This window comes from Pristiophorus japonicus, chromosome 18 (genome assembly GCF_044704955.1).
Source record: "Pristiophorus japonicus isolate sPriJap1 chromosome 18, sPriJap1.hap1, whole genome shotgun sequence".
NCBI classification, from domain to species: Eukaryota; Metazoa; Chordata; class Chondrichthyes; family Pristiophoridae; genus Pristiophorus; species Pristiophorus japonicus.
The window spans coordinates 39583115-39655203 of NC_091994.1; the positions used below are offsets into that span (position 1 = coordinate 39583115).

Sequence of the window (72089 nt, forward strand, 5' to 3'; positions counted from 1 at the left end):
GTCCCAACCATTCCTTAACACAGTACCTCTCGTCTGTTCTGCTCGTGGCCATGCTCGCGTGGTTTAAATCCCAGTTTCTCGTCGCCATTGATAGATCCTTACTCCACAGTATAAATGCACACGAGGCCCATGCTTGAGAGAAGGTCAGTCTGTGATCTGTCCTTTATTCCTTAGCACTCAAAGTGATGAAGGTAGGTGGAGCTTCCCCTTTTGTACCTGAAGGCCCAGGTTAGGAGTGTCTCCCACCTCGTGGTCATTGTTCTCACAGTGTACAACCTAGGTCAGATTATACATGGTTTACAATGCTGGTTGAATACATGACAACACCCATTGTTGTTGTACTCAAGTCCGCTAGTAAGATAAGGTTGTGTGGTGATTATAAAATAATCATAAACCAGGTTATAGTGGGTAATGTCTCCAGTACATTGTCAAATGTAAAATATTTGTTCACAACACTGACAGGTGGTCAGATCTTCTCAAAGTTGGATCTTACGAATGCCTACTTACAACTTGAACTAGATGAGGAGTCCAAGTTATGCTTGACTATAAATACTCATCTCGGCCTATATCAATTTAATAGGCTATCATTTGGAGTGTAGTCTGCCCCTGCCATATTGCAAGGGGTGATGAACCAGATTTTGCAAGGTATTGAAGGGGTAGTATGTTATTTAGATGCCATACTAATTTCAGCACCAAACAGGCAAATTCGTAACAACATGTTGAATGTAGTCCTCAAACGGCTAGAGAAGCAGAGAGTGCGAGTGACTGCTCACAAGTGTGCGTTATTTCAAAACTCAGTGGAGTACTTAGGGTACAGAGTAGACAAAGATGATTTACTTCCAACCAAGGGAAAGCTGGATGAAATCAGAAATGCCCCCACTCCTAAGAATGTCACTGAACTTCTATCATTTTTGGGTCTTTTGAACTATTATGGTAAGTTCCTACCAAATTTGGCTACAGTGTTACATCCACTGAATGAACCATTGAAAAAACAGGTCCATTGGAAGTGGTCAGAAGAATGCGACACAACATTCAAGGAGTGTAAAAGCCAATTGGTAGAGAGCACCATGTTAGTTCACTTTGACGTATCTAAGGAGATCGAGCTAGTATATGACACCTCTCCGTATGGAGTTGGGGCAGTGATCTCTCATGTACTACATAGTGGGGAGGAGAGACCAATTGCTTTTGCTTCACAGACTCTCAGTGCCAGTGAGTGTAATTATGTGCAAATCGAAAGGGAAGCTTTGGCATTAATTTTAATAATAAATGCCTTTGACCAATATGGAATGTTTTAAAGAGAAATGGCTGCATGTAGTGCACTGGGAAAGCATTTTCAACAGTCAAGCATTTCAATTTGTATCTCGTCCAAGGAGCAGCTCTCTGCAAACTATTCCTCAGTAAATGTCTGGTTGTTGGGGAAATTGCCTCATGTCAGCTGTGGCTCAGTGGGTAACACTCGTGCCTCTGAGTTGGAAGGTTGTGGGTTCCAGTCCCACTCCAAGGACTTGAGCTTATAAATCTAGGCTGCCACTCCAGTGCAGTGCTGAGGGAGTGCTGCACTGTTGGAGGTGCCATCTTTCGAATAAGACGTTAACCTGAGACCCAGTCTGCCCTCTTGGGTGAATGTAAAAGATCCCATGGCACTATTTCGAAGACAAGCAGTGGAGGTATCCCCGGTGTCCTGGCCAATATTTATCCCTCAATCACCATAACAAAAAAAAAAATGGATTATCTCGTCATTATCACATTGCTGGTTGTGGGAGCTTGCTTTGTGCAAATTGGCTGCTGTGTTTCCCACATTACAACAGTGACTACAGTCCAAAAGTACTTCATTGGCTGTAAAGCGCTTTGAGATGTCCGGTAATTATTTAAAGGCGCTATATAAATGCAAGTCCTGCTTTCTTTTTCTTTGGATCAGGATGATCAGAAGTGTTAGGCTCTTCAGAATGTTTCCAGTGGAGTTTGGGTCTATTCTCATCTAACCAACGATAAGATTGGAGTCATTCAAGGTTAGCCAGTGAATCTCTGCTTCTAGGAGCTATTACCGAAAGCCAACCAATGGGGACGGGGTGAAACAATGAGCAACACACTTGCCTTTCACCTCAGGACCCGAGTTCAAAGACTGAAGGGAGGGAAATCAGCAAGCACTTTTTCACATAAAGGGCAATGGAAACTCTGGAGCTCTCTTCCCCAAAGGACTGTGGATGCTGGGTCAATTGGAGTTTTAAGAATGAGATAGATAGATTTTTAGGTAAGGGTATCAAGAGAGATATGAAGCCAAGGCAGGTAAATGGAGTTGATGTAAAGATCACCCATGATCTAATTGAATGGCGGAACAAGCCCGAGGGGCTGAATGGCCAATCCTGTACCGAACCAACTAAACGGTATAAAGAGATTTAAAATAAAAGCGCTTTTAAAAAAAGGACTTTAGTGGAGGAGTGCGGAATGTACAGCTTGCTTCCCACAGTATAGGTCAGCCAGCAGTCAAGCCTCTATTTTTAGCCTTGTATTTCCCAATATGGGAGCGCACAATCGCAACAGACATAGCTCATTGATCCAAAGTGTCTCTGGGTATAGTTCCACAATATGTGCTGTTAATTTTACTTTAATGTGGACAGAATGATTCCATTAGTCTCTCTCCATGTCTGAGGGTTTTTCCAACTCAATTTTCTCTCTCCACCCAACCCCGCCCAACCCCCGCTCTCCCCCCACCCCGCCCTCACTCTCCCTCCTCCTCCTCCTCCTCAGGTTGGTGCCTTTGGTTGGGGCAGAGCTCCACGGGCACCTCCTGCCCTCTGGTGTCTCACCCGCACCAGCAATTTTCATGCACGGGCCCAGGTAGTGAGTGCTGGCAGGCAACTCAACCATGGGGAGCATTGCATCGCATGCAATCTGATCCACACCAGACGCTCAAAGCTGTAAGTTTTCCATCCAGGATCATTGAACGTCGATCGGGAGCAGGAACCCCAGCAGATTCTGGTTTCCCACTCCAAGCCCAGGGGAGCTAAGGACAACTGTATTACCCCAGCCACCGCAGATCAGCTAATTCAGCAGAATCTCACTTCCAAAAGACCGGTATTTCCCTAATTCCGAATTGTTGGATGCTCAAAAAGTCTCTTGAGTGAACGCTTTCAGTTTTGAGATTGATCTATCAACCAGTGAACATAATCTCATACCTCACACTTCTCCGGATTGAATTCCATTTGCCACTGTTCTGCCCATCTGATCAGTTCATAGATATCTTTCTGCAGTCTACAGCTTTCTTCTTCATTATCAACCACACAGACAATTTTTGTATCATCTGCAAACTATTTAACCCCCTACATTCAAGTCTAATATTTAAAAGGAGAAATTAGAACTGTTTTGTATGTAATTATGTAATACTTGCCACTGTTGGAGTCCTAATGGTCACCTGCATACACGTGTGGGGTCAGAAGTAAAGGTTGGCTGCCATGTTCTTTATTACAACTCCAGAGTGCCTAAAGAAGACTAAGATCACACTACGTTTAGCTCATTGTACTCAGCCTCATGGAGTTCTTCTATACACAACAAAAACGTTCTTTACAAAAGATGTCGACTTTGACTTTTGGGTGATGAGGCCCCCGTGATTTCGAGGTGCTGACCTCATTTTAAATTTGTCAGATGAGCGGTGAGGCTCCAAGCAGGCGTCCCGATACAGCACTGGAGTTGTCAAGAAGTTAAATCACGGTGGGTGGGGGGGGCTCAAGGCGGCAGTGACCTAGATTGTTTTTGTGAGCCCTGTAGAAGCGCTCCTCTGAGGCCCACAAAAATAATTGAACTCTTACCTTTAGGGGGCCTCTTCTCTTCCATCGCCATTGCCCGTGGAACTGGCCAGAGCCTGCACTGCGCAGGTTCTGACCAATTCTGGCCTAAATGGCAATCGGGATTTCTATTTACCTCACAGGTCCAGGATTTCCATGTTAAAAGGGACCTATTGTGTGAAATAGGCGGATGCTTTGGACACCCGATGGTAGGCCCCTTTCAAAATGGAGCCAGTCCCATCGCTGCCGGTTACCACCCCGTTACTGCCAGGCAAAGGCACTCAAAATCAACCTGAGTTATTGGACTGTGGAACAGGTATTGGTCAATGCAAAATGCATTACAACATCCTAAAGGTAGTAAATAATGACTTAAAGAGGATAATAAACAAGGTGTGGGAGGAATGTACGAAAATCAGAGAGGCTGAAATTCAACAAGGGCAAGGAGCACTGAGTGACCTCCCCCTGTGCGAACAATTTTGTGGATTGAAGCACAGGTTAGGATGAGTTCAAGTGTTAGTATTAGATGGGCCTATGAAGGTCCACATTGCATGAGTAGCAGCAATCTCCTAGTGAAGCACAAAGTCAGACAAGGAAGCATGTACAAGGCACTTTGTAAAGTGTAGCTGTCTTGATGAGGGCTGGATTACCTGGAGTTTGGTTAACACTCACAGTCAGGCAGTGACTGGAAGCCCAGAGTGGCAGCGAGTCAGATCATTACTCGGCTCATTTAGTGTATTGGCAGCAGGACAAGACAGGAGCAAGCATACTTCAACCCAGTGCACTTTAGTGTGACATAGTCTTCACGCCTGGAACTCTGAATTCATCACCTCAAACTGCTCTCACCAGCGGTGGGGTTGCCAACCCTCCAGGATTGTCCTGGAGTCTCCAGGAATTAAAGATTGATCTCCAGGACACTAAAAATTCATTGGGGCATTAAAAACAACGGTATCCATAATAAAGCAGGGGATCTGGAAGCAATCATTCATTGCGAGGAACCAGGCATTGTTAGCATAGATTTCAAAAAGGGGGTTTTGCTTGACCAACCTCATTGAATTTTTTGAAGAAGTAAGAGAGTAGAGAATGTAACAGAGAATGGTAATGCAGATGTAATTTATCGATATTTTCAAAAGGCCTTCGATAAAGATACCCCATGATAGATTGATGAACAAGATCAGAGAATGCAAAGTCAGGGGACAAGTAGTAGAATGGATAGCTAGCTGGCTTCAAGACAGAAAGCAGAGAGTAGGAGTAAGAGACAGCTATTCACAGTGGCAGAAGGTGGGCGGTGGTGTTCCACAAGGATCAGTGCTGGGACCATTGTTGTTCACAATTTATAATTTGGCATCAAAAACACAGGGGCCCGAAATTGCCCTGTTTTGTGCCTCCCGTTACCATCTCCGCGGGGGGCATTAACAGGGCGGGAAACTGTTTTAATCTGGGGGGTGGAGCTACCAGCTCCTGCGAAATTGTGCGGGAGTTAGCAGAGGCGCTGAACGGGAGTGCCATGCCCCACTCGTAGCGCCCCAGGCCACCAGCGATGGTGTCATCACCGTGCATGCTGACCTCTTAGCGCCGTGACCCCTTTCCGCCCTGCAGCCGAAATTGGCCAGCACTCCATGAGGTTGCCGCGAGCGTGGTCAGCGCCAGCCTTGGAGGTCGCGAATCGGGCCGACATCCGCTCGCAGGGTGGAAGTTAAAGGGGAGGTGGGGCGTGCTGCCATTTTGAATGTTTGGCTGACTCATCGGTCGGCCTGTTTTGCTCCTGCGTTGCGTGGTCCGGACCGCCATCGTGCAGCCCCGCACTCCGTTTGGGTGCTGCTGCCTTGGCACCATGCCACCCTGGTGGCCCTGTGGAGACCATCAGGGGCCTGGCAGAGGCGCACCAATCTACCCCTTTAACGGAAGTGGAGGGGCATTGAAACACGTCAGTGCTACGTGGAGCAGCCGCGCAGCGCTCGAGTAGCCCTGAACCCGCCCCACTTGCACTCCACTTCCTGTGAGGTGTGCTCACCGCAATTTGGTGGCCGGGGCGGGACTTCCGCGCTGGGCACAGGAAGTCCCTCCCCGACTCGGTTACTGCCCCCAAACAGGACGCTGAGGAATTTCGGCCGCAGATTTTCTACGTTTGCGGATGACGCCAAATTGTGTCAATACGGAGGCCTGCAACAAATTGCAGGAGGACATCAATAAACTTGCAGAATGGGCATATAATTGACAAATGAAGTGCAACACAGATAAATGTGAGGCTTTACATTTTGGTAGGAAGTATATGGAAGTCACTTATTACTTGGAGGGCGAGTGTCTGGGTGGGGTAGAGGAACAAAGGGATCTTGGAGAACAAATACACAAATCACAAAAAATTGCAACATAGGTGAAAACGGTAGTTTTACACCAAAATTACCATTTTCGCTGTGCTACCGTTTTTAGGCCTAAATTTCAGCCTTTACGTCTGCGGTAAAGTCGGCTTTGCACGAGGATTCTCGGCGCAGACCGTGAGTTTCAGCAACTTTCGTCTGAGGCCAGTAGCGCTGCGAGGGGCGCCTTGGGAGGGGGGGGGGGGGGGGGGGGAGGTGGGGAAGCAAAACTTTAACTTTGTGGGTCTTCATACTTACCGCTGGTGGCAGGGCTGCACTGACAGGTTTGACCCTGTCGGTATTCTGGGTGTGGTGGAGTGCCGAAAGCACGACGGTAACGCAATCTGCGGCACTGCACGTCGGCGCACCTCTTCCCGGCGGTACGTGGAAGTGCCACCGCAAAAAGGTGTCCGAAGATCTTGCCAACCGGATTTTTGCCGCGGAGGGTTAAATCACATCAAAAACGCAGACGCAAAGTCGGCGAAATTCTAGCCCTTAGAGTACTACGTACAGTTCTGGTCGCCATATTATAAAAAGGATATACAGGCACTGGAGAGGTTGCTGGGAAGATTTACAAGGACGATACCAGAAATACGAGGGTATATATATCATGAAAGGATGAACAGGCTGGGTCTCTTTTCTCTTGAAAAAAGGTTGAAAGGTGACCCAATAGAGGTCTTTAAAATTATGAAAGGTTTTGATAGACTGGATACAGAGAGTGTTTCCACTGGTGGGCAAGAGCAAAACTAGAGGCCATCAATACAAGTCACCAAGAAATCCAATAGGGAATTCAGAAGAAACTTCTTTACCCAAAGAATAGTGAGAATGTGGAACTTGCTACCACAGGAAGCAAATAGTATAGATGCATTTAGGGGGCGGCTAGACAAGCATATGAGGGAGAAGGGAATAGAGGGTTATGCTGATTGGGAAAGATGGGAGGAGGCTCGAGTGGAGCATAAACGCTGGCATGGACTGGTTGAGCCGAATGGCCTTTTTCTGTGCCGTATATCCTATATATGTTTATTAGTTCTAAAAATATTGGGAGGTGGGAAAAAGCCAATTTGACTGGGCGAGGCAGTTAGAGGCAGGAGGTCATGTGATAAAACCTCCAGGAATATGTCCAACCAGAGTTGGCAACTGCACCCAGCACCAGTGACAGACCGGTAACCCAAAATCAAGATGCTCTCATTGCACCGACAGAGTTTGGAGGGAAACCAGTAACTTGTTTTCCCCAGTTCCCGTGGACACAGTGTGAAAATCTCTCTCCGCCCACCGTCACACTTCTAGAATCCAGCAACAACACCAAAGTCGCTCTTTCAATGTTATTCAGCTTTTATTCTTTTAAAACCACAGATGTAGTGTTATTGTCTCAAAAGTCAGTCATTTTTTTACTGAGCTCATAGTATAAAATATAACTTTTCCTTTCATTGCCGAGAAACTGCTTCTCGGTTTTTGGGGAAAAAAAATTGTACAGAATTAAAATATACATTTGTTATTTATTCAAATGAACAAAATCTCCTGCAGTGTTAGCGATTGAAAGCAGCCCGGGAATAGCCGTGTTCTGCAGGTCTCAGTAGGTTTGACGCTCCTGACGTACTGGTACTCCCAATATGGCACAGGAGCTACTGTGGGCCATCTGCCATCGCCGGTGGTTCCTGACTGACTGGCTGTGTGTGTGTGTCTCAACCTCCATTCACACCCTGCCTGGTGCGGTGAGCTGGGGGATTCTCGGCAGCTGTGTGTCCGTTTCCTGCTCTTCAGCAAGACGCAGCGGAAGAGTGCCGAGAGCAGACAGGATTAAGGCCGATGAAAGAGACTCACCATTACACTGCTGTTTAATGGAACGATCGGGCTGGTATTGCGTTTTTCCCCCCTCCCTCTGGAGAGTTAACTGTCCACATTGGGCTAATTGAAAATCAGGAGCTCACAGAGTGGAGGAACCACAGGGGCAGACCCACGTCCCATCACTCCCTGGTGCAACATTCCAGATTCGGGGATGGGTTCATCAGGGCACGTCGACAGTAAAATGTATTAATTCCAAAGGGAAACATTCTTTCCATCAGATCATTCTTCCCCCTCACCAGGACAAAAGCATTCAGCAGCCTTTTCAACAGGACACACGTGCAGCCTAAGCAGCTAGCTGCTGACTGAAGCTCGACTCCCCTGTAATGGCCAATTACTGGTGATGGCGCAAATTCCATCAGCACACAGCCTTAATTACAATCGCAGATGAGGCCTCTGGCGCTTGCTCTGCTCTCTGACTCAGAGGGAATGATATGTAATCCCATCCACTGGCGACATTTCATCATTACCATCCAGACATTGCACAGCGTGACCTTGACCTCTCCAGAACTGGGAGGGGGTGGCTGGGAAATGGCAAACCGACAAGTGTGGCAACTCAGCACATCTGTCAGCCAAGCACAGAGCAGTCTCCGAGGTGGCTCAGACAAACCAGGCGCCCCATTGGTTATTTTTATACACGGGCCCAGACAGCAAGTGCTGGGAGGCTATTCAATCATGTGGGCATCACAACTCAGCCCGAACCTGTCTTGACTGATATCTACACCCAGTCTCCACTGGTCGTGATCAACAGTAGGAGCCCTGGCTGATCTTTGTCCCTCCCAAGAGCCAGTTGGAACATGTATGCTGCTCGTGAAGTGATCAACTAACTCAACAAAGACCAAACTTGGGTTTGTGTGGCTCAGGAAACATACCTAGTGGTGTATTTACCAACCATGCTAGTCGGGAAGTTCCAGCCAGGAACTGAATGAGAGAGGAGGGTTAACATTCTAAGGGAATTTGACATTTTTTTCCAATGTGAACTTACAATACAAATTAAAGCACAGATGTGATAGAAAGATAGATCAGAACCCCACCACACAAACCATTTCACATTATAACAGACGCCAATCCTCCCCAAACAAAACACAAACACATTATAGATTCAGAATGGCTCAAAGTACAGAAAGCAGACGGGCAATTACACACAAATAGACCCAGAAACAAGGGCGTCTCAAAGCCTGAAGAAACCCCATAGAGCCATAGATGGCGTCACACTATCAAATATACATGGTATATAATCCTTTGACATTGGTGGTTAAAAAATAAACTGTACAAGTCTAGGCCAGGAACAGCAAGTCCATTTAGAATTCAGTTTGTTGGGTGGCTCCAGGCTACAACCGCAGTCGTGCTCAGAATCAGTGTATTTAGCACCTTCAGGCCCAGGCTTTCTAATCGTAGAACGATTCTAGTGGTTCTCAGTGGATGCAAGTGCTTGATGGACTTAGTTTGCGTTCTCCCTTCCAAAGCCCCGCTTCCCAAATTTTCTTCCCCCACCCCCTCTCTTGAAGGCATCGACTCTTGCTGAAGGCTTCACAGCCCCCTGTTTCTTATTCAAGCACGCAAGCCCAGGCAATGAATGTAGGTGTGCTATTTGGCTGTAGGGGCAGCACAGCTGAGCCTGATCTTGTCCGCACACACTTTCTAGCCAGGGTTATTGAATAGAAAGTCTGGAACCCCGATTGATCGTCCCCCAGGGTGACCGAGCCTAGTTGTCGCCTCACTACCACGTCCATGGTCAACAGCGACCAGTTCAGGTTAAAATGGGGATTAAATCCAAAACACGTTGGGACTATACAGCTGGGTCGAAGCCCGCATAGACCACTTGGACAGGGGATTGTGTATGTGAAAGCTAGTTCCAACACAAGGCCATGTTTAGTTCCAATTATTGGGGCAAAGAGCTTGACTTTAGCCTGGAGTCTGCTAAAGATCTCTCCATTTCCTGCATACCTCGAGTGTGTATTCCTGTGTAATCAGGCTTTGAAAAAGGATAGTCCGCAGTTCAATGCCCTAGTTATTAAATAGCCCATTGTAGTAAAACATTTTAGCAACAAATCCTGGCAGGGTATTTTGTCATCACAGTCTGGATAAAAGAACTTCATCGACACAAACTCTCTTTGCCGTACTATTTTCTTTACGCCCTCCACCTCACAGTACACCCACTCAGTCACTCTTGCAAGTGCATCAATCAAATGTTTCCATCTTCCAGCATTTTGTTAACCCCTTCGCAAAGCTTCTGCACGTGTGTGCGATATGGCTCCGTGGGACCGTACAAGGTGGCCAGGAATTCGCAGTCCGCAAAGTGGTTGAAGATATGGTTGATACGCCCGTGGGACTTGGAGGTCAGGTGCCGATTGATGGCCTGGTGCAGCAATTCCCTGCACTCGTTCAAGATGTTTGCCAGAACCCGCCTGTCGAACGTGAAGTCAATCTGGTAGAAGCTGACGGCCGTCATGGCCAACTGGTGGACCTTCTTGCGGAACCTGTCCACCAGCACCAGCTCCTCGGCACTGAACTGGTTGTTGCGGTAGAGAACCCCGAGTTTGATCACCACCTTGATCAGGTTTTTGATGACCTTTTGGGCTTCCTTTTTGTTCCTTGTGTATTCCTTGATCACCTGGTAAAGTTCATCCAAGACCTCACTGCTTGTGTCATCAATGAAGATATTGGCCATGCTTTTGGATGCCATCTTGCCCAGAAGTTTCTTCTGTGCCTGCATGGCCAGGTTTTTGGTGCTGAAGACATCCATTGTCCCTGGGGGAAAAAAAAATCCACATTAGAGAACACTACCACCAAGCCCTATCAGAGATGTTTAAGAAAATAATGGTCCTGCCCTCCCCCGCCCACCACTTTTCTCCCCACGTCTACTGAAAAGTCAAAGTCGTGCTGGGATATGGTTTCATGGATGCAGCCACTTTCTCTATCCTCACTCAAGTGGCCATTCTGCATGTGTAAACAGCGCATGTTGACAGACTATTCAACCACACAGTGGAGTTGGATCTTGTCCTTACCCACCTACCAGCAAGAACCTTGGCCAATGTCCTTTCCCCCAGATTCCACCTCTTTGTAGCCCAGGAGAAAGGGGGCAAGTTCTCTTTAGTTGCTGGTCTGGCTAAGATTGACAGACCGGGGCTCGAATCTCTGGCTCTTTTTGGGAGTGTGAGGGTTCAACTTATTCTCCATACCGGGTTGGTGTATTTACTAACTGAACCAACTGAAGGGTGGGGGGAGGGGCTTGAGCATCAAAGCTGACTTGCTAAACTTTCAAATTAACAAGTCGGTATTAATAAGTTCTGATGTTGTGTGAGCACGTCCCAATAATAGTCAGACATAAAATAAATCTTAAGCACTTACAGACCTAGTCATTCTCTTCAACAGGCCCATGCAAAAGTCTGATAATAAAGCGAGTGATTCACTGCCAGAATTACAATAAATGTTTTTGTCAGTTCTTGGACATGCTTCACAGATGGTGTGCAGTGCGTGCCAAAGATAGTCCATAGATTTGGGAGGGCTCCCGCTCCCCCCGAAGCGAGCTCTACATGGCAGCCGGGGAGCAAGGGGGGAGTGGGTAGAGTGGTCAGTGGTCCCAGAGGTCACTGGGCTCAAGGTTTGGTATTTCTGTGCAATGGTGAGTACGCGGTTTCTTGTTACTCAGAACTAATGATTTGGGTTTGGGGAACGGTGTACATCACACCACCAAAGGGCCTGTCCTGACAAGCCAACCAGTAAAGGCATGACTTAGGTATGTTGCAAACAGCACAAGCACAGCACAAGAGAGGGAACTCCACTGGTGTCGTACTTAGATTTCAGCATTACAGCTGCTCCAACCGAGATTGACTGGTTCAGCACAGACCAAAGGCTAGATCCCAGACCTGGACTCGAACAGGGGTGCGAGGAATATAAAGTGAGCACAGCTGCCCCTTAACACTGCAGAGAACCACGGCAGGAAATGGTTTCACCCTGCCCTGCTGGTGGCAAAGTTCACCCGATACCAGCTCTCCCAATTGGGTAAAGGGTGTCACCGAGCTGTACAGACCAACTCCATTCTCGTTCGGTGTCGTGTTAGCCGATCTCGGCTGGGATACCGGTGGGGCAGTACAGCTGGCCTTAGTGCACGGGTTAGGGAAGAGCGGGGTAGGAAAACCAGCCGAGGTTCCTGCTCCTGATCGCCAGTCAGTAACTGCCAGAAAGTGTGCATCTTCAGATTTTTTTTTTTAAAACTGCAAATGCTGGAAATCAAACATAAACAGAAAGTGTTGGAAACACACAGTGGGTCAGTCAGTGTCTTTGCAGAGAAAAGGCAAGCTGACATTTTGATTATAAGCCTTCAAAGAGGTCAACCCTGGTTCAGTGGCAGCACTTTTGCCCGAGTCAGAAGGTTCTGGGTTTAAGCCCCACTCCAAAGAATTGAGCACAATGTCTAGGCTGACACTCCAGTGCCAGAGTGGGGGAATGCGTCTACCCTGCATTTACAGCTTTCTTTCCCCAATTTCTCACCATTTTGTTTGTGGGTCTCTTCTCCTTAACTATTTACATGTCCTTTGTTCTTTTAATATATCATAAGCAATTCTAAAATAACAGAAAATGTTCCATCTTCCAGTTCAGGTGAAAGGTCATCGACCTGAAACGTTAATTCTGTTTCTCTCTCTCTCTCCACAGATGATGCCTGACCCGCTGAGTGTTTCCAGCATTTTCTATTTTCATTTCAAATTTCCAACACTCGCAGTATTTTGCGTTTAAAAAAAAATGAAGCATTCACAGGTCCTTCATCCATGAATTCCCTCTCAGTGATTGGAGCATCTGTTCCACCCCACTGCTGATGACCGCTGCAAAACGCATCATCAAAACGTACACATGATGATTCTGCTGGTCCCGCTCCCTGTTCCCATTCTCCAACACTTGGTATCATATAACTTTCCATTTTTTTCAAAATGAGCCCCCAAATCTTCTCCAGACGACATAGTGTCCACGTTATTTTATAAAATTCCATCCTAATTAAAATTAAATAGAATCTGTGTCAGCTGTGGCTCAGTGGGTAGCACCCTCGCCTCTGAGTCAGAAGGTTGTGGGTTCAAGTACCACTCCAGGGACTTGAACACAAAAATATTCCAGGCTGACACGCCAGTGCAGGGCTGAGGGAGTGCTGCACTGTCGGAGGTGCTGTCTTTTCGGATGAGATGTTAAACCGGGACCCGTCTGCTCTCTCAAGTGGATGTAAAATATCCCATGGCACTATTTCAAAGAAGAGCAGGGGAGTTATCCCCGGTGTCCTGGCCAATGTTTATCCCTCAATCAACATAACAAGAAACAGATTATCTGGTCATTATCACATTGCTGTTTATGGGATCTCGCTTGTGCGCAAGTTGGCTGCCGCGTTTCCCACATTATAACAGTGACTACACTCCAAAAGTACTTCATTGGCTGTAAAGCACTTTGAGACGTCTGGTGGTCATATCGTATATAAATGCAAGTCTTTTTTTCATTACAAAATAAGCATTTCCGACATGGCTGTGACAGCCTCTTCACAGAGCAACGAACAATCGCTGTAAACGGCTTCCCAACAGTTTTTTCCCCCCAAATCGGAACCACCAAAAAAAACACAGACTGCGCATGCGCAACTTCTGCCGGTTCACTGGCGGCAGTCGCGACCTTCACTACATGCTCGCTCACAGATGCAAAAAGTAGTCAAAAAAAGGGCTAATGGAAGTCTGGGTTTCATCACCCTCGGTTTAGAATAAAAAAGGAGAAATCGCTACTGTAGCTACACACAGTGCTGGTTAGACCCCAGTTGGAATATTGCATTCAGTTTGATGTTTCACCTTAGGATGGATATACAGGCCTTGGGAGAGTCCAGGAACAGTTCACTAGGAAAATCCCTGGGATAAAGGGACCGAGTTATGATGTGAAACTGGGAAAATATTCCCTGGAGATGAGGATGTTAAGGGGCGATTTGATCAAGGTGTTTAAAATAACGAAGGGAATGGGCAGAGTAGATGGAGATGGTTCCCCTTCAACAGTAGAATCCAGAATAGAGAGAAGTGATCTTAAAATTCGATCGAAGCTGGCTCAAAACAAATTCAGGAAAATCATCTTCATGCAATGGATTAGAGAATATGCATCATCATCAATTGCACTGTTTAAAAGGGAGAGAGATACCAACCTGGGAAGTAAGGGTATTAAGGGATATAGAGAAAAAACAGGAAATTGGGATTAGAAGGATAAAGTTCCCAAAATGATGGATCAGACTGAAGGCTTTGAATGGCCAATTCCTTTTTTGATATCAAATAAACAATTTAAGATGCCACTGGGAGTTGTGGGGAGTTGTGGGGGCGGGGGGGGGGTTGGTGAGGAACAGGCATCTCTGAGAACATCTTACAGCACTAGCAAGCATTAAGTGGGAGAAAATTCCAGTAGTTTCTGGATTGTTTGGATTCAGTGGCTGTTAGATTTTTCCCACGAAAATCACATATGTTGCTATGACATCTGATCTATGGTTCAGAATGCCCCACTTCAAACCTACTGTGTATTTCCATTGGAAGAAAATCCCTCTCTCTTTTGCTCTCTGCCAGCCCCCCATCCCCGACTCCCCATTTTGGAAATTTTTAATCAGTTATTTTGTGGATTGTGAGGGTAATTTTACATCATTGATTCTTGTCCATTGTCAAGTTCCAGGTGGTGGGACACATGGAGGCCGAAATTCAGGGTCTGTATGAGGCCTGTTTACATCGTTTTGCGGCGGCATCAAGTGGCCACCTCGTTGCAGCCCAATGGCCACCCCAACCCAAATTCAGGTCGGGGATTATTCGGGCTGTCCCCACTTCCGCCCCACTGCTGATCACTGCAAGTGCGCCATCAAAACACACACTGCCGCTCTCCCTCACCTGCAGAAGACTCCGACCTATATTTAAGGAAAAAGATTAGTTGCCCCACCGTGCGGTGCCCCCGACAGCTTTCTCTGTCAGTGCACCTTATCCTGAGTGTGCGCGGCCCGGCAGCGTGGAGGCCCTTCAAGGGGAGGGCCCACTGCCGTGGCCACCATGTTGTTATTTTTGTTGGCCGATCGGCCGGCAAAATATTACCCCAGGTTCGGCCGGGCCACCAACAGGCAGTCTGGCACCCCCTCTTGGGTGCCAGGCCGCTGGCCCGGCCAAAACCCTCCCTGGTGGCCCAGTGGCTGAAGATTAAAAAAAATGCCCGAGTCTCTTCCCTTTAACGGAGGGGAGAAAGTGTGGCGACGCACACGCGCTGTGACGTCACCACCACAGCGGCGGATTCTCGATCCCGCCCCCAACTTCCGCCCCTCAGCCTGACTTACTGCCACACTTCCACCCCCACTATGACCGACTTCCGGTCAAATGTTAAAAAAATTACAGAGTGCTGAAAACCGAGTGCTGAAACGCTCCCGGCGGAAAACACTCCAAAAATAGGTAGGTCCGCCAGCCTTCTTGTGGCCCTGATTTTCTGCCCCATGGCCTTCCATGCTAGTCATCACTGGATAGGAAATGTCAAATGACTGATCTCCAGGGATGGCTTCGAAATGAGAAAAAGGGCATCATAGATTCTACATCACCCAATTATAAATACTGCTTGATCCCCAAAGTAACTAAGCAAAACTTCAGAATATTCAAGCAGCCCCCAATTTCCACCTCCCTGGAGGTGCACATTGGCCATAAACTAACTGAAAGGCAGAGCAGGCTCGAGAGGGTGAATGACCTCTTCCTGTTCCTATGTGCATCCTTCCCTGGCCAGGATACTGATGTCAACGGAGACCTCACAACTACTGCACCGGCTGAGATTAGCCAGTTTAGTGCTGACCAGGGGGTCAAATCTTCTGGTCTGTATTGCTTAGCACCACACCAGGCGGGCCCCTTAACTACTGTGCGCTGGGGCAGCTACATCTCCACGACTTAATCCTCATCTCCTGTTTGCCCAACAACACTCCCCTCTCTTCTGCGCTCCTACTCCATGTCCCTGCAGTACAGGACACCGATCTTATTACATGGAGATTGCTAAACAGGGAATTAAAAAATACCAACAGATAGGCAACCAGCCTAAGATTTGAAATCTAGTTCCTCCAATATGTCACTGCTGCCGTAAAGAAGCAAAAAGCCATCCTTCACTTTATTCCCATGGATTCTGTGCTTTAAACACCAGATGCGTTTAATCCTACATTAAGGGGAGGCAGCTTTAAATATAATCTCCAGTTTTTTTAGATCAACATTTCAAAGTAAAGGACTAATCAAGTGTGACCGTCATTCTCTGATGCGTCTCCTGTTGTACAGCCTGTGTTCCATCTTCTTTAAACTACAAATAGCTAATTGCCCCTTCCTGTGTGGGAAGTCTGAATGCAAGTTTTCTTTTTGACTGTTTGTACAAATAGTTTGAAGACATGCAGTGGCCTTCATTGATGTACATGAAGACTAATATCCTACTTCAAACAGAGCACTGCTGAAGACAATCCCATCAAAATTGACACAAATGTTGTTGTTAAACTTGGTTTTGTATCTTTAGAATCAACTACAATTGTTGCTTCCAACGCCGTTTTGTGCTACACCTGTAGTGTTGGAGTGAAGTGGTGTAAATGCATCGTGAATCCAGAGCCAAGGCCTGACCCCAGGCCAAATCCAGATACCCTGGGAGGAGGAAATTGCACTCCTCCTCTCTTTGGAATCAGTTCCACCTCTGACACCAGATTTCTACTATGCAAATTTAGTGTCAAAACTGCTTCACACGGGCACTAAACTTGTAGTGTAAATGTCCCGGAAAACAAGCATCCAACTGGTACAATGCCAGCTGAACAGCAGCGAGAGATTTCAGTCAGTTCAATGTGAACAATAAGTTGAACTAATCTGCTGCATCTGCATGTTGGTCCTGGGAATGCCAAGGCAACACTCTGCATCTATGTATCTGTGGAATGCCAGATTCTAATTTGAAACAACAAGGTCAACAAGAAGCAACATGCTAGGCAAATCTTTTCCTAGCTGCAATATATCAGCCATTTTTACTGAAAATTAAAATCTTTTGTTTTCTCTAATTTTGCCACCCTTTCTAGCTTCGGGTTGACTCATCAGTTTGGCTTGGTTGAGAGCGCCATAGCCTCGGAGGTCAGCAGGTCATGGATTTGAACACAAGAGCATAATCCAGGCTTGACATGCCAGTACAATACTGAGGAAGTGCTATACTGTTGGAGGTGCCATCGTTCAGTTGAGATGTTAAACAAGGGACCAGTCTGCCTGCTCAGGTAGACGTTAAACATCCCAAGGCACAACCCGTAGTGGAGGAGGACATTCTCCTGCTGTCCCCCAACAGATTAATTGGTCACACAATACAAAAGCAAAATACTGCAGATGCTGGAATCTGAAATAAAAACAGAGAATGCTGGAAGTCGCAGCGGGCCAGGCAGCATCTGTGGAGAGAAAAACAGAGATAATGTTTCGGGTCGATGACCCTTCGTCAGAACTGCCCAAATTCTTAAGCACTGAAAGGGGGAGGGGAAGAAAGAACAAAAGGGAAGGTCTGTAATAGGGTGGAAGACAAGAGAGATTAGAGACACAAAAGGGATGATGGGCCGAATTGAAATGGCAATGATAGAGGTTAGAAAAAGGTTAATCTGGATAGGATGTGAATGACATAGTAATGACCAGCTGCCATTATAGACAAAGAGAAAAAATGCAGAAAAAAGATAAAACATAAGATGGGGGCCGGGGGGGTGGAGAAGGGAGCCAAAGATGGCCAGAGGTTAAGCTGTGAAATTGTTGAACTCCATGGTGAGTCCAGAAGGCTGCAAAGTGCCTAAACAAAAGATGAGGTGCTGTTCCTCGAGCTGGCATTGAGCTTCATTGGAACAGTGGAGGAGGCAGAGGACGGAGATATCAGAGTGGGAGTGGAGTGGAGAATTAGTGACAGGTGACCGGATGCTCAGGATCACATTTACGGACTGAGCAGAGATGTTCAGCAAAGCAGTCACCCAATCTACGGTTGGTCTCCCCAATGTAGAGGAGACCACATCGTGAGCAGCGAATACAGTATACCAAATTGAAAGAAGTACAAGTAAATTGCTGTTTCACCTGGAAGGAACATTTGGAGCCCTGGATAGTGGGAAGGGAGGAGGTAAAAGGGCAGGTGTTGCATCTCTTGCGCTTGCACGGGAAGGTACCGTAGGAAGGGGAGGGGGTGATTGTGGAATGGACCAGGGTGTCACGGAGGGAGTGGTCCCTTTGGAACATTGAGAGGGAAGGGGAGGGGAAGATGCGATTGGTGGTGGGATCACGCTGGTGATGGGATCACGCTGGAGGTGGCGGAAATGGCGGAGGATGATCCGTTGAACATGAAGGCTGGTGGGGTGCAAGGTGAGGACAAGGGGAACCGTGTCGTAGTTCTGAGAGGGAGGGGAAGGGGCGAGAGCAGAGGTGTGGGAAATAGAACGGACACGATCAAGGGCCATGTTAACCACGGTGGAGGGGAATCCTTGGTTGAGGAAAAAGGAAGACACGTCAGAGGCACTAGTGTGAAAGGTGGCGACATCAGAGCAGATGTGATGGAGACGGAGAAACTGGGAGAATGGAATGCGGGGTGGGAGGAAGTGTAGTTCAGGTAGCTGTGGGAGTCAGTGGGCTTATAGTGGATGCTGGTCATTCATTGCATAGCTCATTGTGTGACCTTGCTAGTGGAGAATGATTACTTTATTCACCCATGTATTAAGTTACTGCACTTCCCAAAGTAAGTGACGGTGTGAAGCACTTTGAAATGTTTTTGTACAAAAGGTGCTGTACAAATATTAGCACAAAACCAACCAGCATGCAGAACAGAGGCAGGGAATTGATTATGGTTTGAATTCTGATATTTTTATGGTTAAAAAAATTAATTCCATTTCCTCATAAACGATTTCTCCAGATCACAAGACACAGAAGTAAATATAGTTAAAAAAAAACATTTTGCTGTTCACTTTACACTTTAGAAATTTCTGGGCAGTCCTTTTCAAACTGAGCGTACTCCAAAACTAGTACAGCCCAAATTGTTGCAAATCCTGGTTAAAAATAAAGGAAACTGCTGGAGCTATGAGTGGTATCTGCTTGGCAGAGTACGATGCTGCTTAAGAACCATGCAAATGACATGCAATGGACAAAGGAACAGAGGAATCTTTGGAAACAGAAAAGCCAACAAGCCCGTCCCCTTTAGAACAATACCTCAATCAGGTCTCTCAAACCCATTTAGGTTATCATATCAATGTCCTCCCACAAAATCAATCTTCTTGAGTGAACAAATTCTGTCCGACTTCCCTTTTTAATCCCAACTTCTCAAACTTCTAATCGGTGTTCCCTAGGATTTGAACCTTTCACTCGTCAACTTTGAAATTTTCAAGATTATACAGAGAATCAACAAAGTTGATCACCTCAAAAGTTTGTGTTTAAAAAGAAGGCAGGCCTCCTTAACTTGCTTATTAACCTTTCTTCAGAGTTTACATTCCTGGGACCATCTTGGTTGCTCCCCTCTGTGCCCCTGCAAGGGAATAATACCACTAAAAAGGACATTTCAGAAAGGCTAGAACTCTAAGTTGCGATTCTCACCAAACAGCCAACATTGCCATAAAGCCTAAAACTTCAGTTACCATTTTCACCAACAGATAGCCAAAGCAACATTTTGAATTGCACAGACACTTCCAAAATCCCATGGACTAGATGCACTGATCAACTAAAGCAATAGGTAGCTTCTGCCCAAATTATGGAACTCTAAGGAAGGGAACCAATAGTAATGCACCTTAAATAACGAGTGAGTAATTGTGTCTGATCAGAGTGAGCAGGTGCTACAGTCGGAATCTGCCAAATACTTAGGGAAGGTTGTCATACCAACTGGGACATCTAGTGGGCACCAGTGTCACAGTAACATTGTAACATTTTGGGCAGATGACCACTGGTCCACGTAACTACCTTTCCAAGTATCCCATCAGAGTATTCACTTTATATCATCTTAAAGCACTTTTACCCCATTCTCCATACACCCAAACACCTGATCTAAGCGCCACTACTCTAACTCTCTTCTGCTGGCCTCTCGTCCTCCACAAACGTTAGCCAAGCTTTCAGTCACCCCTCTTAATCTCTCCGTTCCTGGCTCCATGTCTATTTTCATTACACCAATCTATGAGGCACCTTGCAATTTTTTTGTTTGCAATAAATGGAAATTGTTGTAGGTCCTTGATGAGGTCCCCCTCCCCATTAACATTTCTTCGCTATAGACAATAAAGCTGAAGCTGCTCTCTTTCCTTGTAGTTCATACACTCACACTTGGGTTCAGACGGTACATGGAATTTACAACAGACACAGGCCATTCGGCTCAACTAGTCTATGCAGGTGTTTGTGCTCCACACGAGCCTCTGCCCACTCTAATCAATCTAACATGTGCTTCCCCTTAAAGGTATCCATGCTACTCACCTCAACTACTCCATGTGGTAGCAAGTTCCACATTCCAACCACTCTCTTGGTATTGGATTTATTAGTGACTATCTAATACTTATAACCTCTAGTTTTGTTGATTTTCTTTTCACCCTCTCCAATGCCTTCTTGTGGCATAGTGGCCAGAATTGCACGCAGTATTGCAAATATTCAGTTCATTGTAAAAATCTCAGCATTACCTCTGCACACTTGTAAACTACTTGTCTGCTTAGCTTTGGCTGCCACGTGGGAAAGTAGCTGGGTGTGGAGAGGAGGGGGAGTATAGCAGTGGGAGCCTGGGGGTAGGTAGTACTCTTCCATGGAATGTACAAACACATATAAAAAAACCTGAGCCAGTCATCAATTTCTATTGAAGCTTAATCCACTAGCTTTATAATAACTACAACCTTCTTTGATTTTTGCTTTGCATTTCCATCTCTGCAGTCGTACACAATGGACCTCCCTGCAAATATTACTGACTCATTCATTGTTTGCTGAATGCAATTTAACACCTTGTTATTCATCAACCACTCAGGGAAAAATGGCCTTCAGTGATTCCATTACAGCAGATTGAAAAGGGTGTTTTCTGATATGACATTTCTATTATAAATGTAGATTATATTCCTTCTCCTGCTATAGAGGCTTGCTGTACATAAAGGCACTTTTGTAATCATACTAAGCATTCCTGGGACTTGGGGGAGGGGTCAGGGAGGTGCTCAAAACAAGACTCCTGAGCTTCATGTACTGCTGTCCCTGTTTATATTGGCCTGCTCCTGCTAACACTGCTAACTAAACCTGTTGAAAGTCATTTGTGAATCCCTTTCACAAGATGGATCAGATTGAGGAAGACCATTCAGCCCATCCTTGCAGACCCATTTAAAAAAGGCCCTACAGTTTGCCCTCCTCTCCCTTCCCACCGCCCCCCCCCAATCAGTATCCAACTATTTTAGACAATTCCAAACTTTTCACCTCCTCTCCCCTACCCAGAAGTCTATTCCACCTGTTGCTCACTCTGTGGGGAACTCCCCAACATCAGCCTTAAAATTTACCATCCACCATTTTGAACCCATTGTCGCGATTTAACTTAAAGTGGTGTCCTTGATATACCATTAACTACCTCTATTTGGCCCCCTCACAATCACCTCCTTTCAAGGGCAGCTAATTCAGCCCATTGCTAAAAATGAAGGATTCCAGTTCAACACTTTTACTTCTAAATGGAGTTCAGATGGAAACCCATGAGATCCAGGGAAGATCTGGGGCTGAGCTGTGTTGGATAAACGGAGGTCAAATCACTTACTTTAACAGTGTTCATTGGCAGGAGTAACATGCTCAGACTACCAACGAACTCTTAACAAGTTGAAGTGCCCTTAACTGAGGCAAATAACTTCTGAGGCACTACCCTATGAGGAGTGTTCCAGCGGGGCCTCTGAAGACACTGTTGGTCTTTACACATCTTCCACGGTCAGCAGGGAAGGTCTCTGGCGAGAAAACCAAAGCTGCAAACCCAATTTTTAAGCAACCACGAGGATTTCCAAACCACCAGGATTGCCCTGAGGAATTAAAAATTAATCTCCAGGACACTGTTGCGAGCAACCCAGGAGAAAAATCACAGAAGCAATAAAAATGTTAATGTTCTTTAAATGTGTTTATTTATTAATTATAAAAATATTGGACATGGGGAAAAATGGCTGCTGGTTGAGAGTGAATAATCATTCAATCGGGTAATGAAGAGTCTATTCACTTTCTGATTGGCTTAGGAAGGTGGTACACCGTGAGGATGGTCACATTGGGTGACCAATGGTAGGAGTACGAGGGTGGGGCAAATGGAGGCAGCAGGTCATACCTGGTAGTGATACCTCCAGAAATATGTCCAACCAGAGTTGACAACTGTAGCAACCATGTGACCACAAAACTGCATGCTTGGTTGCTTCAATGTTGCCATTGCTGAACATGCTCCATGGTATACATGGGGAAAATCGGAGAGCTGGTGCCCGCACAGTTACTGAATCATGTCCATAGAACAAATGGAAAATTAAAAAATGGATCTCAATTTCTACACTTGAGAGTTAATGATGGTTATTGGGCCCCAGCAGAGGGCGTCATCATTTTAACATGCACTAAAACACTGATTTCAAAACAGGGAGCAGATGTCCAGTATAAATGCCTCCACGTTCACAAACATTCACTGAGAACCAATGTTTACTTTGAAGAAATCAGATTGAATAGAATCATTTTTCTTGAACATTCCTTCGACTTAAACAATGCTGCACCAACTCCTGCCTTTGCAGGACAAGATTTGTAGCCTCTTGGCTTTGCCCAAATTAATTCTCATGGGAAGAGATCTGTCTCTGTTTATAGAGCATTTCAAACAGATTTAAGATAGACAGAGGGAGGGACTGGATGGTGCAGGATATCAAGGTGTAGTTCATTCATCTCCAGGACCAGAGTTCGAATGCAGATTGACGGGTTAGTCTTCAGGCTGTAATCGGGGCGACATCGAGTTTGTATGGAGCTACCACTCCCCAGAAAACTCATTCAGAAAAGCCACAGGATAGACGGCCTGGGAGGTTGAAATAATCACAGTATGCAGTAGGAGGCACTGTTCTCAAACACATATACACACACACACAGAAGAGGGAAATTGGTGAACAGTTCAGATTTAACTATCTCACCTAGAGGGTGGTGAATATTGGCAGTGAAATGCAAATTCAAAAGTGGAACTAGATAACATGTAGTACGGCGTTCTTTGAACTTTGGGGTCAGGCAGGTGGACCACATGATGCTAGCAGCCCAGTGTGTTCTTATGTTCTGAGGCCAAAGCAGAGTTTTATTCTTCAACCAGTTGCACAATACCTTGGAGTTTGAGAAACAGGAGTGGGCCATTCAGCTCTTTGGTACTGCTCTGCCATTCAATTAGGTCATGACAGATCTGTACATCAACTCCATTTACCTGCCTTGTGCTCCACATCTCGATACCCTTACCGATCAAAAACATCTATCAATTTCAGCCTCAAAAGCTCCAATTGATCCAGCATCCACAGCCTTTTTGGAGGAGAGAATTCCAGATTTCTACTATATTTTGTGTGAAAAAGGGCTTTCTGACTTCCCTCCTGAACAACCCAGCTATAATTATAATAGATCCCTTTGTTCTCGATTTCCCCACCAGAGGAAGTAGTTTTTCTGTTTCTACCCTATCGAATCCTGTTAACATTTGAAACACTTCGATCCGATCACTCAATCTTCTAAACTCAAGGGAGTACAAGCCAAATTTATGCAACCTGTCCTCATAATTTAACCCGCAAATCCCCGGCATCATACTGTGACAAAACTGGAAATAATGTTCCATTCCCCAGCACAGAAGTTCACCAAATATTGAAGAGAGAAAGATAGAAGAATCTATGCTTTTACTGAAGGATAATCAGCTCCTTTTGGTGCAACTCCACCCAACGGTAAAGAAAGACTTGCATTTATATAGCGCCTTTCACGACCATCAGATGTCTCAAAGCACTTTACAGCCAATGAAGTACTTTTGGAGTGTAGTCACTGTTGTAATGTAGGAAACGCGGCAGCCAATTTACGCACAGCAAGCTCCCACAGACAGCAATGTGATAATGACCAGATATTCAGTTGTTTGTTATGTTGATTGAGGGAGAATAGCAAGGAGAAGGACCCTCTGAAATTGAATTAATTTGGAATACAGTCCCAAAGTCATGTTCAAAACACATTTCTCAAACACAAAGGCCACTCACTGAATAATTAATTACATTGCTATGTCAATTGTGTATCAATTGGCAGAAGACATGCTAAAACTGCACAATGCCTTGGTCAGGCGGCACCTTAAGTATTGTGTTCAGTTTTGGTCACCACGACAAAGTAAACATTCAAGCCCAGGAGGCAGTGCAGAGAAGACCCACAAGGCTGATCCTTCGCCTCAAAGGATTGAGTTATGAGGAAAGAGTGGGGTAATTGGAGCTCTAGCCTCGATAGAACATGACTGAGATTTACTTAGAGAAATATCTTAAATGACGGATTGAGTTAATCTTGGAATGGTCTTAGCATAGTGCAAGATCATCATCATCATCATCATCATCATAGGCAGTCCCTCGAATCGAGGATGACTTGCTTCCACGTCAAAAACTTCACAGGTGTTTCAATGATGGACCTAAAATTTCAGGTCCGAACTAAATCTTGAAGGGTGGAAGATGCCTGTGCTTGGATTTAAAAAAAAAAAATAATGTGTGGTGACTGTTGCACACCAGCCACCACATATGCTTGACAGAGCTAGGTCTTGGCCCAGTAACAAGAATTAACCAAGACGACTGGAGACCAGCTCTGCTGCACAGACCTAGTGCGCACACATATCGCAGTGCGGGCTGGCCCGTGCTGCCCCTGGGCCCTCGCCTCTTCTGGGCCCCGAACTCACGCCTCTCCTAGTTGTGTATACATATATACGTAGGGCCAGGATTTGGTTAAATGTCACATGATTTGGAGTTTTATTTATTAATGTTTTGTGGGTTTGTACTGTAACTAGAAATAATGAAGTGGTTAAAGTTGTTCACTCCCAGGATGTTTTATAGTTTAATGTATCAGGGTACAATTTAACTGAAGTGCTGTTTAGCTTCTGCTGAAAGTGCAGGTGCGTGATTCGTGTCCGTTGACTTATTTTCGTGGCCACAGTGTGAAACGATATTGCCAAGACAGTCTTGAGATAAGGAGATGGGACAGTGGAGTTCAGGATGATTAGTTACATCGTAAATAGCAAAAATAGTGTGTCTCGGGTTCTTGTTCACAATAACACTTGTCATGCCATAATGAATCAGCAAGGACAGTGTGCATGAGAGATGGCCTATAAAGATCTTAAGCTTTCCTTAACAATTTGTAGAGTCAGAAACTATGAAGGTTACCTCTCTACTCAGGGAAAAACAGGGTAATTGCATCTATTTCTCTGTCTGTCCATTGCTTACAGACATTGCGTGCGTCAAAGACTTGGCCAAACGCAATAAGCAGATACATTGCAACCATATTTGGTTTGAATTTTCTTTTTCGTAGAGCAGGGGAAGACAAAAATCTTACTCATTCAGCAAGTTAGATGACGTGATGGGGCAGTGGGGGGAGGGGAGAATACGTTCCTGGAAATTCAGAAATGGACCAAATGGCTTCCATCATCTGTACCTATCCTGTGAATCAAAGCTCGAGCAACATCCCACAGCCACACGGACCATCAGGCTGAGAAGCAGCTCAATTGCTGACCACAGATCTGGGCAGGGACACATTACAAGACCCACTGATTTACTGTAATTTTCACTCAAAAGGCATTAGCATGTTAAATTGAGTCAATTTACTGCCTCCATTAAATGTGACGCATTGTAAATACAAGTCAACACTTTGGACGGTACTTTAAAAAAAAATTTATATATTTGAAGATGATAAATACTAAAAGGAACATAAACACACAATTGGGCCATGCAGATTTAGAACTTGTAAAGTTAGATGGAACATATAGCATGCAATTTGTGTCAATGAAAATTGGTTTCAGCACTGCATCAAGATAAACTGTGAGATATGTTGCCCGAACACAAGATCTGCTCAAGGAGATAGTCTCGCCTCATTTCATCTGCACATGCACTTCACTATAAATTCAACTAGTGGAAAATAAGGTTTAAATACTTGCACTAGACAATTGGGGAACGCTTTCAAACTTCATTTGGAATCCTTGTATTGTTTGTAGATAGTAGACTGACCCATTGGCTATTTGATGATGTTACAAGTTTCGGGTCGGTCTTAGATATGTTCTCAGGTACAGCAGTGCTGCTCACTCCTGTAAGTGGTCTGAGCATCTTACGTACAGGAGTGAGCCTGTCCTGCCCAATATCTAATTATACAATAGCGTAACCTGGGGTGCAACAAAAGGACTCACTGATGATCTGAACTGGATATTCTGCCGGTCACATAGGTTCTTGTTAAGCTGCTTTATTTTACAGACAGCAAGTCAACATAATCAAATCTAACCTCGATTCAACAAACTATCAAACCTCCTCAAGAACAAGAAATATTATAAAAACAGGCCATGCTATCCCGCTTAGCGGGTTTGCTTAACGTTTTCTGGCCAGCCATTTGATTCTGACTGATTCCGCATGCTTGGCACGGCTTCCTCCCAAAGCATAGTGTGTTCGTGTGTGTGTTCGTGTGTGTGCGTTCGTGTTCCCAGCCAGTGGGAGTGCAGTCCCTTTGACATCCTCCTTATTTCAGCAATTCACCAGAAGGCCAAACAAAACGGTCTCCTTCTCCACCCTCCTTGGGATGTGGGTGCTGTTCTCAAAAATCAATAGTGACCATCTTGATTTAGTGGACCTGGGATGAGACAACTAATCTTCGCTGTCTCGGTTTGAACAAGCCTGTGGGCCTCAACAGTCCATAAACTGGTCTGTGTGGTTTTAATACACACGTTCATTACCCAGTGTCAAAGTGGCTACAACCCATGACTTCTTAAAACTAAGCAAAATCAATTTCTCTTAAAACAAAAAAAATGTAACTCAGTTCCACATCCTTTCTATGAACACCAAAAAAGGTTTCAAAAATCTGAAATGTGACACTTGACATCTTGGGGCTGAAACTGAGCCCTGCTCCAAATGGAGCGCACCTCCAGTTTCTGAAAGTTTTTCACCGCCCCAGTCCATGGGGTGGTGATACCGGAGAAATTCTCATCTTTGTATTTTTGGGGCTCGAGGCAGAAGTTGTGGCGGCTGCGGGCATCTTGCAGTGGGTCGGCCGCCCCGACCAGTCATCAGCGCTGCGCTGATGTGTCACCAACATCTCTGCCCTTCAGTTAAAGGGGAGGGCCACTGTGAATACTGCCGCCACTTCAGTGGTAAACACCGGGCCACCAAAAAGGGTGCGCCAGGCTGGCTGTTGGCGGCCCAACCGAACTCGCGGCCATAACTGCCAGCCCGACCTGGCAGTCGGCTGCCAAAAGAAAACAACATGACATCGCCGGCAGCGCCACCAAGCCACAGAGAGTGAAAGAGAATTTGAACAAGGCTCCCGCGGGGCAATTTCGGGAAAGGGGCAATTTCGGGAAGGAGGTCCTGCCGGTCGGTAAGGGGTCGCTGGGTGCACGCCGCAGCAGAAAAACGGGCGGAGTAGTCCCGGACACTGCTCCAAACTGGAGGAAGGGCAATTTTTTTAAATGGCGGCCCCTCCGCCGAGACTCGCCGGCCATTCCGCACCGACCCGTGGCCGCAGCTTTCAGGCGGCCAGAGGCCTTATAGAAAGGGGCAATTTCGGACGCCTAAAGTTAATGGACATTTAGGTTGCAGCGAGCAACCTATGGGTATGTCGCTGGCAGTATAACTCAGTTCCGCACTGCTGCGAGCAGGCACCGGATTCAAACTGATACCTGCAGATTAAACAGGGCCCCCAAGGGTTTCTGGCTGTCAATTTATATCTTCCTCACATTATTTCACTGGCACAAGCGGTGAAGGTCTACAAGCCGGGGAGACTTTTAGAAAAAAAATCCTTCTTCCACGCTTCAGAACAATTATTATGTAGTGCCTGATCAAGATCCGACCTGTCGGCAGATTATCTTGTCACATTACTCCCTCAGTTTTGAATTCAAAACTTGGTTGCGAGGCAATGGAATGCTGTTTATGAGCTTTGGTCCCCCGTTTTCTCCTGTAGCCACCAACTTGCTGATAACTCCTTATACAAAACCTGCTGGTCACCTCCCTTTTATTTTAAAAGACATAGGAGGGGAAAAAAACCAAACTTTTTTCTGGAATTTTCTATACCAAGGTTTTAAAAAAATGACCGAGCCTTGTTCAAATTCTCTTTCACTGCTACTTACAGAAGGATAGCCTTTCAAAGTTTAGCTGCAGCAATCTAACTTGTTAATGACTTTTTAAAGTCAGTCCAGGTACGCGCACAGGTGACTATTCAGTTGAACATAAACAAACTGTGAGTTTAGGGAGACGGTGGCTTGTTTCGACAGGCAGTTTGCACCTTACCTTCCTGCACTTCGCTCTCCAACTCCATGGCTGGTAGTGATCAGTACAAAGTGAACAACTCGTCTGGGTAAATCACAGCAAAACCGGGCTGCGCCAGTCAAAACAAAACACACCAAGTGGCCAAGGGGCTGGATCGCGAGAGTGCTCCAGTCAAGACACTTGGGAGAAGTGATCAGGAAACTATCTTTGTTGGAAGCTGTCAGTCCAGCCTCGCCCTGCACTGCCCCCCTGGCTGACGACAGACACCCTTTCAGGTCCAGCCAAACAGACAGTTGCAAAACGTTCTTTGATATGATCACCACTTGCTGAAGGGGCAGACTCAAAAAGGAATAAGCACGCAGACAGGCACACTAACCTACACTTTAGAATTTCTGCATTCTTCTTGTCTAATGCATTTTGTACATAATAACAAAGGGAGAAAATGCTGGCGGTCTGTCAGAATTTGTATTTTTTTTGGCGCGGAACTTACTGTTTAGGAGGTAGGCCTTTTCTCAGAACAGATGAAGGGTCACGCCCAAAGGGTTTTCTCTTTACACTGATGGATTAGCAATGTATTTCCTGATTTTGTGTGTTTGCCAATTGTAAACAAAAACGGTTTACAATTTGGCGACACACAGTGCACAGAGGACATTTCTTTCCCCCAACTTCCTGAACCCACACATACCAGAATCCTCACTGTACACAGAGTTAGCTGGTTTGAGCCGGGTTGTACTAGGGCTGCTCCAATTAACTTCAGTCCCCCCCCCAGCACCAGGTATGGGATGGGAGAATCAATCCTGACCACTATCCCAGACGGCTCCGTGATTAAAAAAATCACTTGCTGAGGTACTGAGCCATGTGGAGCAGGAAGTCTCAGGGTTGATCCTGGTTTGGGTTGGGTGAGCTGATCGTGACCCGGGATAATGTGCAACAACTGAACAAAGCACCCGGGGCCAGGAAAGAGTAAAGTCGCCAGGGTTCCTGCTTTGGTTCACTATCAGACATTTACAGGACGGAAGGAGGCCATCGTGTCCGTGCCAGCCGACCAAGAGCTATCCAGCCTAATCCCACTTTCCAGCTCTTGATCCGTAGCCCTGTAGGTTACGGCACTTCAAGTGCATATCCAAGTATCTTTTAAATGTGGTGAGGGTTTCTACCTCTACCACCCTTTCAGGCAGTGAGTTCCAGACCCCCACCACCCTCTGGTTGAAGAAATTTCCTCTCGTATCTCCTCTGCACCTCATGCTGCAATTACATCCTTCCTGTAATGTGGTGACACGAACACGAACACACACACGGTTCAATTTGAAGTCTTCTATGGTTGCATATCTTGCGGACACTCGCTGTGTCGGGTCAGACAATTAGAGCTGCCAATTAGGAGAGGTAATGAGCAACTGCTGGCCTCCATCAAACTAGCAAGGCAGTGCCTTCACTGGAGAATGGGAGCAAATTGAGGAAACTGAACAGTTTTAACTATTGCTGCTGTTCGAAATCAAGGCAATGATGATAATTACTCACTGGCTTTGTTGAGGCCACAATATCTGCGCCGCATTTTGCTGGAAGGCAACGCTCAGGAATGCTGCACCCAGCAGTGATGGGACTTGTCTTTTCACCTGCAATTCCTCCACATGGCGAGCTGTCGAACTCAAATGTTCCAAACGCTGGGTAGTTGCTGAGGAATCCAGGAAATTACACAGGTCACCAGAGGCAATGCTTCCAATAGACCTGTAACCGTATGGTTCTAATGGAGCCCTGTCATTTGCACAATTAAGTAGCCACGGTATTTATGTGGCTGGTCCAGTTAAGTTTCTAGTCAATGATGACCCCCAGCGGGTTGATGGTGGGGGATTTGATGATGGTAATGCCATTGAATGGTGGTTAGACTCTCTCTTGTTGGAGATGGTCATTGCCTGGCACTTGTGTTGCATGAGCGTTGCCACTTATCAGCCCAAGCCTGAATGTTGTCCAGGTTTTATGCGGGCACAGACTGCTCCATTATCTGAGGAGTTGCAAATGGAACTGAATGCTGTGCAATCATCAGTGCAATCAGACCACTTCTGATCTTATGATGAAGGGAAGGTCATTGATGAAGCAGCTGAAGATGGTTGGGCCTATATCATTCCCCCTGAGGAATTCCTGCAGCGATGTCCTGGGGCTGGGATGATTGGCCTCCAACAACCACCTTCCTTTGTGCTAGGTATGACTCCAACCAGTGGAGAGTTTTCCCCCTGACTCCCATTGACTTCAATTTTACTCGGGCTCCTTGATGCCACACTCGATCAAATGCTGCCTTGATGTCAAGGGCAGTCACTCTCACCTCACCTCTGGAATTCAGCTCTTTTGTCCATGTTTGGACCAAGGCTGTAATGAGGTCTGGAGCAGAGTGATCCTGACGGAACCCAAACTGAGCATCGGTGAGCAGGTTATTGGTGAGTAAGTGCCACTTGATAGCACTGTCGATGACACCTTCCATCACTTTGCTGATGATTGAGAGCAGACTGATGGGGCGGTAATTGGACGGATTGGATTTGTCCTGCTTTTTGTGAACAGGACATACCTGGGCAGTTTTCCACATTGTCAGGTAGATGCCAGTGTTGTAGCTGTACTGGAACACAAATCTTCAGTATGACAGCTGTAATGATGCACTGACTCATTAATTAGAATATAAATCTGCCAGATTGTAATTAAGCTGGGTAATCTTGGGTAGCTTCCCTATTAAGATTTGGACTGGGGTCGGAACCTGCGCCCCCTTTAACTCTAATGTTGCTGAGATGCCTTAAACTTAAATCGACAGTATTAATTATTATTTAAACGCTTTGATCGAAAATTGGGACCAAAAAGAATGACTGGAAACAGACAGACCGCAAACAATCGGCATTTCTACCACTTTTAGTTTCGAAGGAGAATTATAAAATTATATCGCTGCTTGTGAGCTGTGAGCAACTCTTTAACTTGGGCACCGTCTCCTTTTTGGTTAGGTTGGTGGATGGGGCACAACTGAGCACTGAGAGGCCCGCTCAGCTTTACCCAGATGGCGAGTCTCTCCGGCTGCTGTCAGTCACACAGTGACCCAGCCTGGACTGGGGGAGAGCTGCCCTGGCTCACTGTCTGCCCTGGGACACTTTGGGATATTAGTTCCGGCCACATGGAGGTCTCAGAGCACAGCCCAGGGACACAGTGCCCCCTCCCCTTATGGTCTTTGTGGTGTATGTAGGCACCTTTAGTAATGGCTCCACGAGGCAGGATACGATACTTAAATTGTGTAGACCTGTAGTCCTTTATTTGCAGCTCCCGAGTGCCGACAAGCTGCGAGTTCCTTTTTATACTGGGTTACCAGCACTTTTCATATCTTTATTGTCATGCCCAGGGGAGGTGATCAGTGGTGGGCTATGGGAGGTTATGGTGAGGGTTGTGTGGTCGCCAGATGTGACCCCTGTGCTTGAGGCTGGCCTCGTACATTTCCCCTCCCTCACACACAGACCATGTGGGTGTCACTGTTGTGGGATCCCTCAGTGGGGGGGGGGTAGCCACAGCAGCAGTGGGTGGTGTGTATACACTGATGTGGGTAGTTGTGGGCAGGGCCACAAGACTGGGTGGGCTCCTTGTCCACTAATTGGGATGAGGGTCAGGTCATCCCAGGGAAGCTGGAGGGTATTGGCCTCATCTCCTGGTGTTGGCCCTGGTGGCCAGGGGTTGTAGGGCTGGTCTGGTGCAGGTTGCCATTGGTGGTGGCTGGGCTGTCCATTGACCACTGTCCCTGTAGTGGGTGTGCTCCCACTGGCTGTGTGTGTGTCCTGCAAGGGGCATCACATTCGTTCCAAAGGTCCAGGCTACATGGTCAGAGAGCCTGCTGGACCTGGGGGTCTCCCTCAGGGGGATTCCATTGGGTCCTACAGGGACCATGCTGATGCCAATGTCCTTTGGCAGTGTCCTACCGGTATACATGACACCTTGGCTCTGATCACACATAGTTGAGCCAGCATTATACGTTCTAGCATTTGCATCACTTTTGGGTGTCCTGGTTTCAACAGACATGGTTACATTAGGCATTTCACATTCTCGATCATTATTGTCAAGCATAATAAACTTGTTTTTAACCTTACTGACACCTGCATTCATCTCAGCTGTGTACAGTGTAAGGATACATTCAGTGTTGCATAACAGTGTTACAGACATCACACAGTAAACAAGCGTGCATACACAACAGTCCTGTCATTGCCGAGTTCACCAGCGGTCCTGATTTCCCCCTCCCCCCGGGCACCTCCATCGATTCCTCTCAGGCGCAGAATGGCATGGGCCAGTGGATGGGGCCTTTCCTGGAGATTGTACTCGAGATGTTTGGTGTCAAGCATTAGTTCCTAAACACGATCTTATTAAATATTTTCTCTGAACGTAGATGTTATAACCGTGCATCCATTGGATACAAACCATATTAGCATATCACGTTAACAATGAATAGCATGTGGGGCGACTAATTGTGGATTACAATATCTGTTGTGTTTCTGTAATAGTACCGAGTCAATTAGCTTATGCCATGCTCTCGTCACGTTTGCAGAGGAAGATATCTAAAAATCAGGCGGAGCGGAGGCGGACCGGAGGAGGACCTACTGACCTGCACCCTCTCACTGATCTGGAGGAACGTGCCGCAGCCTTAGTGGGCACCCATAATCGTTCTTCCACCCGTGGTGGTGCAGATCCCATTGTTGCACCATGTGAGTAATGTGTAAACCAGTGGTAATTTAATGCCAAATGTTAAGCATGCAGCTTCTGCACTCTCATGTTAATCATATGCAACGTCTCTCATTCACATTTATTGCAGTAGTGTTGCTCCTCGTACATATGCCTGCACAGCACAGGCATTTTCATGTCTCCCCTTCTCTTCTACTAACTTCAATTATGTTTTCCACCTCCCCAGGCATAACCGGAGGCCCCTGGAGCATCACCCCAATCACTGCAGGTTGTGCTCACCACAGGGGGAAGAACAAGGTACGATCGAGGAGGGTGATGAGCCGGAAATCCCATCGGAGATATCTGTGGCCATGTCATCCTCAACGGATGAAGTAGCGGGGCCAAGCGGCTTGCAGCAGGGCACTTCAAGTCATCCAGTGCCCGCGGAAGTTGGGTCAGCGAGGTAGGCACGCGCTGCGATGGGCAGATGTCAACGAGGACACGGTGTCACTGTCGAGGGTGCGCATCGACATAAGTCGAGAGCTCCTCCAGGCACTTGGTGGGTTGACCGGCAACATTGCCACATTATCTGCCAGAATATTGGAGGGCATGGGGCAGATGGTTGCAGCAATGGGGCGAATGACTGACTGCCGATGCCTTGCGGCACGCGATAGTTTCAGGATATGGCACTGCACGCCAAGGTGCCGTACCAACATCCAGTACGACAGATGCGAGACAGGAGGAAGAACTTCCTTCCGACTCGGAAGACGTTTCTTCGCAAACGTCTTCTCCTTGATCCACTGAAGTCACTCTCCCTTGAGGTGCTCTGCTGTAAGATGTCTTGGTCCCGTTACTAGGGAATTAAGTGGGAAAGTGGGGGTTACGACGAGGGGGAGGGGTTCAAGTTAGAGGAGGGAAGCATGGCCGCAGGTAGGGTGTGGGGGAGGCATTATATTATTGTTTTATCATTACTTTAAAAAAATTGATGATTTTTGACTGTTGGGGATGGTGGGAGGGTGTTCTCATTATATTGGTGTTGAAAAAATGTTGTTCACTGATGGGGGTACGGTGTTATATACAGTTTGTTCAAAAAAATTTAAATTAGTTCTTAAATTATTAAAAATGTTTATTTAACTTCACAATTGTCGTGAAGTGTCTTCTAATAATGCAAGATAAAACATCAATGCAAGGGTTGCAAACAATGGCCATGGCCAGGTAAGGATAAAACATAACGCAACTGTAACGGTCACCACGGGGCATTTCCAGTGGTGTGGGGTATGAGGGGGGGGGGGGGGGAAAGAGGGGGAGGTGCAGGCTTAGGTTCATCACCAGGCCGATTGTCCTCCCAGAGGTCCTCGTCCGCCTCCCCTCTCTCCTGAGGTGGACTGGCGGTCCCATCTGGCAATTGTTGTCCTCTCCTGATAGCTAGGTTATGCAACATGCAGCATACCACAATGAACTCAGCGGCCTGCTCAGGGTGGTGTTGTAGGTTGCCTCCTGAGTGGTCCAGGCAGCTTTAGAACTCCAATTGCCTTTTCGATGACATTGCATGTGGTTATTTGGCTTTCGTTGTAGCGCTTCTCGGCTTCTGTCTGGGGGCTTACGTGGGGGTTGGGTCATGAGCCAGCTGGCAAGGCCATATCCTTTATCCCCCAACATCCAGCTGTGATCTTGTGGCTGACTATTAAACAAATCTGAGACAATGCTCTCACACAAGATGTGCGCATCATGGATGCTGCCTGAAAAATTTACATTTACTGCCATGATTATTTGCTTGTGGTCAACAACAAGCTGTACATTCAGGGAGTGGAATTCCTTTCGGTTCCGACACACCTCTGCATCCTGCAGGGCGATGTGTGCACAGTCTATTGCTCCCTGCACCTTGGGGAAGTTTGCTATTCGCAAGAACCTCAAAGCCCTCTCACTCTGTGCCTCCCTGGTCATAGGGAAGTTTATAAAGTCTATCCTGCATGTGTAAAGGGCTTCAGTCACCTGTCAAATGCAGCAATGTGTGGCGTGCTGAAAGGTATCACAAATGTCGGCAGCCGAGGCCTGAAAGGAGCCCGATGCGTAGAAGGAAAGTGCTGCAGTAACCTTGACCTCAACGGGCAGTGTGGTCTAGGCTGCAGATCTCCCTTAATTATCTGGCATACCTCACTGATGACCTCCTTTCAGTATCGCAGCCTTCTAACACATCGGACAAATCCAGGTATGATCGCTTATCCCTGTAAATACGTTGGGTGTAATGTCTTCTCCTCCTCAGCAGTCTGCCACCTTTAATTGGGCACATAATGCTGTTCAATATACCTTCTCCCATCTCTATTCTGTAGCATGTGAGGATGCATCAATACTGGCTGAGAAATTACAGGCCCCATCACTATAAATTCCCTAATCGGTCTTCAAAATTCTTAAATTGTCCTCAACAAATACAATATAAAAACTCGAAATTAACCACAATGTGATTAGATGATTGGCAAGATTCAAAAACGCCCTTAAATCACTCACTAATTACTTCTCGTCCCAACCACTTCAAGCAGCCTTTTATTAAAGATCCTCTGAGTTACAAAATGGCGTCCATATTGCCGCGTTAAGGGCAGCTTTTGTGTCTTTTTGGACGAGCGATCATTTGGGCGAAATGTTGAAAGTAGCGCTCGGCAATCATCTGGGCAATAACCGGCGCTAGTTTCCATTATAAACAGTATTCTGGGCCTTGCATGAGGATGACATCATATATATTTTTTTAAAAATAGGCCGGGCGATGCAACTCATTCCTGTATGCCGAAAGTTGGCCCGGTGATAAATGGGCGATAATCGGGCGCAAATATGGGCGATAGCCTGAATCTCAGCGTTTTTATGGCCGCTAAATGGGTGATGATATGCCGAAAGTCTAGCCTATAGTCTATATGTTTCCCAGCATTTCCAGCAGAACATTCTAGAAGTGGTGGCTGACGGGGAGCTGGCCGAATGCCTTCTTGTCTGACTTTCTGTCCCTGTCTGCTGGAGTTACAGTCAGCAGCTAGGGTAACTGGAGTGGAAAATCCTGGTACTGAGGGAGCACTGCACTGTCGAGGGGGCCGTCTTTTGGACGAGATGTTAAACCGTGGCCCTGACTGCCTTCTCGGGTGGAATGTAAAAGTTCCCACAGCCCATTCCGAGGAAGAGCAGTGAGATCTCCCAGCGTCCCGGCCAACATTTATCTCTCAACCAACATCACAAATAAAATGATCCGGTTATTGATTTCCTTGCTGTCTGTGGGAGCTTGCTGTGTGCAAATTAGCTGCTGCGCTTCCTACATTACAAGTGATTACACCCCAAAAGTACTTCATTGGCTGTAAAGTGCTTTGGGACACCCTAACATCTTGAAAGACGCCATATAAATTATTTTTACCTCATTATAGATTTACCTCTTTTCAAGCCCCAAAGCATCTGCTTTTCCCTGTGGTCCAGCTTATATAGATAGGCCTCTCTGGACATGTGTCCATACTCACCTGTTGACTACCTTCTGCTTTATGATCTGCCTTGGCTGAAAATCCATTTCCTCCCTATCCTATCACCATCTGATTCTCCATTGCTGCCTCAATGTTCTGCCCAAGTCCCTTTGTTCCTATTTGGTTTAGATGCAGCTGGACCCTTTAGTACCAGCTTCTAAAATTCTGAAAATGATCCAGTTATTTATGAAAGTTGCCATTGTTGCTTTCACACGAGATTGCCAGCAATGTAATCGCATCCTCAATTTTCTTGACAAAGTTCTTTCCTTTCCAAATCACATACAGGTATGCTAGAGAAAAGAGAGAGAGAGAGAGAGAGAGGGGGGGGGGGGGGGAGAGAGAGAGAGAGGTTGAGAAGAGAGGGGGAGAGAAAAAAGAAAGGGAGAGAAACTGAACTTGCATTTATATAGTGCCTTCCACAACCTCAGGATATCCCCAAGCATTGTAATGTAGGAAACTTGGCAGTCAATTTGTGCACAGCAAGGTCCCACAAACAGCAACGAGATAATGATGAGATAATCTCTTTTTTTTTTTAAAAAGAAGTGGTGTTGGTTGAGGGATAAATGTTGGCCGGGACGCTGGGGAGATCTCCCCCAGCTCTTTGACATAGTGACACGGGATCTTTCACCCACCCGAGAAAGCAGAAGTTTCACTGAATCTTTTACATCCACGTGAGCAGGTATTTGAGGCCTAGATTTAAAGTCTTATTTGAAACACGGCACCACCGACAGTGCATTTCCTCTTCAGTACTGTAGTGAACTGACAGCCTAGGTTATATGCTCAAGTCTCTGAAGTGGGACTTGTACCCCTGACCTTCTGACTCAGAGGTGAGAGCACTACCACTGAGCCACGGCTGACACCAAAAGTTGCTTTTATAAAGTGCACAAAACTACTCGTAGCATGAAAAAGAGTAAATCATCGAATGCTTCAAAATTTCAACACCATAAAAACTAAGCAAACTAACGTTCCCAGGTAATCACAGCAATCAGAGCCTTTGCAGTAAATTCTGTAACCTTTCCCGTTCCCTCAAACTCAGGCTGCAACACACTGTAGACCAGCCTAAAGCTTGCCTGGAAGAATTAAAAGTTGTTTACACTGGGAGCAGAAGAATGTTAGTATTTCCTGTTCCTGCCTCAAGGGTCTCCCGCAGAAGGCAGCAATCCCAATGTAAACTTGCGGGCTTTAGCAAGTGCTGACCCAGGCCCAGTACAAGCAGTTTACTACTGACCAATATATCCATGCATCAAGCAGATTCTATATTCCCGTTTGAGTATACAGTATTCATCTTTCTTTGTTTCTGTTATGTCTTTTTTTTTTTAAACTCACAATTTCTTCCCTTCCTTTCACACAGGTACTGACTCACGAAGGGAAATAGATCCATGGCTACTGGCAAACCTGTTGTCGCCTCATCCAAACAGTCATTCCTTATGCCAGAGGCTAGACAGAGAGTGTTAGCAGGATTGTCACAGCTGACTCTGATCCTGTTTGAATGTGTTTACAGACTTTGCAGCAGAGTTCACTGGAATTTACCCCCTTCTTACTCGCCTAGGGTTGCTGAAGTGAAATGTCATATCCTCCTCAACTAAGCCACAAGGGGGCGATCCTTCTGACCTAATGGCAGTGACAAAGAGTCACATATTGAAGTGGACAACAATAGTGTCAATTCATTGTTAATTTTCTTTGGTTTTAATGCCAGCTAGAAGTTAAATAACTGCAAGTGAAATAACTACAAATAGTTATAACTGAAATATCTTTATGTCCTAACACAATATTAAAATTGCAGTCAGTGTCATCGTTGAGTTACTTAGTATTAATATACTATTGAGAAAATGACACTAAACCCAATACACATTCATGGTGTGCGATATACTTTGACACTGCAAGAAACCTGTGCTGCTCCCGCTCTATTTCCCAGGCACAGGCCTTGCACAGCCAAATGTAAAGTCACCGAGACTCGATGCCAGGAAGCCGGATTTTTTTTCCGCTGTTTGGCACACCACCAGGAACATCCTGTAAATACTGACACACTCTGTCCTAACCTCCCAAAGGCTGTGTTAGCTACCAAAAGGAAAACACACAGAGTTTTGTCAACATTAAAAGAAATCTGATGACTTTGCAAGCCTCCTGGGATCCCTTCACATACTCCGTGGAAGCCCAGTGGACAAGCTGAATTTAGGGAGCTAGGAGTTAAATTAAAAAGTAGGACCTCAAAAAGGTAGTAATCTCAGGATTGCTACCAGTGCCACATGCTAGTCAGAGCAGGAGTAACAGGATAGTTAAGATGGCTTGAGCAATGTTGCAAGAGGGAGGGATCCAAATTCCTGGGACATTGGAACCGGTTCTGGGGGAGGTGGGACCAGTACAAACTGGACAGTCTGCACCTGGGCAGGACCGGAACTGATGTCCGAGGGGAAGTGTTTGCTAGTGCTGTTGGGGAGAGTTTAAACTAATATGGCAGGGGGATGGGAATCTATACAGGGAGACAGAGCGAAGTAAAATGGGGGCAGAAGCAAAAGGTAGAAAGGAGATAAGGAAAAGTGGAGGGCAGAGAAATCAAAAAGGGCCACATTACAAATAATTCTAAAAGGACAAACAGTGTTAAAAAAGCAAGCTTGAAGGCTCTGTGTCTCGATGCGAGGAGCATTCATAATAAGATGGATGAATTAACTGCGCAGATAGCGGTTAATGGATATGATGTAAATGGAATTGCGGAGACATGGCTCCAGGGTGACCAAGGCTGGGAACTCAACATCCAGAGGTATTTAATATTCAGGAAGGATAGACTGAAAGGAAAAGGAGGTGGGGCAGCATTGCTGGTTAAAGAGGAGATTAACACAATAGTAAGGAAGGACATTAGCTTGGATGATGTGGAATCTGTATGGGTAGAGCTGCGGAACACCAAAGGGCAGAAAACGCTAGTGGGAGTTGTGTACAGACCACCAAATAGTAGTAGTGAGGTTGGGGATGGCATCAAACAGGAAATTAGGGATGCGCACAATAAAGGTACAGCAGTTATCATGGTTGACTTTAATCTACATATTGATTGGGCTAACCGAACTGGTGGAGGAGAAATTCCTGGATTGTATAAGGGATGGTTTTCTAGACCAATATGTCGAGGAACCAACTAGAGAGCTGGCCATCCTAGACTGGGTGTTGTGTAATGAGAGAGGATTAATTAGCAATCTTGTTGTGCCAGGCCCCTTGGGGAAGTGTGACCATAATATGGTAGAATTCTTCATTAAGATGGAGAGTGACACACTTAATTCAGAGACTAGGGTCCTGAACTTAAAGAAAGGTAACTTCGATGGTATGAGACATGAATTGGCTAGGATAGACTGGCAAATTATACTTAAAGGTTGACGGTGGATAGGCAATGGAAGACATTTAAAGATCACATGGATGAACTTCAACAATTGTACATCCCTGTCTGATGTAAAAATAAAATGGGGAAGGTGGCTCAACCGTGGCTAACAAGGGAAATTGGGGATAGTGTTAAATCCAAGGAAGAGGCATATAAATTGGCCAGAAAAAGCAGCAAACCTGAGGACTGGGAGAAGCTTAGAATTCAGCAGATGAGGAAAATGGGTTTAATTAGGAGGGGGAAAATAGAATGAGAGTAAGCTTGCAGGGAACATAAAATGTGACTGCAAAAGCTTCTATAGATACGTGAAGAGAAAAACATTAGTGAAGACAAATGTAGGTACCATGCAGTCAGAATTAGGTGAATTTATAATGGGGAACAAAGAAATGGCAGACCAATTAAACAAATGCTTTGGTTCTGTCTTCACTAAGGAAGACACAAATAACCTTCAGGAAATACCTGGGGACCGAGGGTCTAGCGAGGAGAAGGAACTGAAGGAAATCGTTATTAGTCAGGAAATTGTGTTAGGGAAATTGCTGGGATTGAAGGCCGATAAATCCAAAGGGCCTGATAGCCTGCATCCCAAAGTATTTAAGGAAGTGGCCCTAGAAATAGTGGATGCATTGGTGGTCTTTTTCCAACATTCTAGAGACTCTGGATCAGTTCCTATGGACTGGAGGGTAGCTAATGTAACCCCACTTTTTAAAAAAGGAGGGAGAGAGAAAACAGGGAATTATAGACCGGTCAGCCTCACATCGGTAGTGGGGAAAATGTTGGAATCAATTCAAGAGAGAGTTAGATATGGTCCTTACGGCTAAAGGGATCAAGGGGTATGGAGATAAAGCAGGGAAGGGGTACTGAGGAAATGATCAGCCATGACCTTATCGAATGGTGGTGCAGGCTCGAAGGGCCGAATGGCCTACTCCTGCACCTATTTTCTATGTTTCTATGTTTCTATTAAAGATGTAATAGCAGTGCATTTGGAAAGTAGTGACAGGATCAGTCCAAGTCAGCATGGATTTATGAAAGGAAAATCATGCATGACAAATCTTCTAGAATCTTTTGAGAATGTAACGAGTAAAGTGGACAAGAGGGAACCAGTGGATGTGGTGTATTTAAACTTTCAAAAATGCTTTTAACAAGGTCCCACACAAGAGAATAGTGTGCAAAATTAAAGCACATGGTATTGGGGGTAATGTATTGACTGGATAGGGAACTGGTTGGCAAACAGGAAGCAAAGAGTAGGAATAAACGGGTCCTTTTCAGAATGGCAGGCAGTGACTAGTGGGGTACCGCAAGGTTCAGTGCTGGGACCCCAGCTATTTACAATATACATTAATGATTTAGACGAACGAATTGAAAGTGATATCTCCAAGTTTGCAGATGACACTAAGCTAGGTGGCAGTGTGAGCTGTGAGGAGGATGCTAAAAGGCTGCAGGGTGACTTAGACAAGTTAGGTGAGTGGGCAAATGCATGGCAGATGCAGTATAATGTAGATAAATGTGAGGTTATCCACTTTGGTGGCAAAAACAGGAAGGCAGAATATTATCTGAATGGTGACAGATTAGGAAAAGGGGAGGTGCGACGAGACCTGGGTGTCATGGTACATCAGTCATTGAAAGTTGGCATGCAGGTACAGCAGGCGATAAAGGCGGCAAATGGCATGTTGGCCTTCATAGCTAGGGGATTTGTGTATAGGAGCAGCGAGGTTTTACTGCAGTTGTACAGTGCCTTGGTGAGGCCACATTTTGAATATTGTGTACAGTTTTGGTCTCCTAACCTGAGGAAGGACATTCTTGCTATTGAGGGAGTGCAGCGAAGGTTCACCAGACTGATTCCCAGGATGGCAGGACTGACATATGAGGAGATATTGGATCGACTGGGCCTGTATTCACTGGAGTTTAGAAGGATGAGAGGGGATCTCATAGAAACATATAAAATTCTGACGGGACTGGACAGGTTAGATGCAGGAAGAATGTTCCCAATGTTGGGGAAGTCCAGAACAAGAGGACACAGTCTAAGGATAAGGGGTAAGCCATTTAGGACCGAGATGAGGAGAAACTTCTTCACTCAGAGTTGTTAACCTGTGGAGTTCCCCACCGCAGAGAGTTGTTGATGCCAGTTCATTGGATATATTCAAGAGGGAGTTAGATATGGCCCTTACGGCTAAAAGGGATCAAGGGGTATGGAGAGAAAGCAGGAAAGTGGTACTGAGGTGAATGATCAGCCATGATCTTATTGAATGGTGGTGCAGGCTTAAAGGGTCGAATGGCCTACTCCTGCACCTATTTTCTATGTTTCTAAAACTTGTTAGTTTGATTATGGTGAGCATCTCAATCCAAACAAGCTCCATTACACTGGAGTATGGGCCATTGTTTCCCTGAGTGCTCTTTCATCCACTTAAAATCATAGCTTGGTATTGATAACCTCTTTAATGAATTATTGCTGCGACAACACAATGGTCTTGCCTTAAATCATTAAAAAACCTCAGCTCCAATAGTTTGAGTGCAATAAAAGTATCAATAAAGAATGCATTGGGCTTTCAAATGTATAATAGTGACTACATGTCAAACAAGAAACATGAACATAGCAATGCAGTCATGGAAACTTAGGGATGCATAATATTGCAACAATGTACTGTTAAAAATTATAGCACAGCATGATCTCTTTAAAATGCGTCAAAACTGGTGGAGCCAAACTGGAGGGAGGCAATATTAATAATAAATGATATTGCTTGGTTACAACCCATCCATTATTAAATGATATACTTTAGTTTCCTCATTTAAATTCGGAGCTCAGATGCATTTGATGTGGTGCATTTGATCTCATTAAAAGCTGTGAAACCTTTTGGCCCCTTCAATACTTTTAGTGAGTAACCCCTCCTTCCTTCCATGAGGGTAGCACTAAGCCATACAGACCAGACGTTCTCAGGTTTGATTCCTGGTCCGTGCCGGGTTGGATGTGGTTCCAGCCAGGGGCTATAATCAGTAGTGCCTCTCGCTGAGGAGGGGAAACAACAAAATCAGCCAGTTGTCCTGCTCTCAAACTCTAGCCACTGCGGCCTGCTGGAAAATGCAGGTTGGGACTGTGTTTGACTCTGACGTGCCAAGCAGTGAATTAGTGAAACTCATTATCTAGGGTCACACCAGACAAGTGGCCCCAATGGACAGGGCGCTCAGTGTCTGTGGCTCCATGTGTCCCAGCACTCTTATGAAAGGGGAGGAGAGAACCCCCCCCCACCAAAAAAATGGGCAATCAACTCTCAGTCAATCAGGGGGAATAGCTTCTTGCTAATGACTAATAGGGCACAATAACATCTTCGCTAAATATTTTGCTTCATTGGAAACAATCTAAGATGTCAAGTGCAGAAGAGAAGTAGACAGCCCAAAACATATTTCACACAAAGGAAGAAGTTAGCTTCCTCCTAGAAGAAATCTTAAATATCTCAAATTGTTTGGCATGGCCTACAAAGACTAAAACCAGCGATGCCGAAACAGACGAGAGCGGAAATCAATGCACCTTCCAGCATGACTGAGTAAATGCATCTTTAGCAGCAGAGAACACTGGAAATTTTTTTTTCCCCAAAACACACTTTCAAGTAATCACAGTCCTTAGCAAATACACCAATAGGACAGTGAGTGGCAGTGTCTTGGAACAAAGCCCTCTAACCTCTGGGCCTGGGTGGGGGAAGAAAGGGTCAATCCAATCCAATCCAATGACTGCGAGCACTCTCAACCCAATCTCTAGTAGCTGTGAGCCCCCACTAGTTCAGCTTTAACTTGGTAATCCCATTCGAGAGAACATCAGAATAATTCTTCTGATGCCTCAATGAGTAACGGAACAGCCCAAATTGAAATTGAGCCATATCGGAAGATGTCTGTGCTGAGTTAGCCAATCGCAAGCCAGGACTGTGCTCGAAACGACAATTGGTCTCAACACCCCTGGGTTGGCGAGGGGTGATGAAATCAGACAGGATTTCTACCCCTAATTACTATTCAGTGACTCTTGCTGGTACATGGGCAAGTGCGCATCTTGGCAGAGGGCATGGTTGAGATTGTAACAATTCTGCTGGAATAGCCTGCCAGCACTCAGTATCTAGGCTTACCCATGAAAGACTGAACAGGCTGGGGCTCTTTCTTCTGTGGGAAACACGGCAACCAATTTGCACACAAGCAAACTCCCACAAACAGCATTGTGATAATGACCAGATAATCTGTTTTTGTTATCTTGCTTGAGGGATGAATATTGGCCAGGACACCAGGGATAGCTCTTCTTCAAAATAGTGCCATGGGATCTTTTATATCCACCTGAGAGAGCAGACGGGGCCTCGGTTTAACATCTCATCCAAAAGATGGCTCCTCTGACAGTGCAACACTCCCTCAATACTGCGCTGGAGTGTCAGCCTAGATTTGTGCTCAATTTCCTAGAGCGGGACTTGAACCCACAACCTTCTAATTCTAGAGGCGAGAGTACTACCCACTGAGCCACAACGCGAGATGAAGCTTGTGTGGAGCATAAACACCGGCACAGACCTATTGGGCCGAATGGCCTGTTTCTGTGTTGTAAATTCGATGCCAGAATGGAATGGCCATTTAGGGGAGATACTGGGGCCTAAAGAAGTGTACTCAATTATGAGTCATGATTTTCAGGAGAAGGCAGCTCACACTGTTTCACCCGAATTCCTCAACTGTCTGCCGTTCTCGGCCATCAATTATTATACAAACTATTGCAATTACCTTCAAACAGTGCAGACCACGGGGTAATTGGAATCCCTCAGAAAGCCCAAGAATGACAAAGCCCCTTCAGTCTTGGCCCGTGCCAGCCTGCCTTAAACAGTCAAAGCACAATTAGCTGCACAGGATCAAATTTGGTACAGCGCAAGGCAACAGCGAATCGCTCTGATTAAACCATACTTCCGCCCAAAGTGGGAACAACAAATTAAGAAAAAGACTGATAGCGCACTGTTAATTTGTACTGGCTTGTCCACCCACAGTGGAGCAATTACAAGAGCCACATCAAAGTCCTGCAAAGCGGATTGCAGTTTGATGCTGATCCAGCTGGCGTACTACAACAGACCTATTTGAAATCTCAACACATAAATAAGTGTTCCCGGAATTTTTAGCATATGGACTGAAGTGTTCTCGGCCAAGTAAGTGGCTACCCAATGGCCTGGTGGGTACGTGCACTGCCTGTAAAGGTTAAGTTCGTTCCCTGCTCTGTTTTGATTTAGCTGTCCTCAGCTGGGTGAACACGATCAGTGCTTGGCCAGGGTTCCTGTTCCTGCTTACTATCCAATCGGCCCTGTTGCAAAGTGCATGTGTGCGGATGTCAGGGGAGGACGGGGTTAGGTCCCCCCGAGTGATGCCTCCTTACCAAATAGCCTGCTGATACTCGCAGTTGCTGAGGCAAGGAATCAGAGAGAAGCCAGCGTTCATACATCTAAATTGCAGCTCGAGTCAGCGCCTGCAGGGGTAGGGCGGGGGAGGGGAAAGTAGTTGGAAACAAAAGAAATAAAAACCTTCCAGCTTGCATTTACGTTGTTAAGAGTGCACCAGGGGTTCAATGCTTATCTACAGGCACTTAACTTGAAGAATTCTCTTTTGGATTCTACTTTGCAAGAGTTACAATGGTTACTAATTCTCTGCAAATATCAACTGGTCCAATTGGCAGGTTTCAGGATGAATGAGAGACCAGCCACCTGAACCTTAGACCAAAACCTGAGCAAAAGATTGGTCCGACCACAGCCAGCAACAGTAATCCTAACATTCTTTCCACAGTAATCATGGCAGAATCCTGGCACATTACTAGAAAATGGGAACAAAAATAAAAACCCAAATAAAGCTTGTTGGGATTTGCATTAAAACAAATAAAATGCACCATTAAGAATTTTGCATAAGGCACACACTTCCTGTCCACATTCTTCCTTCTTGTCACGCGTTTCTGGTCACATTTACTATTCAATTTTGCCATGTCAACTGTCACAATGTGGTTGCAGGCTCTGGCCACTTAGTGGCAGCATGGGGAAAGTTTCTTAAGTTTCCCAACTCCATTGGTATCTTGCAAGTATAAAAAATACATTATCAACTGATGGTGGGCAACGCCATGGAAAATTTACTCGGGTTTTTTAAAATTAATTTTAGCTTCCACTACATGATAAGGTGTCTGCTAGCAAATGTCAACATTAGAATCTAAATTCGGACCAAGTGTCACATTACAGAGAAATTGCAACATGGAAGTAGGCCTTTCGGCCCAAACAGTCTGTGTTGGTGTTAATTATCCACACAAGCAATAAATCCATGTGCCTGCGTGGTTAACATATCACAGTGTCAGCTGTGGCTCAGTGGGTAGCACTCTCGCCTCTGAGTGAGAAGGTTGTGGGTTTAAGTCCCACTCCAGGGACTTGAGCACAAAAATAAAATCTAGGCTGAGGGAGCACTACACTGTTGGAGGTGCCATCAAACTGAGGCCCTGTCTGCTTTCTCAAGTGGGCGTAAAAGATCCCATGGCACTATTTCAAAGAAGAGCAGGGGAGCTATCCCTGGTGTCCTAGCCAATATTTATCCCTCACTCAACAAAAATCAGATTATCTGGTCATTATCACATCACTGTTTGTGGGAGCTTGCTTGTGCGCAAATTAACGACTGCTTTTCCTACATTACAACAGTGACTACACTCCAAAAGTACTTCATTGGCTGTAAAGCGCTTTGGGATGCCCGGTGGTTGTGAAAGATGCTATATAAATGCAAATCTTTCTTTTTTTATTCCTTTTCCTTCAACTACCTATCTAACCTATTCTTAAAATGGTGAGTGTCAGCTTCAATAATTAACAACAATAGTGCATTCCAGAGCCTCACAACGTGTAAACAAAACTTTCCTACTCGCGCCACACAAGTGCCAGGCAATGACCATCTCCAACAAGTGAGAGTCTAACCACAGCCCCTTGATATTCAACAACATTACTACCATCACCAACATCTTGGGGGTTACCATTGACCAGAAACTTAACTGGACCAGTCACATAAATATCGTGGCAACAAACAGAGCAGGTCAGAGGCTGAAAATTCTGTGGTGAGTGTCTCACCTCCTGACTTCCCCAAATCTACAAGGGACAAGTCAGGAGTGTGATGGAATACACTCCACTTGCCTGGATGAGTGCAGCTCCAACAACACTGAAGAAGCTCGACATCATCCAGGACAAAGCAACTCGCTTGAATGGCACCCCATGCACCACCTTCAACATTCACTCCCTCCACCACCAGTGCACCGGGGCTGCAGTATGTACCATCTACAAGATGCACTGCAGCAACTCGCCAAGATTGCTTCGGCAGCACCTCCCAAATCAGTGACCACTACCACCTAGAAGGACAAGGGCAGCAGGCACATGGGAGCACCACCACCTGCAAGTTCCCCTCGAAGTTACACACCATCCCGACTTGGAAATATAGCGCTGTTCCTTCATCGTGGCTGGGGCTAAATCCTAGATCATCATAGGCAGTGCCTTGGAATCGAGAAAGCCTTGTTTCCACTCCTGAAGTGAGTTCTTAGGTGGCTGTACAGTCCAATAAGAGAGCCACAGGCTCGGTCACAGGTGGGACAGATAGTCGTTGAGGGAAGGGGTGGGTGGGACTGGTTTGTCGCATGCTCTTTCTGCTGCCTGCGCTTGATTTCTGCACGCTCTCGGCGTCGAGACTCTAAGTGCTCAGTACCCTCCCGGATGCACTTTCTCCACTTAAGGCGGGCTTTGGCCAGGGACTCCCAGGTGTCAGTGGGGATGTCGCACTTTATCAGGGAGGCTTTGAGGGTGTCCTTGTAACGTTTCCGCTGCCCACCTTTGGCTCGTTTGCAGTGAAGGAGCTCCACATAGAGCACTTGCTTTGGGAGTCTCGTGTCTAGCATGTGAACTATGTGGCCTGCACAGAGGAGCTCATCGAGCGTGGTCAGTGCTTCAATGCTGGGGATGTTAGCCTGGACGAGGACGCGGATGTTGGTGCGCCTGTCCTCCCAGGGAATTTGTAGGATCTAGCAGAGACATCGTTGGTGATATATCTCCAGCAACTGGAGATGTCTACTGTACATGGTCCATGTCTCTGAGCCATACAGGAGGACGGGTATTACTACAGCCCTGTAGACCATGAGCTTGGTGGTAGATTTGAGGGCCTGATCTTCAAACACTCTTTTCTTCAGGTGGCCGAAGGCTGCACTCGCACACTGGAGGCGGTGTTGAATCGCCTCATCAATGTCTGCTTTTGTTGATAAGACTCCCGAGGTATGGGAAATGGTCTACGTTGTCCAGGGGCCGCGCCGTGGATCTTGATGACTGGGCGGGCAGTGCTGTGCGGCGAGGACAGGCTGGTGGAGGACCCTTGTCTTACGGATGTTTAGCGTAAGGCCTATGCTTTCATATGCCTCAGTAAATACGTCGACTATATCCTGGAGTTCAGCCTCAGAATGTGCACAGTCGCAAGCATTGTCCGTGTACTGTAGCTCAATGACAGAGGTTGGGGTGATCTTGGACCTGGCCTGGAGGCGTTGTAGGTTAAACAGCTTCCTACTGGTTCTGTAGTTTAGTTCCACTCCAGCGGGAACTTGTTGGCAGTGAGGTGGAGCATGGCAGCGAGAAAGGTTGAGAAGAGGGTTGGGGCGATGACGCAGCCCTGTTTGACCCCGGTTCGGACGTGGAATGGGTCTGTAATGGATCCATTGGTAAGGATTACAACCTGTATGTCGTCGTGGAGCAGGTGAAGGATGTTGACAACTTTTGGGGGCATCCAAAACGGAGGAGGATGCTCCATAGAGACTCGCGGTTGACAGTGTCAAAGGCCTTTGTAAGGTCAAAAAAGGCCACGTATAAGGGCTGGCGCTGCTCCCTGCATTTTTCCTGCAGCTGTCGCGCTGCAAAGATCATGTCCGTTGTGCCCTGTAGAGGACGAAATCCGCATTGTGACTCTGGGAGGAGCTCCTCGGCCACAGGGAGAAGACGGTTGAGGAGGACTCTAGCGACAGCTTTCCCAGTGGCTGATAGCAGGGAGATTCCTCTGTAGTTGCCGCAGTCGGACTTGTCCTCTTTTTTAAAGATGGTCACAATCACTGCATCTCTGGGATCTCCCGGCAGGCTCTCTTCCCTCCAGACGAGAGAGAGGAGGTCATGTATCTGCGCCAACAGCACCTCTCCGCCATACTTTAGCGCCTCAGCAGGGATTCCATCCGCTCCCTTAGCCTTGTTGTTCTTGAGCTGTCTTATGGCTTTTCCTACTTCGTGCAAAATTGGGGTTTCACTGAAGTGGTGGCGGGTCGCATGCTACGGGATGGAGTCGAGAACACGAGAGTCAAAGGCAGAGTCTCGATTGAGGAGATCTTCGAAATGCTCCTTCCAGTGGGCCCTGACTGCCTCGGTGTCCTTGATGAGTGTTTCCCCGTTCTTGGCCAGCAGTGGGGTGGGGCCTTGGGAGTTTGGACCGTAGGTGGCCTTGACTTCAGCGAAGAATCCTCGTGTATCGTGGCTGTCGGCTAGTTGTTGTATCTCCTGTGCTTTCTCCATCTACCACCTGTTCTTTAGATCCCTGGCTTTTTGTTGGACTTCAGCCTTGAGCCGCCTGGAATGTTGCTTTGCAGCTCCCGAGTTGGGTTGTTGCTTGAGGCTCAGAAATGCTCTGCGCTTGCGATCTACTAGTTCTTGGATCTCCTGATCATTCTCATCAAACCAGTCCTGGTGCTTTCTGGTTGAGTGACCAAGTGTCTCTTCACAGGCACTGGTTTTAGAGGCCTGGAGGGCAGACCAAGCGCTGTGGGCATTCAAGATGACATAGTCCAGCAGGTGCCAGTGTTTGGAGCGAGGGTGTTGCCACGATGTCTTGTGTTTGTCACTCTGGCGGAACAGGGTGTTGGTGATGAGAAGTTCATGGTCTAGACATTTTGTCAGGAGTAGGGTACCGCTGGAGTTGGCTTTCTCTAACCCCTCTCTGCCAATCACGCCTCCCCAGAGGGCTGTGTCTTTGCCGACCCTGGCGTTGAAGTCACCTAGGAGAATCAGTTTGTTGCCCGCGGGGACACGGGACAGGGATGTTTCGAGGTTAGAATAAAAACCCTCTTTGGTCTCATCCATTGCATCGAGTGATGGGGCGTATGCACTGATGACTGTGGCGCATTGGTTCCGGTATAGGGTGAGTCGAAGAGTCATGAGGCGTTCGTTAACCCCGCAGGGGGAGTCTTTGAGGCGGTCAACCAGCTCATTTTTCGTAGCGAAGCCAACTCCCCTTGATATTCAACAGCATTACCATCGCCAAATCTCCCACCACCAACATCCTGGGGGTCACTTATTGACTAGAAACTTAACTTGACCAGCTATATAAATATCATGGCAACAAGGGCAGGTCAGAGGCTGGGTATTCTGTGGCAAGTGTCTCCTAACTTCCCAAAAGCTTTTCCACCATCTACAAGAGACAAGTCAGGAGTGTGATGGAATACTCTCCACTTGCCTGGATGAGTGCAGCTCCAACAATACTGAAGAAGCTCAACATCATCCAGGACAAAGCAACTCGCTTGATTGGCACCCCATGCACCACCTTCAACATTCACTCCCTCCACCACCAGTGCACCGTGGCTTCAGTGTGTACCATCTACAAGATGCACTGCAGCAAACTCGCCAAGATTTATTCGTCAGCACCTCTCAAATCCATGACCTCCACAACCTAGAAGGACAAGGGCAGCAGGCACATGGGAGCACCTCAAAGTTACACACCATCTTGACTTGGAAATATATTGTTGTTCCTTCATCGTGGCTGGGGCTAAATCCTAGAACTCCCTCCCTAACAGCACTGTGGGAGTTCCTTCACCACACTGACTGCTGCGGTTCAAGAAGACAGCTCACCACCACTTTCTCAAGGGCAATTAGGGTTGAGCAACAAACGCTGGCCTTGCCAGCAACGCCAACATCCCGGAATGATTTTTTTTTTTTTAATTGCAGTGCTACTGCCGTTGGTGATGTAACTTTGGCATCAAAAGTGCCTTTGCTAGCATGATGTACTTTCACATTACTAGATCAAAGCCAATGGCAATTGAGCACTTTGATATATAACCCAGCGTACCTTGCACCAGCAGCAGAGACCCACTTTTCCATAAGTCTTGTTAACGGACCTTGGATTTACTGACTCTGTTTCTTGAGCACTCAATGTGCAGGGCTGTATAATTACAATGCCTATAGCATCAGTGCTGCTCAATCAAAAGATGATGATCTGTTATTTGGTCATTATACAGAATACAGCCATCTGCATTATCCCAAATGACAGGGTAGTAAAATACATGGAAGGTCAGTACACAATGACCACACTTCAAAAGTATTTAATTGGCTATAAAGCACTTTAGGACATCCTGAAGCTGTGGAAGGTGTTATATAAATGCAAGGTTTTTTTTAAGTATAGAGTCACTTTCTTGATCCAACACTGTAAAAGATCATGGCAACTCCAGAGGCATTTGTCTTTTTGCTGTCTGATGCAAAGAGCTGACAGCGTCAAGTACAAATGAGTACTACAGGCCTTAATTTTCTCAGACGATGTGTGGCCAGCAGAACTATTTTTACATTACTGGCCCACACAGACCTTCCCCCAATATCAGGGAAGGTCGGCAATAAACATAAAAGTGCCAATTACAACGTTTGAACAGTTGCTTACACACTGTCATTTCAGTGTTGCTGCTGGGGTTGTGACCTTTCCCTGTAGTTTAAATGGGAGTAAGGCCAGATCACCAGGAGCAGGGACACACCATGGAATCACAAGATAATTACAGACGAAGAAAGCCATTTGGCCCCATTTAGTTGATCCATCCAGAAAGAGCCTCAAGTACCCCTATTTTATTAGGCTGGAGGGGCTAAATGGCCTCCTTCTGTTCCTATGTTATTAAGACAGAGATAGACAGTTTCTTAACTGATAAGGGAAGAAGGGGTTATGGCGAGTGGGCAGTGAAGTGGACCCGAGTCCATGATCGGATCAGCCATGATCGCATTGAATGGAGGAACAGGCTCGAGAGGCTGTATGGCCTACTCCTGCTCCTATTTCTTATGTTCTTATAAATGATTCTTGGGTTTTCACCTCCATCTGAACCTCCATTCCACGTGTTGATCACACTTTGTATGAAGAATTTGATATCAGTCTACAATTTACCTTTGTACGCGTAGCTTGTAGCTGTGTCCCCTTGTCGTCTCACAATTTAATTCAAAGTACTTTTCCAGATGAAACTTATCTGTACCATTTACTATCTTTTATACATCTGTAAGATCACCCAAGACAACTCTTTTCCAGGCTGATCCATTCAAGTTTCTCAAGTCATTCCTCACAACTTAGACCCTTGGCAGTAAGGATCAGGCTCGTGGCGCTTTGGTTTCAGCTTCATTCTTAGCTCTTTCACCACCATTCATGATGTAAATGTGAATCAGTTCCAGGATACAAACACAACATTAAAAGAACCCTAGTTCAATATTAAAAGGTGAGAGTAAGGTTGGTGTAATTTAAGCACTGTCAAAGCCTCGTCACAACCTACCTCAGTAACCTCAGCCCCATGCGCCTGTTCATAACCCTTCATCTCTCCAACATCCATGTATTCTTTGCTGCCATCCTCTTCACTCCATCGCTGGTGGCAGTTCTTTCAGCCTACAGATCCTTGCTATCTAGAGCGTCCTCCTAATAACTCTCTGTCTTCCCTCCACTGTCCCAGCTTTCAAAAGCTTACTAAACACCTTTCGCTTCAACTAAGTTTATGGCTCAGTCTCGTTTATCCACTCTGCATTTTCCCAGTTTGCAGTCTACATTTCCCCTCAACAGTCCATTGCAGTGCTGAGGGAGCACTGAACCGTCGGAGGTGCCGTCTTTCCGATGAGACGTTAAACCAAGACCCCATCTGTTCTCTCAAGTGGACGTTAAAGATCCCATGGCACTATTTCGAAGAAGAGCAGGGGCGTTATCCCCGGTGTCCTGGCCAATATTTATTCCTCAATTCAACAGAACAAAAAAACCCAGATTATCTGGTCATTATCACATTGCTGTTTGCGGGAGCTTGCTTGTGCGCAAATTGGCTGCTGCGTTTCCCACAATACAACAGTGATGACACTCCAAAAAGTACTTCATTGGCTGTAAAGCGCTTCGAGATGCCCAGTGATCGTGAAAGGGACTATATAACTCCAAGTCTTGCTTTCCGATTTGATGCCAATTTCCAGTTATCTGATCAGTGACACATCCAGGGCCTCTTTCCAATGAGAAGAATGCTATGTTAACAATAAGAAGTTGTATTAAACTAAAGCCCTTATACTAGAAATTGGCATTGAGGAGGAAGAGACCTCTGGAGTACACTGGAGTTGTTGGGGGGTGGAAAGGAATTGCTGAAAATTACAAAATCGCTGCTTTTGCACTGTGTTTTTAGTTACAATTTTGGATACGAGTCAAGTGATTGTATCAGAATTAATAATGCAACCAGTTACTTCTGCAAAGAGAACTGCTAAAAACAGAAAGGCCATTGAGTTCCGTGCATTCGCTGCCTCCGGCTCCCTCTGTAACCTTAAGTAGAAACTAGTCTCCATGCTAAACTTTAAAAGTAACAATGCATCTTACCAGATAGTCAACCCAGATAGAATTTATTTTAGAAACATAGAAACATAGAAATTTACAGCGCAGAAGGAAGCCATTTGGGCCCATCGTGTTCGCGTCGGCCGACAAAGAGCCACACAGCCCTTTGTCAGCAGCCCTAAAGGTTACATACAAACCCATTAACCATACGGAAAGGCAAAGAGCACCCAGCCTAACCAGTCCGCCCCACACCACTGCAACACCCCTTGTACTAAAAACATCTACACTCCACCCCAACTGGAGACATGTGATCTCCTGGGAGAGGCAAAAACCAGATAAAAACCCAGGCCAATTTAGGGAGAAAAAATCTGGGGAAATTTCTCTCCAACCCATCCAGATGATCGAAACTAGTCCAGGAGATCACCCTGGCCATATTCTATTCCCTGCAGTACTTACCATTATATCTGTGCCGACCAACAAAAGGCCGTCTCGTCTAATCCCATTTACCAGCTCTAGGTCCATAACCCTGCAGGTTGCGGCACTTTAAGTGCCCATCCAAGCATCTCTTAAAAGTGGTAAGGGTTTCTGCATCCACCACTCTTCCAGGCAGCGAGTTCCAGATCCCCACAACACTCTTTGTAAAGAAGCCCCCCCCTCAAATCCCCTCTAAACCTTCCACCAACCACCTTAAAACTATGCCCCCTCATAATAGCCCCCTCCACCAATGGAAATAGAAACTTACTATCCACTATGTCCAGGCCCCTCAATATTTTGTACACCTCGATGAGGTCTCCCCTCAACCTCCTCTGCTCCAATGAGAACAAACCCAGCCTATCCAATCTGTCCTCATAACTAAGATTCTCTATTCCAGGCAGCATGCTAGTAAATCGCCTCTGCACCCTCTCTAGTGCAATCACGTCCTTCCTATAATACGGTGACCAGAACTGCACGCAGTACTCCAAAAAATACTGCACAAAGAATCTTCCAGCTACAGTAAACCATCATTTGAGATAAATTACTGAACATGTCAGTTGGTGTGAAAGCATGTGGGTCCATGATAGTGATGTGATGAATCCATTACAATTTTACAGCAGATAAATGCCCAAGACTGACCCAAAAATGGAGATTACAAGAAAAAACTTTTACAAGAAAGTCCCTATTAATCATTTCAAACTGTAGCAACAATTCCACTTTTGTTCAAATGGCCCACTAGTTACTTCCCTGGTTGATGCTGGGCACAAAGACCAGGATATCCCAGGTTTGATTCCAGGCAGACGTTGGGTTTCTGACTGCAGCTGGGGCAGCAGCTGTGGGCTCAATCATTGGCGTCGGTGCTCCTGGGCTAAGGAAAGGATAAATCAGCTACTCATCACTATCCAATGACGCTGCTGGAAAGTGGACATATGGACATTTGGGCGAAGATAGGAATGGGCTCAGCTGTGAAGTGATACCCCTACAGTTGAATAACCTGGAGGGCATCCACTGAACCAAACCCCAGCAAAGGTCAGTGTCTATGGGAGAGATTCTACAGGACACCTACTGAACCATATCCCAGCGAAGGTCAGCATCTTCAGGACTGGAGGAGAGAAAAGTAGGGGAAATTTCCAGATGTAAATCAATATAAATAGTTTCTTGCTGATCACTAACAGGACACATCAAAATCTTCCCTAAATACTTTGCTTCATTGGAAACAATCCAATTGGGTACAGCAGAGGGAAGCAATTGAAAGCTAGTTTTCACAAAGACAGAAGTTGGCTTTTTCCCAGAAGAAGCCTCAGTAAAATCCAGATTGTTTGGCATGGCCTTCAAAGGCCAGCAATGCAAAAACAGACCTGGGAGGAAATGAAGAAAATCAAAGCAGCACCTAGTATTGACCATTGGGTAAATGCACTTTCTGGGGTGATGCTGAGTCACACAAGTGAAGAACAATCCCAGGTTTGATCCCCAGTTGATTTAGCCGATCTTGGCCAGGGCTGCAATTGGACAATCACGGTTAGCTCTGTGCTAAAGGTGATTATTTTCCCTAGCACGGAATGGGACAAAGAGGAAAAACCAGCTCCTGCCCAGGATGGTTATCCTGTCCCAAAAAGTGCACACATGGACATTAACGGAAGACAAGGTGGTGTTCGGCTGTAGTGCCCTTCTCTTGCCCACAACCAATATTCAGGCTCACACAGGAAGATGGACTGCTTAGGTTAGATGGGCTGATGCTGGCACCTGTGGCCCAGCAAGGACCAGCACCATCAGATAAGAGAGGAAAACAAACTGAAGGACATTGATTTATTTTTCATGATGATGGGAAAGCCATTGGAATGTTTGGAGGTTCTTTACAATCTCCTCCCCCACCCCCAAATTCTAAGAATGTTCAGTACTGAGTCATTTGTGCCAGTGAGTGAAAATCACAGGGAGCGGTTCAAAGAACAAACAGTGACCATCGTATTCATTGCAGACCAGACTTTCATCCAGTGAGTATCAGACTCTCTCATCAAAAGGTAAACAGGAGAGCCGTCGTATCCTTTGGGCAAGGTTGGGAGGTGACAAATTCAGTGCGAAGTCCAATGCAAACGCAGCTTGTGCCAAACTGACCTGAAAATTGGTTTGAGCCAGTGAAAATGCAACCAGCTATCAAAAATGGTGCAATTAACTTTGTTAATGAAATAAAGTTTCTTTGGCTGTCAATACCATAACAAGTCAGTCCAAGACAATAATTTGTTCATAGCAAACTTAATCAATGTGTTCAAACAGCAAAGAGCAATAATAAACATTATTTTACATGAAATCCAAATAATAGAAAAAGAGACACTTTTTCTCAACAACCTTCTTGTATGATCTTAACACTACCCATCATCATACCTCTATATTGATATTCTCTCCTTTCCCCATCCCCTTCTTGAAGAAACATAGAAAATAGATGCAGGAGTAGGCCATTCGGCCCTTCGAGCCTGCACCACCATTCAATATGATCATGGCTGATCATTCCTTCAGTACCCCTTTCCTGCTTTCTCTCCATACCCCTTGATCCCTTTAGCCGTAAGGGCCATATTTAACTTGAATATATCCAATGAACTGGCATCAACAACTCTCTGCGGCAGGGAATTCCACAGGTTAACAACTCTGGTGAAGAAGTTTCTTCTCATCTCAGCCCAAAACAGCCTGCCCCTTATCCTAAGACTGTGTCCCCTGGTTCTGGACTTCCCCAACATCGGGAACATTCTTCCCGCATCTAGCCTGTCCAGTCAGAATCTTATATGTTTCTATGAGATCCCCTCTCATCCTTCTAAACTCCAGTGTATAAAGGCCCAGTGATTCAGTCTCTCCTCATATGTCAGTCCAGCCATCCCTGGAATCAGTCTGGTGAACCTTTGCTGCACTCCCTCAATAGCAAGAATGTCCTTCCTCAGATTAGGAGACCAAAACCGAACACAATATTCCAGGTGGGGCCTCACCAAGGCCCTGCACAACTGCAGCAAGACTTCCCTGCTTCTATATTCAAATAACCTTGCTATGAAGGTCAACATACCATTTGCCTTCTTCACCGCCTGCTGTACCTGCATGCCAACTTTCAATGACTGATGAACCATGACACCCAGGTCTTGCTCACCTCCCCTTTTCCTAATCTGCTGCCATTCAGATAATATTCTGCCTTCATGTTTTTGCCCCCAAAGTGGATAACCTCACATTTATCCACATTATACTGCATCTGCCATGTATTTGCCCACTTGCCTAACCTGTCCAAGTCACCCTGCAGCCTCTTAGCGTCCTCCTCAAAGCTCACACCGCCACCAAGTTTAGTGTCAGCTGCAAACTTGGAGATATTACACTCAATGCCATCATCTAAATCATTAATGCATATTGTAAAGAGCTGGGGTCCCAGCACTGAGCCCTGCGGCACTCCACTAGTCACTGCCTGCCATTCTGAAAAGGACCCATTAATCCCGACTCTCTGCTTCCTGTCTGCCAACCAGTTCTCTATCCACGTCAGTACATTACCCCCAATACCATGTGCTTTGATTTTGCACACCAATCTCCTGTGTGGGACCTTGTCAAAAGCCTTTTGAAAGTCCAAATACACCACATCCACTGGTTTTCCCTGGTCCACTCTACTAATTACATCCTCAAAAAATTCCAGAAGATTTGTCAAGCATGATTTCCCTTTCATAAATCCATGCTGACTTGGACCAATCCTATCACTGCTCTCCAAATGCGCTGCTAATTCATCCTTAATGATTGATTCCAACATTTCCCCCATCACCTTGTATACTATCAGTTTCAATGATTTTCCCTTGTAATTCCCGACCAGTTCAGATCAGCACAGACTGGGAATCTAACCTGGATCTTTCCTGGTCTATATGGTTGAATACCATACCGGATGGTGTATTTATCCACTGGCGAGTAGAGCAAATTTCAACTTCATATTGGCTCGGAAAGATTCATAAATTTACTGATTCATAAATACCCTTTGGCGTATTATTTTTTTAAAACACCCTCCTCATTAAGGAGATGAATGATGTAATGCATGTCGAGACGCCATTTACCACCCAGTAAGTGCAGTGATACCCAGTGAAATAAGAGTAGTTAGAGAATATGAGCCACCTGAACGGGAGGACTGGTCGCTCAGGTGAAACTTACACGCTGCTAGTTTGTTACTCGTTACCATGGGGACCACTCCACTCGCCACCTCCGCCTCCGTGCTCTCCTGATTGGTGCAATTAAGCTCTTCGTCGCCTGTGATTGGCTCAGTTACACGTCACATTAACTTGATGCATTTCAATGGGTTGAAATTGCCATTAAAATTAAATGTATCATTGGCAACATTCCTGGGAAACAGGTTCCACTCCGGGGCCAGTTTGTGCTAAAACTACAATAGAAAAATTATCATTCTTTCCGACCTGTTCTATTAATTTCATTCCTCACAGAGTTATTTTTTTAAGTAGGTTAGTTTGTTGTTTCTCCAGTACAATTTCGTCGAGAAAAGTGCAATTCTTGGGGTGGCAAACACATTAGTAAAAATCCTCTGGGAATACAGAGTTTGAAAAATAATATAATGTCAGGCAGGGGATATCTGCTCATGGATTTTGATCAAATAAGCCATTCTAAGTGGGCAGTGAGAGAATGCAAGACAAACAAACCTCTTCACATAATCCCAAACCTGTGTGGGTTTATGTAAAACTTACAGGAGCCTAGACCGGGTTACTTTCAATAACTAAAAAAACTTTTTGACCACAAAGTTTGAGACAGCCTGTAATTGTATTTCTTCCAATTTAACCTTTACACCTTCTTTCATTCATTCATTTTACTTTTATATTTTAAGTCTCTGTGTTCCGTGTCTGTCTGTTCCGCTAAAATCACTCCTTGTTTTTGTTACCTGTTTTCATCAAACCGCGAATGGCCGCGAACTTTGATCCAGCTTCCAGCGAACTCTTCGCAACGGTTTCTAAAGAGAAAAAGAAACTCTCCGCTTCCTGCCGACCGGGTTTAAAAGGCAGTAAATTAGCAGTAGAATCTGGGTTTTGGAGGGTCAACCATTCGCCAAATAAACAGCCGATGGGCCGGCGGTAGAAGGAAACTGAACCCCCTTGTTAGCCGAGTTTGAAACTTGACTCCAGGGGAAAGAGAGAAAAAAAAAGTTTCAAATTGGCGAGGAACTGTCATGTAGACACGGCGGTGGGAGGAGAGCTGATTGACAGTCACTGTGACCAATGGAGGTGCGAACTGCGGTCGTCGGGGAGCAATCCGCACCGGGCAGGGGCGGGCACCAAGCAGGGAGCTGAACCAAGCGGCCAAGTTTCATTTTTCCCCAGTTTATTTTTCTTTATGGACGTTTCCTTTTCCCCACCCCTTTCCCATTGCAAGGCCTTCATTCCCTTATGTATGCACCAAACTCAGACGGCTGGTTAAGCACTTGGGCTTTGCTGGTGCTAACAGTTTCTGACTGAATGCTGCAAAAGAAGTATTTACACATCCTGCTTGATAATGCCCCTTCCCTCTTAATCTGATCAGAATTTTCCTGTTTCTCACGTATTTCTCTATCAGATTTCGGTATATTTATTTATACAGAAGTGCAAACACACCAAGTAAAAAAATGCAGGAACAATGAAACGTTCCACACAATGGGATGCACATTAAAATGACTGTACATCTTGTTCTTGCACGTTGATAACCTCCTCAGTGTCCGGGAACCTTCAAACTGGTTGAAAATAGCCTCAAATGCAATTAAACTGTTTGAGGGGGCTAACTACTTTCACAGCATCACTTGTGTTGGAAGTGATGTGTTAATTGGACCGGTTCTCGTTGGTGCCAAATAGTCCAGGAAAACTGCACAGTTACTACAAAACTCTTCTTTGTGCTGTCTGTTAGCTTGGCTCAGCTTGTAGCACTCTTGCCTCTTGAGTTAGGAGGTTGTGAGTCTACATGTCATTGCAGGTCTCGAACCCATCATGTAGGCTGACACTTCAGGGAAATGCTGCATTTAGGACCGAGATGAGGAGAAACTTCTTCACTCACAGAATTGTGAACCTGTGGAATTCTCTACCACAGAAAGTTGTTGAGGCCAGTTCATTAGATATTTCAAAAGGGAGTTAGATGTGGCCCTTACAGCTACAGGGATCAAGGGGAATGGAGAGAAAGCAGGAATGGGGTACTGAAGATGCATGATCAGCCATGATCATATTGAATGGTGGTGCAGGCTCGAAGGGCCGAATGGCCTACTCCTGCACCTATTTTCTATGTAGCGATGTTTCTATGTCAGAGGTGCTGCTCTTTCCACGTGATATGAAACCAAGGCCATTTGCCTGCTAAGATGGATGTCAAAGATCCCATGTTGCTGTTCTAAGAAGAGCAACAACAGTTTGTATTTATAGTGACTTTAAATTAAAAAAATACTCAAACTGCTTTACAGATTTGTGTATGGAAAATATATGCTGAGGCAGGAGAGATTAAAAGAGTGACTGGAAACCTGGTTGAAGAGATGGGTTTTGAGGAGGTTTATAAAAGAGAGAGACGCAGAAGGGTTTAGGGAGGGAATTCCAGTGAATAGGATGCTGAAGACATGGTCATCAATGGTGGGGTGAAGGGAAGGGGTTGCACACGAGGCCAGAGCCACAGGAACAGGTAGTTTGAGTCAGAGAAGTAATGGGGCTAGAAAAGGTTACAGAGATAGGGTGGGGTGAGGAGCACAGGATTGAAGTTTATGGTGTGACCTGAAGATGACAACTTCAGCCTTCCCAATATTTATTTGTAGAATCATAGAATAGTAAAGCACAGAAGGAGGCCATTCGGCCCATCGAGTCTGCGCTGGCTCTTTCAAAGAGCAATCCAGTTAGTCCCACTTCCCAACTCGTTCCCCATATCCCTGCAATTTTTTCTCCTTCAAGTATTTAACCAATTCCTTTTTGACAGCTACTATTGCATCTGTTTCCACCATCCTATCAGGCAACGCATTCCAAATCCTAATCACTCATTGCATAAAAAAAGTTTTTTCTCATGTCACCTAGAACATAAGAACATAAGAACTAGGAGCAGGAGTAGGCCATACGGTCCCTCAAGCCTGCTCCGCCATTTAATACGATCATGGCTGATCTGATCATGGACTCAGGTCCACTTCCCTGCCCGCTCCCCATAACCCCTTATTCTCTTATCTCTATCTCTGTCTTAAATTTATTCAATGACCCAGCTTCCACAGCTCTCTGAGGCAGTGAATTCCACAGATTTACAACCCTCTGAGAGAAGAAATTACTCCTCTTCTCAATTTTAAATAGGCGGCCCCTTATTTTTATACCCCCTTGTTCTAGTCTCCCCTATCAGTGGAAACATCCTCTCTGCATCCACCTTGTCAAGCCCCCTCTTATAATCTTACATGTTTCGATACGATCACCTCTCATTCTTCTGAATGCCAATGAGCAGAAGCCCAACTTACTCAACCTTTCCTCATAAGTCAACCCCTTTATCTCCGGAATCAACCTAGTGAACCTTCTCTGAACTGCCTCCAAAGCAAGTGTATCCTTTTTTAAATATGGAAACCAAAACTGTACACAATGTTCCAGGTGTGGCCTCACCAATACCCTGTATAACTGTAGCAAGACTTCCCTGCTTTTATATTCCATCCCCTTTGCAATAAAGGCCAAAATTCCATTGGCCTTCCTGATCAGTTGCTGTACCTGCATACTAACCTTTTGTGTTTCATGCACAAGTACCCCCAGGTCCCGCTGTACTGCAGCACTTTACAATTTTTCTCCATTTAAATAATAATTTGCTCTTCGATTTTTTTTCTGCCAAAGTGCATAACCTCACTTTTCAACATTATACTCCATCTGCCAAATTTTTGTCCACTCACTTAGCCTGTCTATGTCCTTTTGCAGGTTTTTTTGTGTCCTCCTCACACATTGCTTTTCCTTCCATCTTTGTATCATCAGCAAACTTGGCTACGTTACACTCAGTCCCTTCATCCAAATCGTTAATATAGATTGCAAATAGTTGGGGTCCCAGCACTGATTCCTGTGGCACCCCACTAGTTACTGATTGCCAATCTGAGAATGAACCATTTATCCCAACTCTCTGTTTTCTGTTAATTAGCCAATCCTCTATCCATGCTAATATATTACCCCCAACCCCGTGAACTTTTATCTTGTGCAGTAACCTCTGGTTCTTTTGCCAATCACCTTAAATCTGTGCCTTCTGTCTAGCGTCCCTTCAGCCATGGGAAACTATTTCTTTTCTGCATGATTTTAAACATCTCTATCAAATCTCCTCTTAGCTAAAGAGAACAACCGCAGCATCTCCAGTTTATCCACGTAACTGTAATCCCTCATCCCTGGGACCATTCTAGTAAATCTCTTCGGTACTCTCACCAAAGCCTTCATGTCCTTGCTAAAGTGTAGTGCCCACAATTCGACACAATATTCCAGCTGGGGCTGCACTAGGGTTTTATATGGGTTTAGCATAATTTCCTGGCTTTTATACTCTATGCCTCTATTTATAAAGCCCAGGATCCCATATGCTTTATTAACTGCTTTGTCAACCTGTCCTGTCACCTTCAAAGATTTGTGCACTAACACCCCGGTCCCTCTGTTCTTGCACCCCCTTTAAAATTGTACCATTTAGCTTGTATTGTCTCTCCTCATTCTTCCTACCAAAATGTATCACCTCACACTTTTCTGCATTAGTTAAGATTCATCCAAGACTGCATGTCAGATGATCAGTTTGACAGTACAGAGATGGTGGAGGTGTTGAGAGAGTTGGTCGAGATGTAAAGCTGGGTGTCATCGTTGTACGTGTAGTGTAGGTGAGGACGAAAACCCCCTCATTTTACCCAGAAGGAAAAGAGCTGTGGGATCTGTCTGTGCTGCAATGTGAATTGAAACCGAGACAGTTTGACCTTGGCAGAGCAGTGATTGGACGGGGGAGGACACCGGAGGGCCAATGGTGGGACAGACTCAGCCCGAAGCATGGGGCTTTCAAGCCAATGAGAGAGCACTTGCTCGAAAACTGTGGGACTGACTCATCGCCATTATCGGGCTATTGTCTTTCCCATGTTTACACTATGGAGGGAAATTATGCAGCCCTTCAGAAAACTAGGGAACCCAAAACAAACCAAGGGCCTACACAATGGCTACAGGAGACCAACCCAATCAACGCCTACTCAAATCTTGAGTAGGTTAGAAAAACTGAATTGGAGGGAAATTATGCAGACTTTCAGAAAACTAGGGAACCCAAAACAACCCAAGGGCCTGCACAATGGCTACAGGAGGCCAACGCAATCAACACCTACTCAAACCTTGAGTAGGTTAACATCAGTGGAAAAAACCCGCAATAATCTAAAAATGCTGCGTTTTTCAAAATCACAAAGCCCACCAATGGGAAGGATTGATTTCAGCACGAGAGGCGGACTGGATAATCTGACTATAAAAAGGGGTTTCTGACGCAGTATGGGTGCAATCGAGTGAGGGTAGTCCCACGGAGCTAGACAAGAGAGGAGAGGTTTTGGGAAAGGATGGCATAATTGACTGTGTCGACTGCTGTAGAGAGGTCTAGGAGGACAAGAAGGAATAAGGCACCATTGTAACAGAGGATGTCATTTGTAACTTTGATTAGGGTTATTTCAGTGTTGTGTGTTTTCCTGGTGGAGAAAAATACAGGTCCTGAGGAAAAATTTTACACGTGAAATGTTAACCAGTCTTTTCTCTCCACAGATGTTGATTGACCTGTTTTATATATCCAGGATATTCAGTTCTTGTTTCGTATTTCTAGCATTTTCAGGTTTGTATGTGTGAATTTTGCCAGTGTGCTGGTCAACATTCCTCTCTCAATGTCAACCAACACCATCAAAAGTCATTCGTCCCATTTAATATTTGTGGGATCTCACTGTGCACAATTGGCTGTGGTGTTTGCCTGCATAACTACAGTGACTGCAATTTAAAAATAATGAATTGGATGATAAGCACTTTGGGATGGGCTGAGAACATAGGAAGCCCCTATAGAAATGCAAGTGCTTTTCTCCTTTCTTTCTGTCTCCCTTTTCCTTTCTCTTTTTTTCTCAAACTGGTTGGGCTAGAAATTCGGGTGTGAACAGCTCTGGCTGTTTTCCCCACAAAGCTGGATCTTGTCCTTATGCCAGTTTGGTTGCAATGAAAGTCAAAACCAGTTCACAACAGTGCAAAGCCTGTAGTGAAACAGGTTGGTGTATTTAAGTTTGCTCCAAACATTTTGCAATTCCTCACAAAAGCCAAGAGATAAAATAGTTTTAAATTGTGTTTTTATTATTGCTCTGGAAATTAATCTAGTGATATAATCATTTTGACATTGTCAGTATGGTTTTAATTTATTTTTGCATGCCTGTATCCGGTTTGGTGATTTCATTGCTAAACATTCTCCTTTGGTGTCAGCCTTGGCTGATTGGTAGCACTCACCTTTCAGTAATAAATTCAGAGATTTGAGCCCATAGTCTAGGCTGACACTCCAATGCAGCACCGAGGGAGTGCTGCACTGTCAGAGGTGCTGCCTTTTGAGTCTGCCCTCCCAGCTGGATGTAAAAGATCCCATGGCTCTACTTGAAGAAGAGCAGAGGAGTTCTCCTCCGTGTCCTGCTCTCAAGCAACATCACATAAAAGAGATTATCTGGTCATTTGCTTCATTGCAATTTGTGAGACCTTGCTGCGCACAAATTGGCTATTGTGTTTCCCTACATTACAACAGTGCAGCGTATCAAAGGTACTTCATTTTATGTGACGCACTTTGGGATGCCCTGAGGTAATGAAAGGCACTATATGAGTGAAAGTTCTTTCCTCTTTAGACATGATACAATGTCCTAGGGGAAGTGTTTGCTAGTGCTGTTGGGGAGGAGTTAAACTAATATGGCTGGGGGATGGGAACCTATGCAGGGAGGCAGAGGGAAATAAAAGGGAGACAGAGGCAAAAGATAGAAAGGAGAATAGTAAAAGTGGAGGGCAGAGAAACCCAAGGCAAAAAACAAAAAGGGCCACATTACAGCAAAATTCTAAAGGAGCAAAGTGCGTTAGAAAGACAAGCCTGAAGGCTCTGTGCCTCAATGCGAGGAGTATTCGGAATAAGGTGGACGAATTAACTGCGCAGATAGCAATTAATGGTTATGCTGTAATTGGCATCACAGAGACATGGCTCCAGGGTGACCAAGGCTGGGAACTCAACATCCAGGGGTATTCAACATTTAGGAAGGATAGACAGAAAGGAAAAGAAGGCGGGGTGGCGTTGCTGTTAAAGAGGAAATTAATGCAATAGTAAGGAAGGACATTGGCTTGGATGATGTGGAATCGGTATGGGTGGAGCTATGGAATACCAAAGGGCAGAAAACGCTGATGGGAGTTGAGTACAGACCACCAAACAGTAGTAGTGAAGTTGGGGACAGCATCAAACAAGAAATAAGGGATGTGTGCAATAAAGGTACAGCAGTTATCATGGGCAACTTTAATTTACATATATATTGGGCTAACCAAACTAGTAGCAATGCGGTGGAGGAAGATTTCTTGGAGTGTATTAGGGATGGTTTTCTTGACCAATATGTCGAGGAACCAACTAGAGAGCAGGCCATCCTAGACTGGGTGATGTGTAATGAGAAGGGACTAATTAGCAATCTTGTTGTGCAAGGCCCCTTGGGGGAAGAGTGACCATAATATGGTAGAATTCTTTATTAAGATGGAGAGTGACACAGTTAATTCAGAAACTAGGGTCCTGAACTTAAGGAAAGCTAACTTCGATGGCATGAGGAGTGAATTGGCTAGAATAGACTGGCAAATGATACTTAAAGGGTTGATGGTGGATAGGCAATGGCAAACATTTATAGATCACATGGATGAACTTCAACAATTGTATATCCCTGCCTGGAGTAAAAATAGAACAGGGAAGGTGGCTCAACCGTGGCTAACAAGGGAAATTAAAGATAGTGTTAGATCCAAGGGAGAGGCATATAAATTGGCCAGAAAAAGCAGCAAACAGGACTGGGATAAATTTAGAATTCAGCAGAGGAGGACAAAGGGTTTGATTAGGAGGGGGAAAATAGAGTACGAGAGGAAGCTTGCCGGGAACATAAAAACTGACTGCAAAAGCTTCGATAGATATGTGAAGAGAAAAAGATTAGTGAAGACAAACATAGGTCCCTTGCAGTCGGACTCAGGTGAATTTATAATGGGGAACAAAGAAATGGCAGGCCAATTGAACAAATACTTTGGTCCTGTCTTCACGAAGGAAGACACAAATAACCTTCCGGATGTACTAGGGGACCGAGGGTCGAGTGAGAAGGAGGAACTGAAGGATATCCTTATTAGGCGGGAAATTGTGTTAGGGAAATTGATGGGATTGAAGGTTGATAAATCCCTGGGGCCTGATTGTCTGCATCCCAGAGTATTTAAGGAAGTGGTCCTAGAAATAGTGGATGCATTGGTGATCATTTTCCAACAGTCTATCGACTGGATCAGTTCCTATGGACTGGAGGGTAGCTAATGTACCCCCACTTTTTAAAAAAGGAGGGAGAGAGAAAATGGGTAATTATAGACCGGTTAGCCTGACATCAGTAGTGGGAAACATGTTGGAATCAATTATTAAAGATGAAATAGCAGCGCATTTGGAAAGCAGTGACAGGATCGGTCCAAGTCAGCATGGATTTATGAAAGGGAAATCATGCTTGACAAATCTTCTGGAATTTTTTGAGGATGTAACTAGTAGAGTGGACAAGAGAGAACCAGTGGATGTGGTGTATTTGGACTTTCAAAAGGCCTTTGACAAGGTCCCACATAAGAGATTGATATGCAAAATCAAAGCACTGTATTGGGGGTAATGTACTGTTGTGGATAGAGAGTTGATTGGCAAACAGGAAGCAGAGAGTCGGGATAAATGGGTCCTTTTCGGAATGGGAGGCAGTGACTTGTGGAGTGCCACAGGGCTCATTGCTGGGACCCCAGCTCTTTACAATATACATTAATGATTTGGATGAAGGAATTGAGTGTAATATCTCCAAGTTTGCAGATGACACTAAACTGGGTGATGGTGTGAGCTGTGAAGAGGATGCTAAGAGGCTGCAGGGTGATTTGGACAGGTTAGGTGAGTGAGCAAATACATGGCAGATGCAGTATAATGTGGATAAATGTGAGGTTATCCACTTTGGTGGCAAAAACACAAAGGCAGAATATTATCTGAATGGCGGCAGATTAGGAAAAGGGGAGGTGCAATGAGACCTGGGTGTCATGGTTCATCAGTCATTGATACTTGGCATGCAGGTACAGCAGCTGGTGAAGAAGGCAAATGGCATGTTGGCCTTCATAGCTAGGGGATTTGAGTAGGGGAGCAGGGAAGCCTTACTGCAATTGTACAGGTCCTTGGTGAGGCCTCACCTGGAATATTATGTTCAGTTTTGGTCTCCTAATCTGAGGAAGGACGTTCTTGCTATTGAGGGAGTGCAGCGAAGGTTCACCAGACTGATTCCAGGGATGGCTGGACTGATATATGAGGAGAGACTGGATCAACTGGGCCTTTATACACTGGAATTTAGAAGGATGAGAGGGGATCTCATAGAACCGTATAAGATTCTGACGGGACGGGACAGGTTAGATGCGGGAAGAATGTTCCCGATGTTGGGGAAGTCCAGAACCTAGGGACACAGTCTTAGGATAAGGGGTAAGCCATTTAGGACTGAGATGAGGAGAAACTTCTTCACTCAGAGAGTTGTTAACCTGTGGAATTCCCTGCCGCAGAGAGTTGTTGATGCCAGTTCCTTGGATATATTCAAGAGGGAGTTAGATATGGTCCTTACTGCTAAAGGGATCAAGGGGTATGGAGGAAAAGCAGGAAAGGGGTACTGAGGTGAATGATCAGCCGTGATCTTATTGAATGGTGGTGCAGGCTCGAAGGGCCGAATGGCCTATTCCTGCAACTATTTTCTATGTTTCTATGTTTCTGTGTTACTAGCTATGCACTGCACTTCCTGCATTACACGCTGTCTTACTTCAGTCGTTATGCATGATCATGCAGATCTTGATTCTGTTCATGTATTGGCATTGTTTGATCTTAGTGCTGGGCTCTGTGCCAGGTGGGCTCTGTTGCGAGTCAGAAGGTTATGTGTTCAAGCCCCACTCCAGAACTTGGCACATAATCTGGACTGACAGTCTAATGCAGTACTGAGGGAGTGCTGCTCTGTTGGAGGTGCCGCCCTTTGGTTCTAACATTAGCTGAGACACCGGTTTGCTAGTTCAAGTGAATTGAAGATGAGTAGGGGAGTTCTCCTAATGGTTTGGCCAACATTCCTCCCTCAACCAAACACCAAAAGCAGGCTAAATGGTCATTTGATCTATTGCTGTTTATTGAACTTGGCTAGTGCCAAAATGTCATGTTTACTCACACAACAACAGTAGTCACTACACTTCCAAGTGATCCATTATAAATGAAGTGTTCTGAGAGATGCGATAAAGCACTGTATAAAGTAAAGTTCTTTCTCTGGCTCCTTAACTACACAGCTGGCAGCTTTGCAATCTACATTTCTGTCTATCTCCTTACTGGAGCGCAGCAAAACATTGCTTCATAGAGAGTGAGTCAGTCAGAAACTGGCAAATATGGTCATATATACCATCTGGCTAACTTCTTGTTCATCATCCCATCCCACTCTCAAATCCCCGTGGACATTACTACATGTACCCATGCATAGCTCAGAATTCAAGTGCTATCAAGGCAAAATGGTAGCTGGTTGATCAAATCTGGGGGGGCGGAGGGAGATATTTTGCAAAACTTTGGAGCCTCAGACATTCTGTGAAAATTGTTGATGGCATTTTCTAAGTTTATCAGGATAGTCAACTCAGGGAGATAAAAGGAAAGAGGAAACACAGAGGAGGTTTTGCATGGCAGTGGTTCTTTATTATTTTAATCTTTTCCTTGTTTATCTTTTTTCATTTTTGGCGGAAGCAGGGTGGGTAAATGGAACTTGCGATTCTTGTGAATATATTGCATAGAGTATATATATATATATATATATGTGTGTAGAGAATATATGTAGAATGTGTATATAGAATATATACATGTATATGTATAATGTGGAAAGAGAATATATACAGAATGTGTATAGAGAATATATAAGTATATAATGTGAATAGAGTATATATATATAGAGAGAATGTGTATTGATAATATGTATAGAATGTAAATATAGAATATATATAGAATGTGTATAAATATATATATATATACACACACATAGAATGTGTATATAGACTGTATATAGAATGTGTATAGATAAAATATATAGGTGTAAATAGACTATATATAGAATGTGTATAGAGAATATATAAAATGCCTGAATTTCATCACTCTATCGCCGCGTTTCTAGGCGGTATTTCCTTGTTTTGAGCGGTCTTTCATTGGTGAGAATTTCATCAAAGCCTTATGCCAGTGGTTTCTAAATATTGCTGGGAAATGGACCGCTGGTGTGCAACATTGGGAAAACCACTCCCGCCGAGTTTGGTGAGTGTGGTGATCCGTACTTCTTGAAAATAAAACGCCCAGTCGAAGCAGCCTTTCGATGGATGGTAGGTAGGAAACCCTGCAAAAAAAGGTAAGAAACGTTTTTTTTTAATTATTTTGCAGCGATTCAGTGGAAAAGGGTTCAGTGAATGTTTTCCGATGAATCATGTAGACTATATATAGAATGTGTATAGAGAATATATATATAGAATGTCAATATAGAATAGAAATAGAATGTGGATAGAGGGTATATATAGAATGTGTATATAGAATGTATATAGAACATGTATAGAATAGATAAGAACATAAGAACATAAGAAATAGGAGCAGGAGTAGGCCATATGGCCCCTTGAGCCTGCTCTGCCATTTAATAAGATCATGGTTGATCTGATCATGGACTCAGCTCCACTTCCCTGCTCGCTCTCCATAATCCTTATTCCCTTATCGTTTAAGAAACTGTCTATTTCTGTCTTAAATGTATTCAATGTCCCAGCTTCCACAGCTCTCTGAGGCAGCAAATTCCACAGATTTACAACCCTCTGAGAGAAGAAATTCCTCCTCATCTCAGTTTTAAATGAGCGGCGCCTTATTCTAAGATTATGCCCTCAAATTCTAGTCTCCCTTATCAGTGGAAACATCCTCTCTGTATCCACCTTGTCAAGCTCCCTCATAATCTTACATATTTCAGCAAGATCACATCTCATTCTTTGGAATTCCAATGAGTAGAGGCCCAACCTACTCAACCTTTCCTCATAAGTCAAGCCCCCTCATCTCTGGAATCAACCTAGTGAACCTTCTCTGAATTGCCTCCAAAGTGTCATGTATTTCACCATCTTGCAATGACTATAAGTATGTAACTGTAATTCATGCATACTGTACCAGTAGCCTTGTAATGCACACCCTGACCACAGGGAGTGAGCTCCTCACCTGGGCTTTCAGGTATAAAAGGGGAGGTCCCACCCAGGATCAACACTCTTCAGTCCTGGAAATTAAGTGAAGGTCACAGAGTGACCGTGTCTGATATATCCATACCTCGTGTGAGTTTGTAACAAGGTGCAGAGACACTACACAAAGCAAGTATATCCTTTCGTAAATATGGAAACCAAAACTGCACGCAGTATTCCAGGTGTGGCCTCACCAACACCCTGTATAACTGTAGCAAGACTTCGATGCTTTTATACTCCATTCCCTTTGTAATAAAGGCCAAATTTCCATTGGCCTTCCTGACCAGTTGCTGTACCTGCATACTAACCTTTTGTGTTTCATGCACCAAGGACCCCCAGGTTCCTCTGTACTGCAGCACGTTGCAATCTTTCTCCATTTAAATAATAACTTGCTCTTTGATTTTTTTCTGCTAAAGTGCATTTGACCTCACACTTTCCAACATTATAATCCATCTGCCAAATTTTTGCCCATTCACTTAGCCTGTCTATGTCCTTTTGCAGATTTTTTGTTTCCTCCCATCTTTGTATCGTCAGTAAACTTGGCTATGTTGGGGAAATCCAGAACCAGGGGACACAGTCTAAGGATAAGGGGTAGGCCATTTAGGACTGAGATGAGGAGAAACTTCTTCACTCAGAGAGTTGTTAACCTGTGGAATTCCCTATCGCAGAGAGCTGTTGATGCCAGTCCGTTGGATATATTCAAGAGGGAGTTAGATGTGGCCCTGACGGCTAAACGGCTAAAGAGAAAGCAGGAAAGGGGTACTGAGGTGAAAGATCAGCCATGATCTTATTGAATGGTGGTGCAGGCTCGAGGGGCCAAATGGCCTACTCCTGCACCTATTTTCGATGTTTCTATGTTACATCGGTCCCTTCTTCCAAGTCGTTAATATAGATTGTAAATAGTTGGGGTCCCAGCACTGATCCCTGCAGCACCACACTAGTTACTGATTGCCAACCCAAGACTAAACCATTTATCCCGACTCTCTGTTTTCTGTTAGTTAGCCAATCCTCTATCCATGCTAATATATTACCCCCAACCCCATGAACTTTTATCTTGTGCAGCAACCTTTTATGTGGAACCTTGTTAAATGCCTTCGGGAAGTCCAAATACACCACATCTACTGGTTCCTCTTTATCCACCCTGTTTGTTACCATGTACCATGTGGGAACTCAGGGACACTTCCGGTGTCCCTGACGACTACGTGTGCGGGAAGTGTATCCGCCTCCAGCTCCTGATGGTCCGCGTTGCGGAATTGGAGCTGAGGGTGGATTTACTCTGGAGCATCCACGAGTCTGAGAATGACGTGAGTAGCACGTGTAACGAGTTGGTCTTACCGCAGGTGAAGGGTCCACAGCCAGCTAGGGAATGGAAGACCAGCAGGAAGAGCAGTGCAAAGAAGATAGTGCAGGGGTCCCCTGCAGTCATCCCCCTGCAAAACAGATACACTGCTTTGGGTACTGTTGAGGAGGATGACTCATCAGAGGAGGGCAGCAGCAGCCAAGTTCATGGCACCGTGGGTGGCTCTGCTGCACAGAAGGGTGGGAGAAAGAGTGGGAGAGCTATAGTGATAGGGGACTCTATTGTAAGGGGAATAGATAGGAGTTTCTGCAGCCGCAACCGAGACTCCAGGATGGTATGTTGCCTCCCTGATGCAAGGGTCAAGGATGTCTCGGAGCGGCTCTAGAGCATTCTGGAGAGGGAGGGTGACAGCCAGTTGTC

The 72089-nt window shown here is 45.5% G+C and overlaps 1 protein-coding gene across 1 annotated transcript; it reads right to left on the minus strand.

The window, feature by feature from the left end:
• Positions 1 to 7479: 7479 nt before the first annotated feature.
• tnfaip8l1 (tumor necrosis factor, alpha-induced protein 8-like 1) lies at positions 7480 to 59014 on the minus strand. Its single transcript, XM_070860874.1, has 2 exons — positions 58819 to 59014; positions 7480 to 10729 (listed from the first exon to the last, which is right to left on the minus strand). The coding sequence occupies exons 1-2, from the start codon at positions 58826 to 58828 to the stop codon at positions 10164 to 10166; spliced, it is 576 nt and encodes a 191-aa protein (XP_070716975.1). The 5' UTR covers positions 58829 to 59014; the 3' UTR covers positions 7480 to 10163.
• Positions 59015 to 72089: the final 13075 nt, after the last annotated feature.